Source organism: Capricornis sumatraensis, chromosome 3, assembly GCF_032405125.1.
Source record: "Capricornis sumatraensis isolate serow.1 chromosome 3, serow.2, whole genome shotgun sequence".
Taxonomy (NCBI): domain Eukaryota; kingdom Metazoa; phylum Chordata; class Mammalia; order Artiodactyla; family Bovidae; genus Capricornis; species Capricornis sumatraensis.
In genome coordinates, this window is record NC_091071.1 from 67,217,857 (window position 1) to 67,289,945 (window position 72,089).

At 38.5% G+C, this 72,089-nt stretch overlaps 1 protein-coding gene and 1 non-coding gene across 2 annotated transcripts; both read left to right on the forward strand.

Annotated features, from left to right (window-relative positions):
- The first annotated feature begins 2,469 nt into the window (after positions 1-2,469).
- Positions 2,470-57,991, forward strand: SP3 (Sp3 transcription factor). The gene is made up of 7 exons (XM_068967489.1): positions 2,470-2,543; positions 3,177-3,322; positions 3,784-3,909; positions 11,174-12,533; positions 47,874-48,066; positions 53,294-53,490; positions 56,328-57,991. The coding sequence occupies exons 1-7, from the start codon at positions 2,537-2,539 to the stop codon at positions 56,642-56,644; spliced, it is 2,346 nt and encodes a 781-aa protein (XP_068823590.1). The 5' UTR covers positions 2,470-2,536; the 3' UTR covers positions 56,645-57,991.
- TRNAS-GGA (transfer RNA serine (anticodon GGA)) lies at positions 36,947-37,018 on the forward strand. The gene has a single exon. It is a non-coding gene; the product is annotated as a tRNA-Ser (tRNA).
- Positions 57,992-72,089: the final 14,098 nt, after the last annotated feature.

Genomic DNA, 72,089 nt, shown 5'->3' on the forward strand with positions numbered 1-72,089 from the left:
AATAATACCTAGCACAGTGATCCGTTTCTGATAAGCAAGTGCGATTTCTGAGTTCCTATGTAACGTAACAGCGGGTACCTTTGAGAAGCTATCTTCCACAGAGAAAATACCTTTTAATTAACACAGACTGCATTTCAAGATTTGGCTACAGTACTGAAATAGCTAAGAGAACATGTTCTTTTCAGAGACTACCTTCATTCCCAGCTTTCTTAAGATATTCCACAAGTAACTCTTTTCAGTGTGGTCTGAGCAGGTCCTCTGAATCTGATTATGTAGTAGTGATACTTTTGGTAGTTGAGTCTCTTAAAAGCACTGTAGTTATAAAAGTAGAATAGTTAGCTCTGGTAGGTTGCTAGGGTTTTTTCAATTAGATTACATGAAGTGTTTCTGTATCTTGTCAGAATGGTCTATGGACCAAAAACGTTTGAAAATGATTTTTTTTTCATTTCCAATTGTCAATTGGTATCACTGAGGAAACGAACTGAGTTTCTGTGGCCAAGTACTTTGCTTCCTATGGGTGGCTAGACTAAGGCTTTGTGAAAGGGGCATGGAAGTCCTATGCTTAGACTCATAAACCACATCCCCATTCCTAGAAAAGCACCTAAAAATGTACTATTCTCTACCCAATACATCCACGTAAGTAGAAAAAGTGACAATGCTGTGACTTCTCTCCCTCTCTCCCACTCCACTAGTTTTCACTTGTCCTCCCTCAAGCTTTCCATCTCTTTTTCAATTAGCAGCTTATTCTATAACACCTTCAGAATTTAAGTATAAAATGGTACAGGGTTTATACAATTTGCTTTAAAAAGTGATTCTTGTACTTATATAAGACCCAAAATTGTGTTAGATCAACTTCATTCGTGGATTCAGAACTTTTTTTGTTTTTGCCTGTTTGTGGTTTTTAAGTAATTTCCTTGGGAATTCTATCTTTTGCACAACTAAGAGCCCATTAATCATACAATGTTTCTGATTCAGTAAGCAGAAGATGGAAATAGAAGAAATGAGATGTAAACTCAGTTTTTCATATAAGGGTTTTTAAATTCTTGTCAGTGCACACAAAACCTTGTTCAAGTCTTTGGACTTTACAACTCCAGCCCCCAGTACAACTTTATTTACCAAACAATCACAATTGGAACACTAATTTTTGGAGCCAGAGTTCTAATAAAAAGTGTATTGTGGGCAGCATATCCATCTCTTTGAGTTTAGCCTCTTTCTTGGCAATTAGATCCAGTGTGTAATAGGCAGAGATGTCTCTTGGCAAAACATACACAGATAAAATTGACGATTTCTCCTACCCCGGATGACATCAAGGTATCATGGATGCCAAAGAGCAAAGGTGTGTTAACCTAGCCAGAAAGTGAAATGAGATTTTAAATGAATGGTCCAAGAAAAAAGATACTTCACTGAGATTCACTATTTTAAAAATGTTGGCAATTATTGCTGGGCTTTTTCAGATATTTCACTTGCTACCAAGACGATTAAATAATGTTTGTGCAACAAAATGATTATGTGACTGAATTTTTTTTTTAAAGGATTCTGTCCTTTTGAATATATACACTATATGTTAAATGAAATATACTTGTCTGTTTCAGTGCCACTGGCCAGAATGAAAGCTCTCCTATCTGTGAGGTGAATTTCCAAGATTCCTGTTTAAAATGCCTGTTTCCAGGGTACGTAAAAGTGGAAGACAGTTTGGAAACCAGGGGCAAAGGGCGATGAGAACGAGGTGGCTCAGACTGAATCTAAGAGCTGAACGTGTGTGAGAGAAAATCCTCCTCCAGCCTCGGAGGGGGTGTCTCCCCCAATACCAGCTCCCTCCCCCCGGGCTCGCGGGGCGGGCCTGGTTTGCTCAGTAGCAGCAGCGGCCGCAGCAGCAGCCCCGGGGCTGAGCGGCAGCGGCCTCCCGGCAGCGAAGGGAAGCGGCGGCTCGGAGAGCGAGAGGCCCTGGGGAGATCCGGCTACTGCCAGGATGGAGGAAGCGCCGAGTGGAGCCCGAGCCTTCGGGGACGGGATCTCCAACCCAGCTCAGCTCCCCCACGGCTTGCCGGGGCGTGCTCCGAGAGCCTACAAGGTGGAAGAGGCCTGCGTTTTGCCCTGGCAGCGGCAGCCGACGAACGAGGCGGGCACAGCGGGGTAACAGGCTAGCTTTGGCCGCTCTCGGGAACCTACGCCGCCACGGCCGCTCATTGTCTCTCCCCTTCCACCCGAGGGGCAAACAGGAAGCGTGCCGCCAGGCAGAGTGACGGACGGGCGTCTGGGCCAATGAGAGCTGGCGACGAAGAGCGTGATGGCAAATGAGCGCGGAGAAGAGGGGCGGAACTTCCGGGCGGGCTGTCACCCTCTTCCCCCCTTTTGGGCTGGAGGCTCCACCTTTTGTGTTTCCCGCACAGTCAATCAAAATAGGAAAAAAAAATCCCCGGACCGCTCCGGCCGTGTCCGCCGCCGCTTCCCGCATCCTCTCCCGCCGCCGCTGCCTTCGCTCCTCACCATGTGTAAGGCGGCGGGGAGCCCCGCCTGAGGTGCTCTATAACACACTATGACCGGTACGTAAAACCGAGAGAGAGCAACCCTTGCTGCTGCCGTCGCCGCCGCCGCCGCCGACAACAGCCAGCCGGGGGCTGCCTCTGCCGGCTCCCGGCCCTCTGTGTGCGACGGAGTGTCTGTGAGAGGCAGAAAGCCGCAATCCCCTCCGCCTTCCTCCCCTCCCCGCCAGCTACCGTCCACCCTTCAAGCCCCAGCAACGCAGTGTCCCTGCCGGGCCCGGGGCGGGCGGCCCGGTCCGCCGGGAGCGCATCCCCCTGTGTGCGGGCGCGGGCGGCGGTCGGGCGGGCGTGTGAGTGACTGACGGTGCGAGAGGAGCGAGCGCGAGTGAGAGCGAGCGGCGCGAAGGGAAAGGGGAGGAGAGGAGAGGAGAGGGGGCAGGGGCAGCGCGGGGAGGAGGAGGAGGAGGGAAAGAGGAGGAGGAGGAGGGTTACAGGCAGCGGCGGGCGGGGGCAGCAGCAGGAGGGGAGGAGGGAGCCGCCGCCGCCGCCGCCGCCGCCGCCGGGGGGCGGGTGGGGGAGGGGAAGGGGACTCGGTCCGGGCTTTCGGAGTAATTTCGCCTCGGCCCGCGGGCCCCCTCCCTCTCCTCCACCCGCCTTCCTCCCCACCCCCACCCCCCCGCGCTGTGCCTGCAGCTCCCGAAAAGCCCGTGAAACAAGAGGAAATGGCTGCCTTGGACGTGGACAGCGGCGGCGGCGGCGGCGGCCACGGCGAGTATCTGCAGCAGCAGCAGCAGCAGCACGGAAACGGCGCGGTGGCGGCGGCGGCGGCGGCGGCCCAGGTGAGGAGCGGCTTAGCCCCGGCCCGGCTCCCCCCCTCGCGCCGCTTTCTCCTCCCCTCGCCTCTCCCCTCCCTCCGCGCCTCTCTCCTCCCCTCCCCCCGCCCCGGGAGCTGCCCGCCCGAGGCGCCAACGCTCCGACCCCGCCCGCGCTCCCCCGCCCGCCGCCTTTTTGTGTGCGAGAGTGAGTGTGTGTGTGCGTGCTTGTGAGAGAGTGCGCCCTCCCGGGGGTGGGTTCCGGGCGGAAGGGGGAGGCCCGGCGCGCAGTCCGCCGCCCGCCTTCCCGCGGCCGGTGCGGCCGGTGTGCGTGCGAGCGGGAGGGCGAGGAGGAGGAGAGCGCGGGCTGGCGCTCGCCCGGGCGCTGCCTGCGAGGCCAGAGGCGCACTTCCTGTGCGAGCGGCGGCCCGGCCCTAACCGCCACCCCCTCCCCTGTCTCCCTCTCTGAACCCGCCCATCGGGGGTAGGACACTCAGCCGTCACCGCTCGCTCTGCTGGCCGCTACCTGCAGCAAGATAGGGCCGCCATCGCCGGGCGACGACGAGGAGGAGGCGGCCGCCGCAGCAGGGGCCCCCGCCGCCGCCGCCGGAGCGGTAAGTCTCGCGCGCGCGGCCCGCCCCCGCCGAGGCCCAGCGCCCGCCATCCCGGGCCCGCGGCGCGCCCGCCCGCCCTCCAGGCCTCCCAGGCGCCCGCGCCTGCCGCGAGACGGACGGCCGCGCGGCCGGGGCACCCTTTCCTGCTCTTTGGCGTGCTTGGTTTGGATCAGAAGCCAGCCCAGGCTTTCTCTAAATTGTCACTGCAGCACCTCCATCCACATTCACTACAAAATGAAGTCTGAGAGGGTGGGGGTAGAGGCCTCCAAAATGGATGTTTGAGCAATTCATATCAGTGCTGAAAACTCCTTCGCCGAACGCTACAAAAATTTCAAGCACAGCCTATCGGCCATAGATAGTATCAACTACAGAGCCAGTGTCTTTAGCTTCTAGTGTTTTTTGGACTTGGAGCTTTTTTTTTGCTGGGAGTTACTAGATCTTACTGACTTAAATGTTAAAAAAATTTTTTTTTAAAGGAATGAAGGTTTACTCTTGTATACAGGAACGAACACCTTTTGAGTGCTTTTTTAATGGCCGTTCCAAATGATCGAATTTTAGTTTTTGCAGGCTAAATTTGCAGTAATTGTTCTTAAGTGGAGTTTAAGTGATCGTTGGAATCGGTGAAGTTATTTAGATAATATTTTGGTTTTTTAAGTTAAATAAGAAAAAACAGAAGTATGTGTAAGGGATTATATTTACATGAATACTAATGCACCCATGCTTATAGTTGAATTTGTTTGGCAAAGCTATATTTTCATTTATTGTGGTTGCTAGTCTGATGGAATGTGGTGGGATTCTTTTTGGGTTTTTAGTTTGTCTGGGGCAGGGGGAGGAGCTGGTCAGAGTTGGAGGAGGGCTTAATACAAATTAGCTATAAACAGTTTTTTAAGATTATTGTGAAGTTTACATTCGTTTGAATCTTTGTTGTTGCATTAGTTTAACATGTAGATGTGTTCACTTGTTAAAATAATTGAAACCGCTTATATTGTGTGTTTGTTTAATGTGGATTATAGGAATTGGTCTGTGTTTAATACTTTGAATTGTCACTGTAGATGAAAAAGTTTGTTGTAGTGTGCAGGAAATTCTTAGTATTCCACGACATTAAACGTGAAGCTGTTGTTCAGCTGAATAATTATTGTTAAATATTGTATTTGTAATTTTAATGCTTGAAATTACAGTGTAGAGGGATGTGAATAGATTTACTGACTTAAAAGTATGATTTTAGGTTTTGTTCTTTTGTAACCAGGTTGAAATGTAAAGGCGTAAAATTGTGTATATGAGGTGCATTGTTACTTTTAAACAAATTTATGAATTGGTAAACCTCTTTTATGAACTATGTCCCTTTAGGCCCACAGTGCCAAAAAAAAAAAAAAGTTAAAAAACACTACATGAGTAAAATTGCAAGGCAGATTGCTTCTACTTATCTTTTTAAGTATTTCAAATAAGAACAAAAAACTTTTTGTAACTGGAACTTAACCAAGTTTAGGTATCAGCTCAGTGATTGAGGGGGGAGAGAAGTGAAGGAGGAAGTTAGGAGCAGAATATATGTGTGTGTGTGTGTGTGTGTGTATATATATATGTATATATATATGTATATAAGTCTAACAGGAGGAGTAGAACACTGTCTCCTGCTTTAGCCTCCTGTGGCCTTAGACTTGTAGGGAAGTTGTTTCCCTGCCTCTTCAGCTCCTCCTCTGAACTACCAAATCTCTACTGACATCACATTTCCCGCCAGATGAACATGAACCACAATCACTCTAAACACTTTTTCTTTGTATGTTTGACATCTGTGCATAAAATTTTTCACTGAGTAAAAATTAGTATGACTGTCTTGAGTGTGTTTGCCTTAGCAAACGGGAAAACTATTTTTCCAGTTCAAAAATGAATTTTGGATATGGACATCTCAGTAGATAAGAGAAGTTTTAAGTGATTTCATAGTTTTCCCCACTTTAAAAATGTGCTTGGATATTGTGACTTCCCTCAAATTACTAGGAATTATGAGAGATTTACGGAGAGCTTTTTTAAGTGTGCTCTCTAAAAATTTTATTTTGGGTTTATTTCGTATTTATAGAAAAGTTGCAAAGACAGAACTGAAAGTTACCTTTTATCCTTCACCCAGCTTCCTCTAATAATTAATATAACTAACCATGGTTCATTTGTCAAAACTAGAAAATTAACGTTGGTAATGTTATTAATTATAGACTTTTTTCTGATATCACTCCATTTTCTGTTCTAGGATCCAATTCAGGATACCACATTTCGTATAGTATTACTGTGTTTAAGGTCAAGTTTGAAATATACAACTTTCTACTTTAAACTTTTTAAAATGCAACTTTATACTAGTTTGATATTTTAGGATTAAAGGGGCGTTGAAAAGCCAATAGCTGAACTACAGATTTGTTTTACATATTTTCAGTTTAGAATTTGTTATGATTTGTGTTCATTCTGGATCCTGGCCAAGAACTTTTGGCACCCTCAGTATAGTGCTGAATAGGTCTAATCACAAAGCAGTCTCACCTGTAATGTCCCACAGCATAGACTCTCAAAATTGATTTGATGGCAAGATTTTTATGTTTTATTATTTAAAGTTGTGTAGTGTTAGTAATCAAGAAATAGAAAAGGATGAATTTTATGAGGTATTAACTCATCCAGTTTACATTTGTGTGAACCTGTGAATTACTCATTTGCTCATTTGTTCTTTAGTATTAATAAGCTGTATAAGTAAGTGTTAGGAAAGACATTGCCTAAATTTTAGTTTAACTTGCAACGTTTCATTTATTACATAAATGTTCGTGAAATACAAAGTGAATAATAACATATAAAAAAGGTTATTTTGACTGTTACTTCAAATAAGACTTATACTGTCATTGTAAGGAATTCATTGGGTAATCGATTTTATATTTGTAGTCTTGGTTCTTTACTGTTCCCTTTGAAGATTTTAAGAAACTTCAGTACTTGCTCTAGAATGGTTCTTGTTTGTTTCCACCTTAGCTTCACACTTGTTTCCAGTTACTCTCTTCTTGCCTATTTCTGGCTTTTGTAAAGCCATTTGTGGGAACTGAGGGGTTATTAATCCTTTTCAAATGGGATGTAATAAGTATGAATTTTTCCTTTTTTCCTTTACACAGTTATTACCTGAGAAGATAAACCCTTGGATTTCCCCCTTCTCCACCATCCCCCCATTTTATGCCTGGTTGCAGTGGAGAATGCCCTTGTAATGAATCTGCTGTAGTAATGTCCCAGGGCTGCTCTTGGTTGTGGTCTTTTAACCGTGTGATTATGTGTTTGTATACAGAGGGAAACTTGGACTACCTTCAATTACACCGTTTTAAATAATGCCAGTGTCCATGTTAATTGGTGTTTTGTCAGTAAGAATGTCAGAATTACTGAGAGAAGCACGAGTTTTCTCTTAGGATGTGAGCTTAATGTGGAGGGTTATCTTGACCCCAGAACTCTTGCCTGGCTTGTGTGTGTTTATGTCTCTGTCTACTGTTTTGAGTAGCCTAACATCAGACATTCTCACAACTTTTTTTTTTGGTCTCAGATGTTCTAGTGTATTTATTTTGCTGTTATACTACTGATGAAATTTCTGTTAAAAATGAATCATCTTTGTAGGGTTTGTGGTTTTGAAACATTTGGGGCATATTCTTTGTGGAGTTGATTTAAAACTGGTATAGAGTTTTTCATTGGAGACACTAATATCTCAAGATCAGTTTTATTGATCCATTTTTTCCTATCATTTTCTTTGCAATTATGTTCAAGTAAAATATTTTTATTTACTTAAAAAATATTTATTGATCTTTCTGCTAGGCACAGTTGGATGTTTTTCAAATCTGTCCCATAATCGTAGTCATCCTAAGGGTACTTTAGGATTATATAGTGCTTTACAGTTTATAAAGCTTAACACTTTCTTTAGACTCTTACGACTCTGCAAGGTAATATTTTTCCCATAAGGAAATTGAGTCCTGATCTAAATCACCTATAATTCTAGGTGATTGTAGAATAGCTAGGGCTAGAACCCCGTTTTGAAATTTTTCTTTCCTAGTGCAATATACTCCTTCCGTCTAAGCATTTGATGTCTTAGCTTAAATCATGAAAGTCTAGTATTTTTCTGTTTCCGTGTTCATAAATATTTTTTACATATGTTTTAACCTTAGGTTTACTCAAAAGTTCAGATACATCATTTTCCTTGGTTTGGGGACTTCCCTTTAATTAATGGCCTGCGTTGTTGGGAAAAGTACTGTAGTTAGTTTCTGGAGAAGGGGGTGATTGCATAGTATGTCATCTGAATAGTTGTGTTTATTTTCAAGGAATTTCTTGAACTAGGAAGCTGTTCACTGATGGTTTAATACCTGTTCTTATAAAGATTTTGTTAAAAGAAATACTCGCCATAAATTTTAAGGATGAAAAGGGACAACATGCCAGTACAGTTGTCCCTCTTATTTGTGGGTTCTGAATCCTTGGAGGTCTGCCTGTTGTATCTCACTTTATGTAAGGGAATTGAGCATGGGGGATTTTGGTATCCACAGGGTCCTGGAACCAATCCCCTGTGGATACCTAGGGTTAGCAGTATTGTAAAATTAACTTATATGTGAGGTATCTTCTTTGATGTAAGTTGAAAAATGGTATATATAATGCTGGTCAGAAAAAATTCAAGTTCGATTCCCCAAAGAATAACCTAAAGAAAATAAGAGTTGGATTTGAAACACCATACTTTAGATTTCGGTATGAATGTCTTTAGTTTAAAATGCCAAGAGACTAAAATGAAATGTAAATTGTTACTCTAATCCTGTGAAAGATGACTTAAGCTTGTAATTTCTATACCAGGTAGAATTTGAAGAATCATACATGACTTTAATGTCCACTGCTTCATTTCAACAATTTAAGTTTGATAGGTTTAAATGTTTGTGTTTAAAAGATAGACCATTATTCTTGTTCAAGCCTGGACATTTGTACCTGGTCCCATAGTTTCTGTGACTTTTTTGTCTTCAGCCTTTCAGTCTCCTTCACTCAGTCTTAGTTTACCTTTATAAAACACAGATCTGATTGTACCACTCACTCTTCTCAAAACCTTTTATAGCTTTCATTCACTATCTGTAGGATAAAGTCCAAGCTCCTAAGTATGATCTATGGAGCCGTTTACTACAGGACCTGCTAAAAATGTCTAGTCCTGTTCCCCATTATTTTGTTCTATGAATGAGTCTTTTCTGAATTCTCTCTTCAACTTCAAACTATACATTTTTTTAAAGTTTCTTTTTGTCTGTGAGTTAATTAGTTCTATACCTTAATGCCTATCTCTCTTCTTCCTAACTGCCTGCAGTGAAATCTTAAATTTTATTCACGATAACCTAAAAAATCTGTTCTGTGAAGTCTTGTCTTTTTTCATTTTTCTATTTCCCCAAAGTGTTTTGATCCTATGCATAGTGTACACCACTATTCACATAGTAGTATCATGTATGTGTATGTCTGGTTGGATAGATAGTGAATCACTTGAAGATAAAGATTGTATCTCATGGGCTTACTCATGGTTATTTCATCTTGGCAGATAAGCTCAAATATTTGGAATTGAGTCATTAAACTGTGGTTCCTCCATTGAAATATACATTTCATCTGTGTGTACACATGAAAATTAGGTAGTGAGTCTCTCTAAAAAATTGAAAGGTCTTCTGGTTCTATAATGTTTGTATTAAATTTTGTGGAATGGTTTATTTTGAGAGAATACTATTTGTCTTCACCTGTTTTTAACGGTCACAGACCCTCCCCCCTCCCCCGCCAGCCCCTTTGAGAATATGAAGAAACTCTAGATACTCTCTCTCCACTCCCAGCCCTGTCTTCCAATTGAACTTTCTCAAAAAGTTGATATGCTGTTTTAGAGGATTCAGAGATCCTTTGAACCCCAGGCATGGATTGTACATTGAGAATTCTGGGTTAGGTATGTTCATGTTCTCATTGTTTAGTGATGTGTGGAGTTACAGGAAATCACTTACAGATCTAGAAGGAAATGGGGTAGGGATGGCATTATTTTGATGGTGATTAAGTCATACAGGTCTCATTCCCTGTGTGTTTACCTTTGGTCTTAGTGAGAGATAAGTATGGTATAGAATTTAAGGGCATGGATTCTGGAGTTAGACTGACTTAGTTTTAAATCCTATTTTGGACATTTGATAGCTGTCTGATTTTGTCTCAGTTTTGTCATCTGTGATATGGGGATAATCATACTACCTCATAGGATACTTGTAAGCAATAGATTATATAACAAATTCCTATCATGGTACTTGGCATATAAAAGAACAGTTCAGATGTTAGATGTTACTGTTACTATTCCCTTAGAAATTTTACCCTTTGACATCAGTTGGGTTTTATTGCTTTGTACTTTCCTACATTGATATTTTTCTAGTCTTGTCTAATCCACAATAGAAATAATACTTGAAATTCTAGCAGATAACAGAATTGCAAAATATAATGGCTAGTATCCTACGCAAACTTAAAGAGAAATAGTAGGTGAAGTGTCAATCCTCCAGCTTTTAGATTCTAGAAAAACCTTTTAGATGGACTTACTTTGCAGTGTGGTCACAGGGCAATAACCTTTTCTCATTAAAAATTTTTAAGGTCTCATATATTTTTTTAGTAGTTCATGCAAAAGTAAAGAATTTGATGACTCACTGAAGGAATCACCCACATCCTGTGTTTACTCTGGAGTACCTTACTACATGCCATGAAAGAGTAGCTTTAATTGTTTGATTTAAAGTTGATAGCAGTAATATACAAATCTTATTTCTGATTCTAGGAACTGATGACAGTGCTCATATATGTTTCTTTTTTGTACACAAATATGATGCACCTGATTTAGTGATACGTTTTTAGTGGGTTTTATGCTTTTTGAACTCTCTTCCATGTTTGAGGTATATTTGGTTTGAGCCGTTCATAATCTTTTCTACCTATTTCTACTTTTATTTTTAACTGTATAGCATCAGAGAGATCATAGATGAGGGATTGGAAAAAAGTTTGTAGTCATAAAATAAAGAATATTCTAATTGAACTTTTTTCCTTCTCAAATAGCCGGGGTTATCTTAGGAGTAACTAGCAAAAATTGAAAATGATAATTATCGTAGTTTATATAGTACTTCTGTATTTGAGCTCTGTTGTGTTACTAAGAGAACTTTTCAGGTGATAAGGGTTTTTATCATTTTTAAAGTTTTTTGAGAATTGGATTAAGTATACTACAAATACATATCACATAACATTTTCTGTTTTCTTCATCCAGACAGGTGATTTGGCTTCTGCACAGTTAGGAGGAGCACCAAACCGATGGGAGGTTTTGTCAGCCACACCTACAACTATAAAAGATGAAGCTGGCAATCTAGTGCAGATTCCAAGTGCTGCTACTTCCAGTGGGCAGTATGTCCTTCCCCTTCAGAATTTGCAGAATCAGCAAATATTTTCAGTTGCACCAGGATCAGATTCATCAAATGGTACAGTGTCCAATGTTCAGTATCAAGTAATACCACAGATTCAGTCATCAGATGGCCAGCAGGTTCAGATTGGTTTCACAGGCTCTTCAGATAATGGGGGTATAAATCAAGAAAGTGGTCAAATTCAGATCATTCCTGGCTCTAATCAAACCTTGCTTGCCTCTGGAACACCTCCTGCTAATATCCAGAATCTCATACCACAGACTGGTCAAGTCCAGGTTCAGGGAGTTGCAATTGGTGGTTCATCTTTTCCTGGCCAAACCCAAGTAGTTGCTAATGTGCCTCTTGGTCTTCCAGGAAATATTACCTTTGTACCAATCAATAGTGTCGATCTAGATTCTTTGGGACTCTCGGGCAGTTCTCAGACAATGACTGCAGGCATTAATGCTGATGGACATTTGATAAACACAGGACAAGCTATGGATAGTTCAGACAATTCAGAAAGGACTGGTGAGCGGGTTTCTCCTGATATTAATGAGACTAATACTGATACAGATTTATTTGTGCCAACATCTTCTTCATCACAGTTGCCTGTTACTATAGATAGTACAGGTATATTACAACAAAATACCAATAGCTTGACTACTACTAGTGGGCAAGTCCATTCTTCAGATCTTCAGGGAAATTATATCCAGTCGCCTGTTTCTGAAGAGACACAGGCTCAGAATATTCAGGTTTCTACAGCACAGCCTGTTGTACAGCATCTACAACTTCAAGAGTCTCAGCAGCCAACCAGTCAAGCCCAAATTGTGCAAGGTATTACACCACAGACAATCCATGGTGTGCAAGCCAGTGGTCAGAATATAACACAACAGGCTTTGCAAAATCTTCAGTTGCAGCTGAATCCTGGAACCTTTTTAATTCAGGCACAGACAGTGACCCCTTCTGGACAGATAACTTGGCAAACGTTTCAAGTACAAGGGGTTCAGAACTTGCAGAATTTGCAAATACAGAATACTGCTGCCCAACAGATAACTTTGACGCCTGTTCAGACACTCACGCTTGGTCAAGTTGCAGCAGGTGGAGCCTTGTCTTCAACTCCAGTTAGTCTAAGCACTGGTCAGTTGCCAAATCTACAGACAGTTACAGTAAACTCAATAGATTCTACTGGTATACAGCTACACCCAGGAGAGAATGCGGACAGTCCTGCAGGTGAGTCTTCTAAGTCATGTTATGCCATAGATAAGTTCACCAATGTGTTAATATGTAGGGAAATTTTTTCCTCTAAGTGTTTATCAGAATCTGGCTATCTTTAAAGATGATGATACATTTCCCTGTGTCTGTATAAAAAATCAACATCAAAATGTGTTCTGAATTGTTCTTCATTGAAAGATGATAGTTTTTGTAAGTCAAGGATTTATTTCTCTGTTATGCCAGTTACATTTGTTTCTTGTCACTCTGTTTTATGTATTTTCTTAACATCTGATTGGTACTCTGAAGCATCACAGAATTTTTATTTGTCAGGTAAGGTGTCTTGGCTGTCTTTGGTGTGATGTCAATTATATGTTTTATGCTTTTTATTTGGTTGGGCAATCAGACTGGCACAGTGAAACTATGGTACTGGGAGTAGGTAGTGTTCATGCCGTCTTACTCACTAGCTAGCTGGGTGGTTGTGGCTAGGTTACTTTTACTCGTACAAACTCAGGTTTCTCAGCATGTAGAATGTGCTTGTTGGACTATGTAACTGTGTCTAGGGTACCTTGTAGACCTAAAACTCTTTGATTCTGTGATAATTTATTCTTACAAGTGTGAAGTAGTTCCTAAACATAGGTGTGCTAGGTATGTTATAATTGATAGTAGGGGTAGAAATTTCAGAAGTGACCTCTTGTCTTATAAGAATGAAATAATACAATTTGAAAAGAGACAGTGTAATCATTACTTTAATAATGTTATTTACTTAGTATTTTATTGAATGTTTTGTTGTGTACTAAGTTCTTACTCTTATTTTGTTGTTTTGACCCTTTCAAACTCAAGCTGGGAACTTGGATTTAATTTACTGAATTAATGGTATTACCCTCTTTCTTTAGAGAAATTTGTGATATGTACACAGAAAATTATGTTTCCCAGGTGACTCAGTTGTTAAGAATTCACCTGCCAATGCAGGAGACCTGGGTTTGATCCCTGGTTTGGGAAGATCCCCTGGAGGAGGAAATGGCAACCCACTCCAGTATTCTTGCCTGGAGAATCCCACAGACAGAGGATCCTGATAGGCATCAGGTCACAAAGAGTTGGACGCAACTGAGCACACACATGCACACGGAAAATTGGCATTGTCCTGAAGTCTTGATGTGTTCTTAGGAAGCTTTTAATTGCATTTGAGCCTTCTGAAGCGGTGCTTTAAAGCTGCATTCTCAAAGTATGGTCTGTGGACCACTGAGGATTCCTGAGACCCTCTCAGAGGTCCTTGATGTTAAACTGTTTTTCATAATAATAGTAAAATTACTTGCCTTCTTTGTTGTGTTGACATTTTCACTGATAGTTGCTAAAACTGTTTTGTCTTAGCACAAATCAAAGCTGTGATGATAAACTGTAATAGTAAGCAGTATTCTTTATGACCATCCACTTGGAGTTAACGAAAAATGCTAGTTTCACTGAACAATAACCTTGATGAACACATCAAGAGAGTTATTTTCACTAAGTCTTGACCCTTGAATGCTGCATGGCCTTTTTAAAATAATAGCTTTATTGAAATATAATTCACATATTATAAAAGTCACTCTTTAAAGTATGCAATTTAGTAGTTTCTAATACAGGGACAGACTTGTCCAGCCATCACCAGTGTATAATTTTAGAGCATTTTCACCACCACCCCCAAATCCCTTCCCATTAGTAGTCACTCCACATTCTCCCATTCCCTGATCCCCCAGGAACCACTAATCTGCTTTCTGTCTCTTTGGATTTGCCAGTTCTATCTTACCAGTCGAATCATACGATACGTGGCTTTCTGTTTCTGACTTTCTGCATATTTTCAGGCTTCATCTTTGTTGTAGTCTTTACCAATACTTTGTTCATTTTTGTGGTTGAATAATAAATATTCCATTGTAGGGATATACCACATTTTGTTCACTTATCCACTGATTGACGGTATGTCCATTTTTTAGCTATCGAGAGAATGCTGCTATGAACATTGTGTACAGTTGTTTGATGTGGACATATGTTTGTTTCTTTTGGGTATATACTTAGGAGTGGAATTGCTAGATTGTATGTTTAACATTTTGAAGAACTACCAAAATGTTTTTCCAAAGTGACTGTATCATTTTACATTCTCACCAACAAAAGGGTTCCAGTTTTTCTGCATCCCCACCAACACATCATTGGCCTCCTTTCTGATTTTAGACAATGGGTGTGGAGTGGTATCTCATTGTGTTTCTGGTTCGTAGTTCCTGCTGCATGTTTTTGTAATATTCTTTGTGATAAAATGGGAACTGTACTTTAATAAAGCACATACCAAAATAAGATGATTATATTTTAAAAAACGTATATATTGTTTTCACTTGAGCAGTCGTGTGAGTTGCAAGCTGAACTAGATGCTGTTCTCAGGAAACACAATACTTGAAAGACTGACAAACTGATTATTGAGTGATTCATGTATTTAAGTGACAGATATTTTCTAAAAAAATAAGTGAGCTTGTCCTTCAAAGGAAAAAAAGACCTATTTGCTTCCAATGATAAAATTTGGACTTTCCAGTGAAAATAAGAATTTAAGAGAACTACTGTGAACTTGATAATGTATTAATAATTCGATTCTTTTCTGATGAGATGGACAGTGTTATATTAATAAACAGGATTTTTTTGAATATTGTATTGTAATGAAATATATTTGCAAGATCTTTATGATAGTTCAGTGAACCAGTGGTTTTCAAATGACCAACTTATGTTACAAATCATGCATCGGTGAAAGATAGACTAACAAGAAGCATATGGAAAGTTTATCAATATGTTTTCAGATTCTACACTGCAACTGACGTTTAAGAAACTATCACTAGTCAGATTTGGTATAGTATCAAAGAATACGCACGTTTGGCTGAAAAACTGTCGGATTACTTCTTCCTTTTCCAGCCATGTATCTTGATATCCTTCATATGCTTCAGCCGAAACCCCATACAGCTGCAGACTGCAGAAGAAAATATGAAACCCCAGTTGTCTTCTTTTAGCCTAGATGTTAAGGAGATTTGCAAAAATATGAAACATGGACTTTAATTAACTCCTCTATATGTTTTGGGAAAATAGTTGTTTTTCACAAAATAGTAATTTGTGTTATCATGTAATGGAGTTATTGTTTTCAAATGAATTGAAACATTAAAATTTTGTCTTTAATTTCTACTACAGTAAATATCAAAAAATGTATCATACATGAACAAAAGCTTTTTAGGGACCTTAGTAATATTTAAGAGTTTAGAAGGAGTCCTGAGACCAAAACGTTTGAAAATACTGGTAGAATGACAGACTACTGAAGACATAGTTTTTAAAACCAATTTTTAAAGCTTCCACAAAGTTAAAATTATAGAGATCTGTACGTGTTAGAAAAACACCTCTAGAGAATTTATTTGTGATTTTGTGAATTTATATTGGTCATGAAATTAGATTGATATAAAGCAGTAAGTGCTCAGTAATTTATTTCCAAAATAGTATCAAAAGAGCAACACTGTTTGAGTTAAATGCAAAATTGAATTTTTAAGATGGTGATTTAGTTGATTGAATGTTGGGCAAGGAAGAGTAAAATAAGCACTCCAGAAGGCCATTAAATTAGAATTTTCTCCCAATTTTAAAGGAATGAGAAAACAAAAGTTAAAGAGAATGAGAATGAAAATGCTGCATAGTATGCTGTAGCATATTTAAAAAGAAAAACCAAAAAATTGGAATTTTGGGATAATCTAGTAATAAAACTGTTCCTTGGTATACTGTCTTTTTAATTGACAGAAAACTTGTAAGAAACTTGTGTTTTCTTATGTGAATAATCGGTTTAAAAAAAAAACTGTTAGAACATAGTATGGCCAGATGAACTGCTTAAATCTTTGATATCATTGGTTTGCATTTTATTTTTGTTTAGTATGGAAACCATGAAACACGTCTCCCAAATAAAAGAAACCACACAGTTTGTTTTTTTTTTTTAAACCAGGGTTCTGGAATTTAATCATCATCTTTTTTTTTTTTTAAAGCTCCCCTTTAACAGAAATGACCTCTGTTCTGACCCGTTTTAAGATGTGAATCTGATTCAGGGCCCCTCCTCATGAGGGGTATGTTTAGTGCTCTTTACCCCTTAGAAACCAAACCCATTTTCCTTGCAACATAGAACTCGCTGGGCCCCAAGCTGCAACCTCAGTCATTCCTTTATTTCTATTTCTTGCCCACTGAGAAACGCATGCTGTTTTTGAAATTTAATTTTTACTCTGTCTACCATTTGCTATGTGTATGAAACTGAATGAAAAGAGACAAAGTATGAATTTACTTTTGGAAATTGCCTTTCTAACATCTTTTCTAGTCAGAAAATGTCTGCCAAATTAAGCCAAGGCTTAATCCAGTTTCCCAGATTTGAATCCTGTCAGATTTTGACTTACCCTTTAAGACTGAGTGTTACGTACGTTTTAAAATATTGTCAGAACTACACTGCTTGTACAGTTTCTTTAATTTTTCTTTTTTGGTAGAGTGAAAATGTCCATTAAGTGTTTATGTCAGGAATTATGTCCTATTTAATTGTTTTTTGTTCAGTTCCTCAGTCGTGTCTGACTCTTTGTGACCCCATGGACTGCAGCACACCAGACTTCCCTTTCCTTTACCGTCTCCCAGAGTTTGCTCAAACTCATGTCCATTGAGTTGGTGATGCCATCCAACCATTTTGTCCTCTGCTGCCCCCTTCTCCTCTTACTCTCGATCTTTCCCAGCATCAGGGTCTTTTCTAATGAGTCGGCTCTTCACATTGGGTGGCCAAAGTATTGGCGCTTCGGCATCAGTCCCCGATGAATCCTCAGTTGATTTCCTTGAGGATTAACTGGTTTGGTCTCCTTGCTGTCCATGGAACTCTCAAGAGTCTTCTCCAGCACCACAGTTCAAAGGCATCAATTTTTGGGTGCTCAGCCTTCTTTATGGTCCACGTCTCACATCTGTACATGACTACTGAGAAAACCATGGATTGACTATCTGGACATTTTTTGGCAAAGTGATATTTCTGCTTGCTAATATCTTGTCTGGGTTTGTCATAGCTTTTATTCCAAGGATCAAGTGTCTTTGAATTTCATGGCTGCAGTCACCATCTACAGTGATTTAGGAGCCCAAGAAAATAAAATCTGTCACTGTTTCTACTTTTTCCCCATCTGTTTGCCATGAAGTGATGGGACTGGATGCCATGATCTTAGTTTTTTAAATGTTGAGTTTCAAGCCAGTTTTTTCACTCTCCTCTTTCACCCTCATCAAAAGGCTCTTTAGTTCCTTTTCACTTTCTGCCTTTAGAGTGGTATCTGCATATCTGAGGTTGTTGGTATTTACCCCAGCAATCTTGATTCTAGCTTTTGATTCATCCAGCTGGACATTTCACATGATGTAGTCTCTGTATAAGTTAAGTAAGCAGGGTGTCAGTATACAGCCTTGATGTACTCCTTTGCCAATTTTGAACCAGTCCATTGTTCCATGTCTGGTTCTTACTTGCTTCTTGGCCTGCATACAGATTTCTCAGGAGACAGGTAAGGTGGTCTTGTACTCCTCCAAGAATTTTCCACAATTTGTTGTGATCCACACCATCAAAGGCTTTGGCATAGTCAGTGAAGCAGATGTAGATGTTTTTCTGGAAGTCTCTTGCTTTCTCTATGGTCCAATGAATGTTGTCAATTTGATCTCTGGTTCCTCTGCCTTTTCTAAACCCACTTGTACATTTGGAAGATTTTAATTCACATACTGCTGAAGCCTAACTTGAAGGATTTTGAGCATAACTTCACTAGCATATGAAATGAGCGCAATTGTATGGTAGTTTGAACATTCTTTGATGTTGACCTTTGGAATTGGAACGAAAACTGACCTTTTCCAGTCCTGTGGCTGCTACTGAGTTTTCCAAATTGGCCGACACACTGAGTGCAGCACTTTCACAGCATCATCTTTTAGGATTTGAAATAGCTCAGTTGGAATCCCATCACCTCCACTAGCTTTGTTTGTAGTGATGCTTCCTAAGGCACTTGACATTCCAGGATGTCTGGCTCTAGGTGAGTGACCACACCATCGTGGTTGAAAGTGAAGTTGCTCAGTTGTGTCCGACTATTTGCGACCCCATGGACTGTAGCCTGTCAGGTTCCTCCGTCCATGGGATTTTCCAGGCAAGAGTGCTGGAGTGGATTGCCATTTCCTTCTCCAGGGGATCTTCCCGACCCAGGAATTGAACCTGGGTCTCCTGCATTGCAGGCAGACACTTTACCATCTGAGCCACCAGGGAATCGTGGTTATATGGGTCATTAAGACCTTTCTTGTACAATTCTTCTGTGTATTCTTGCTACCTCTTTTTAATCTCTTCTTTTAGGTCTTTGCTGTTTCTGTCCTTTATTGTGCCATCCTTGTGTGAAAATTTCCCTTCCTATCCCCAATTTTCTTGAGATTTCTAGTCTTTTCCATTCTATTGTTTTCCTGAATTTCTTTGCATTGATCACTGAGGAAGGCTTTCTTCTTGTTATTCTCTGAAATTCTGTATTCAGCTGAGTATATCTTTCCCTTTCTCCTTTGCATTTCACTTCTTTTCTTAACTATTTGTGAGGCCACCTCAGAAAATCATTTTGCTTTCTTTCATTTCTTTTTCTTTGGAATGGTTTTGATCACCATCTCCTGTACACTGTTACCATCCTCCATCCATAGTTCTTCAGGCACTCTATCTACCAGATCTAATTCCTTGAATCTATTCATCACCTCTACTGTGTAATCATAAGGGATTTGGTTTAGGTCATACCTGAATGGCCTAGTGGTTTTCCCAACTTTCTTCAGTTTAAGCCTGAATTTTGCAATAAAGAGCTCATGATATGAACCACAGCTCTAGGTCTTGTTTTTACTGACTGTATAGAGCTTCTCCATCTTTGGCTGCAGAAAATGGAATCAGTCTGATTTTGGTATTGACCATCTGGTGATGTCCATGTGTAGAGTTGTGTCTTGTGTTGTTGCAGGAGGGATATCTGCCATGACCAGTGTGTTCTCTTGACAAAACTCTACTTAGCCTTTGCCTTGCTTTATTTTGTACTCCAAGGACAGACTTGCCTGTTATTCCAGGTATCTCTTGACTTGTACTTTTGCAGTACAGTCACCTATGATGAAAAGGACATCTCTTTTTGGTGTTAGTTTTAGAAGGTCTTGTAGGTCATCACAGAGATGTTCTGTTTCAGCTTTCTTTGGCATTAGTGGTTGGGGCATAGACTTGGATTACTGTGATGTTGACTTGGAGAGGAACTGAGATCATTCTGTTGTTTTTGAGATTGCACCCAACTATGGATTTTGGACTCTTCACTGTGAGGGCTACTCCATTTTTTCTATGGAATTCTTGCCCACAGTAGTTGATACAGTGGTCATCTGAATTAAATTCACCTACTCCCATCCATTTCAGTTCACTGATTCCTAAAATACTGATGTTCACTCTTGCCATCTCCTGCTTGACCATGTTCAGTTTACTTTGATTCATGGATGTAATATTGCAGGTTCCCATGCAGTATTGTTCTTTACAGCTTTAGACTTTACTTTTGCCACTAGACACATCCACAACTAAGGGTCATTTCCATTTTAGCCCAGCATCTTCATTCTTCCTGGAGCCATTTCTCCGCTCTTGCCCAGTAGCATATTGGATACCTGCCAACCTGGGGGGCTCATCTTCTGGTGTCATATATAATTTTGCCACCTTTTCATACTATTTAGTACAGTTAAAAAGACCCCACATGAGAAAAAGCTGAGTCAAATTCATTGCTTAAAACTAGTGGCTGGAGTAGGCTTCCTTTTTGTAGCAGTGAGCTAAAAGCAAAGTTGCAGGCTGTTACTCTAAAAGTCAAAGTGGCTCAGTCGTGTCCAACCCCGTGGACCATAGCCTGCCAGGCTTCTCCATCCATGGGATTTTCCAGGCAAGAATACTGCAGTTGGTTGCCATGCCCTCCTCCAGGGATCTTCCCAGTTCAGGGACTGAGCCTGCATCCCTCATGTCTCCTGAATTGCAAGTGGATTCTTTACCCGCTGAGCCATCAGGGAAGGTCTGTTAGTCTAAGGTTCAGCTTAAATGAGGCTGTACACATTAGAGATGAGAAGAGGACATGGGAAATAGGAGGACCCTAGCACAGTCTTGTGATCAGTTTCTGAACCAATCTGAACCATTCAGCTATAAACTGGGTGTCTAGGTTTATGATATCCAGCACTATCTCTAAAGCCAATAAAAGACCTAAGTCTGCACTAGAGCTAGAAGGACTTGATGGAGACACTTGGAAGAATAGAGTTATAATGCATAGAGAAAAATTTTACTCAATATAAGCCTGAAACCAAAATTCCAAAGTAAGTGATGAAGGCAGAATCTATGACAGCCTGTAAAATCAACAACTGAGAGATGAATTCATGTCCAACTGAAGGAAGATAATTTAAAAATCTGAAAAGCTAAGTTGTCAGTGAGAAAAAGGAAAAAAGTTGTGAAACAGAGAAGATAGATATGGAAAAGAAAAAGCCAGTAATCCTAGAAAGGAGAAACATATTTCATTGATTCTAAGACGCATGATGTTTAACATTTTAACATTTCTGAGATCTTGAGTTTATCTTACCATGACACGTCAGTGTTTTAATTTATAGTACTTTTTATTTTTTACTGGTAGTAGAATGTGTTCTTTGTTGTTCAGTTGCTCAGTCGTGTCTGACTCTTTGCAACCCCATGGACTGCAGCACACTAGGCTTCCCTGTCCTTCACCATCTCCCAGAGCTTGCTCAAATTCATATCCATTGAGTAGGTGATGCCATCCAACCATCTTGTCCTTTGTCATCCTGTTCTCCTGCCTTCAATCTTTCCCAGCATCAGGGTCTTTCCTAATGAATCGGCTCCTCACATTAGGTGGCCAAAGTTTTGGAGCTTTAGCATCAGTCCTTCCAATGAATATTCAGGCTTGATTTCCTTTGGGATTGACTGGTTTGATTTCCTTGCAGTCCAAGGGGCTCTCAAAGAGTCTTCTCCACCACAGTTCAAAGCATCAATTCTTAGGCACTCAGCCTTCTTTTTATGGTGGGAAAAACCATAGCTTTGACTAGACGGACCTTTGTTTGCAAAGTAATGTCTCTGCTATTTAATATGCTGTCCAGGTTGGTCATAACTTTTCTTCAAAGGAGCAAGCATCTTTTAATTTCATGGCTGTAGTCACTATCTGCAGTGATTTTGGAGCCCAGAAAATAAAGTCTGTCACTGTTTCCCCGTCTATTTGCCATGAAGTGATGGGACCACATGCCATGATCTTAGTTTTCTGAATGTTGAGTTTTAAGTCAGCTTTTTCACTCTCCTCTTTCTCTTCCATCAAGAGGCTCTTTAGTTCTTCGCTTTCTGCCATAAGGGTGGTGTCATCTGTATCTGAAGTTATTGATATTTCTCCCGGCAGTCTTGATTCCAGCTTGTGCTCCATCCAGAATAGCATTTCTCATGATGTACTCTGCACATAAGTTAAATAAGCAGGGTGACAATACATAGCTTTGATGTACTCGTTTCCCAATTTGGAACCAGTCCGTTTTTCCATGTCCAGTTCTAACTGTTGCTTCTTGGCCTACATACAGGTTTCTTAGGAGGCAGGTCAGGTGGTCTGGTATTCCCATCTCTTGAAGAAATTTTGGCAGATTGTTGTGATCCACAGTTAAGGCTTTAGCATAGTCAGTGCTTATTAGCATTGTCTTAATCAAATAGAAAAATTTGGGGAGACAAACAGGAGAAGCTTGAGGCTGGACATAGGAAAAAATGAGTGAATAGTAGTGTACTAAGACATTTACCCAGAGCTTAGAGATAATGAAGAGGTAGTTAAAGAGAATTGAAAGATTGAGAGTCATCAACGTAAGAGTTTCAGAAAAATAGAATAGAGTGAATGACAAGAGAAGCCATATTTGATAAGCAGTGGCTGAGAATCTTCTTGTGTTGGAGATAGTTTACAGATGAAAAATTTTCAAATATTAAGAAAGGTAAAAAATAAGTGCGCTCATGTCTTGAAATTATGGGGAGAGATGATCTTAAATTTTAAGAGAAGTCAGATTGCTATCAAAGAAGTTACAGACGTACAATCTTCTTATCAGCCACACATAGCAGAAGATCGTGTAGTAATATGGTATGAGAAAAAAACTGGCAGCCAAGTAGTCTACATGCATTTAAAATCCTGCTTAAGAGTTAGAATATAATGATGTTTAAAATAATCAAGCACTGAGAGTTTATTATTCAAAGACCCTCATAAAACTAACTACTGAAGAATTAAGTAGAAAAATAGATCCAGAGAAAATGAGGACATAATAGTGATTAAAGTGGGTAAAAAATTAATAATGACTAAAGTACTAGTAACTTTAAAAGTTAACAGAAAAATTCAAAGATACATAAAAGCAGAGAAATGTATTATGAACCTTAATGTAACTATCTCCCAGCTTGAACAGTTATCAACATTCTGCCATTCTTTCCTGTTTCCACTATGTAAACTTGCTTGAGTATTTTAAAGTAAACTCCAGACAGTGTATAACTTTACCCAAAGTATTAATAAAATGATTCGCAATGTGTGGTCTCGGAGTCCCCAAGACCCTTTTCATAGGTATCTGTGAGGTCAAAGTTATTTTATTAATAATAGCAAGATGCTATTTGCTTATTTCACTTTCATCTCACAAGTGATATACAGTGGAGTATTTCAAAGGCTGTATGATATGTGATAACAGCAGATTCAGCACAGAAGCAGATATAAAGATCTAGCTGTTTGTTTTTTTTAATTGAAGTATAGTTGATTTACAATATTAGTTTCAGGTGTACAGCAGAGCAATTCAGTTACGTATATATAACAATGCATACACACGTGAATATATCTTTTTTCAGATTGTTTTCCCTTATAGATTATTACAGTATATTAAATATAGTTTCCTGTGCTATGCAGTAGGTCCTTGTTTATTTTGTATATAGCAGTGTGTATCTGTTAATCCCAAACTCCTAATTTATCCCTACCCTCTCATTTCCCATTAAGTAGTAACCATAAATTTGTTTTCTATGTGAGTCTATTTCTGTTTTGTAAATACATTAATTTGTATCAGTGATATCATATATTTGTCTTTCTCTGACTTATACTTAGTATTATCTAGCTATTTTCTAAAGGCCAGATATTAAAGATATTTGCAAGAAAGGCAAACTAGCCTAATTTTGAGAATTATGTGTTGGTTTCTGGCTGCTCTGGGTCCTCACTGCTGCCCCACCGGCTGCTCTTCACTGCAGCGCGTGGGCTTCTCATCGCGGTGGCTTGTCTTGTTGCGGAGCATGTGCTCTGGGGCACACAGGCTTCAGTGGCTGTGGCTCCCAGGCTCTACAGCAGAGGCTCAGAAGTTGTAGCACACAAATCTAGTTGCTCTGGGGCGCTTAGGGTCTTCCTGGACAAGGGATTGAACCTGTGTCTCTTGCATTGGCAGTCGGGATTCTTTACCACTGAGCCACCAGGGAAACCCTATTCTGATTTGTTTTAAAAAATATGTTTCCCATAAGAAGATGTTACTTACGCTAACACCAATGAGTTTGTTAACCTTAAAATTAATTAATAAACCTTTTAAATGTTCCCGGTTCTGATTTCTAATATGGTAAATATTGAGATAAACAAAGACCCTTTGAAATCTTCAAATTTTTAAAGAATGAACTTTCCCATTTTTATAAAGATATAATTTACATACAGTAAAATTCACCGTAAAATTTTAGTGCACAGTCAACGCAGTTTCATAGTGCATAGTTAAACGCAGTTTCGGTAACTGTACATGGTTGTATAAACACCACCATAATTAAGGTATAGTATCATTTTGTCTCCCCTCCCCGTTCCAGTATGCCACTTCATAGTCAGTCATTCTCTTTCACCCTCTGCTAAACAGGTGTAACTTACATAACAAAAACTCCTTAAAGTTTTCAGTAATTTTTAAGACTTACAAGTTTGGAGACTGCTGCGCTAATGAATAAGAATTCTAAGAAACATAACCATAGTACCGTTATATGCAGTACCCTAAATTGATAGTAACCCTTTAAATATTTAAGTAAATAAATAATATTTGGGCAATATCCTTGCAATATTTAGTTTTCCTCAAATGATTAAAAATATCTTTCTAGAATTGATCAAATTAGGATTCAGATAAGGCCTGTGTCTTCAATTGGTTTATGTGCCTCCAAGTCTCAGCTTTTCCTCATTGTCATTTGGATTCATTATTTCATTGAGATTTGCAAAATAGTGATTTTTCTAATTTTCTCAGTACATTTGTGTTAAGCTGTGATTCTTTTTTCTGAACACAGTCTTCTCTTGTTAGCTGTTTGGTTACCCCCAAAGCACGGTTTGTACAAGAAAGGCAGGATAAGCTGTTAAATCCATTCCTTTCATTTGTCTATTTCCAGAATGGGTTGGTGTCTTAGCGGCCATCAGAGGTTCTCTTCATTTTTTTTAGTCTATCATTATGAACTCATTTTTAAAATCAGTTGCATTTTAATGCATGGTCTTCACTATTCTTGGCAGTTCATGCTTATTTACATCGTTAAGAAATGGAGCGCTAACCCTAAAACAAAATAGGGGTGTGGGGCTTGTAGGGGTTGGTTCCTGGTTAAAGATTCTTGTCATTTTTAGGAGGGTCATCTTTACAGAGAATAATTTTAGTCTTTTTACATCTATTTATAATTTGGATATAAGTATCAAGAGATCAGAAATGCAGTTATATATGTATATTTCTAAATTAAGAATTTTTTTAGAGTAGTTTTAGATTCATAGCAACACTGAAGAGAAGGTACAGAGACTTTCCATGTACCTTCTGTTCCTACACATGCATAGCCTCCTCCATCACTGACATCTTTCACCGTAGAGGTACGTTTTTAAAATATGAAAACATTGGATGGTTTTATGTTTTAAAACGATCACTGGCAGATCCTGTGGCCAATGGGGATGGTGGTTTGAGGTTGGAATGGCTAGTAACGACAAGGCTGCTGCTGCTAAGTCGCTTCATTCGTGTCCGACTCTGTGCGACCCCATAGATGACAGCCCACCAGGCTCCCCCGTCCCTGGGATTCTCCAGGCGAGAACGCTGGAGTGGGTCACCATTTCCTTCTCCAATGCATGAAAGTGAAAAGTGAAAGTGAAGTCGCTCAGTCGTGTCCTACTCTTAGCAACCCCGTGGACTGCAGCCCACCAGGCTCCTCTGCGCATGGGATTTTCAGCACTGGAGTGGGTCACCATTTCCTTCTCCAGTGCATGAAAAGTGAAAGTGAAGTCGCTCAGTCCTGTCCGACTCTTAGCAACCCCATGGACTGCAGCCCACCAGGCTCCTCTGCCCATGGGATTTTCCAGGCAAGAGTACTGGAGTGGGGTGCCATCGCCTTTTCCAAAGGATAAGGCTAGTGCAGTAATATAGGCACAAGGAGATAATGAATTTGCCTAGGCTAGTAATAAGAAAAGTCTGGAGAAGGGTGGGGTGAAGGGAGAATGAAGAGTTCTGTTGTGGCTTTGTTATGTTTGAAATACCTATTAGATTCCAAGTGATTGGTTCAAGTAAGCAGTTGTTTATCAGAATCTGGAACTCAGATTGGGCTGGAGAAAAGTTCGGGGAGCTATTAATGTAGATAGAAGTGACTAGATGAAAAAATTTGGGACATAGATTTTTAACATTTGGCTGCATAGTAGACTCTCACAGGGAATTAAAAATGCAATCAACTTGTGTTCACCCTCTTCCCAAATCTTAATTTGATTACTCTGTTAGGTTTAGAAAAGATGTACTGTGAAGAAGGCTGAGTGCCGAAGAATTGATGAGTTTGAACTGTGGTGTTGGAGAAGACTCTTGAGAGTCCCTTGGAATTCCAAGGAGATCCAACCAGTCCATTCTGAAGGAGATCAACCCTGGGATTTCTTTGGAAGGAATGATGCTAAAGCTGAAGCTCCAGTACTTTGGCCACCTCATGCAAAGAGTTGACTCATTGGAAAAGACTCTGATGCTGGGAGGGATTGGGGGCACGAGGAGAAGGGGACGACAGAGGATGAGATGGCTGGATGGCATCACCGACTTGATGGACATGAGTTTGGGTAAACTCCGGGAGTTGGTGATGGACAGGGAGGCCTGGTGTGCTGCGATTCTTGGGGTCGCAAACAGTGTGACACAGCTGAACAACTAAACTGAGAAGGTAAAAGCCAAGCTTAAAAAATTTTAGCACAGAGCTGGAAATTATAATGAAAATGGCATGGCAGATTTGTAAAAGAACCAAACATAAATTTAGGAACTGAAACTTGAAATGACCAAAATTGAGGGAAATCCTTGGCTGAATCCGAGGACATTTTCAACATTTAGAGGATTAGAAGTAGAGGAGAAACCAGTAAGGCGAACAGACGGCAGAAGGCACTTCCAGCAGAGTGCAGTATCCTGGAAGCCAAGTGAATGAACCACTTAAAGGAGCAGTTCTTAACTTTTCAGATATTGTGGAGATAAGATAAAAGATAAGATAAAACAGTTGGAGTCTGGTTGTTGGTAACAGGTGGTTTCAGTGGACTGTTAGGAAGAAAGGCCTACATAGAGTGATTTAATTAAAAGGAAGTGAAGGGAAGAGGGAGTAGCAACAGTAATTACAAACAAATATTTTAAACTTTTTTTTTTTTCCCTGTTTAGATAAATGTTGAAATAGGACACAATAGTTGGAGGTAGGCTTTGAGATCAGGGTGGGTTTTTTGGGAATGTCTCAGTAAAGAGTAAGAAATTGATGACTCAGGAAGAAGGTATAATAGAGGAAGACTATTTAAGAACGCAAGCAAGATGAAATACAGGACACAGGTATAGAGATTGGCCACATGTTAAGATTGGGAATAATCATATGGAACAGTTGTTTGGAAGATAAGATAATTCTTGTTGGATTGCTTCTAATTTCCTTTTGAAATAAGATGAGGTGGTTGAGGACAGGTGTTAGAAATGTTAAGAAGGAGAAAGGCATGAAACGGTCATCTGAGAGAACTGGGAAGCAAGGGGTTCCTGGGTGCTTTCTTGAGTAATTAGTACCATTGTTTTCTTTCTCCTGTTACCTTTAGTTGCTTGCATGCAGGTGCAGGGTTAACTCTTTATCTGTTTCCTGGTAGAAAGTTCCAAGTCCTTTTGGTTTTATCTCTGCCATGTTTTTGTGATTGTTTTTCTTCCTGTCTGTCTTCATTTTACTAGTCTGGCTTTTACTGTTCTCCTGGGCTGTTAAGATAGTTAATTTGTATTTCATTCCTGTAATCTTTCCTCTCTAGTACATTCAAAATTCTTTTTTGGAAAATTTATTTCTTGGATAATAAGTAATACCTTCACAAGTCATACATTCAGGAAATATATTAAAGGGTGATTTAAAGATCTTTCCCTCCTTATCTTAACCCTCCGGTTCTTCTCCCTAGAGATAGCCACTGTTACCAGGTTTGTTTGTTTGTTTAACTGTATGGAATATCTGATAGAAGGATACGTTTACAAACACTACCATACCTATATATTCTCTAATAGAGCTATCTCATTCTTTGCAGTTGCAGTAACAGTATTCTGTTGAACAGGTATCTTGTCATTTAATAATATCCTTACTGATGTGTATTCATTTTCTATCTTACTTCAAATTATACTGCAGTGATTATCCTTATACACATATTTTTCCCCATTAGGGAATGTATGTGTATCTGCAGAATAGATACATATCTGGTGATTATATGCATTTTTAATTTTGGAAGATACTGGACATCATTTCAGCATATCCTTTACATCAGTTATCTTCCCTAAACATAGGTCATGTTGTTGCCTGCTACAAAATCTTCACTGACTCTTCCGTTGCCTTTGTTTATTTTTTATTTCATCTGTATTTAGGCATAATTGACATGTAAATTGTATTCCATTGCCTTTAAAATGAGGCTTATTGAGCCTATGAGTGAGTGAAAGTTGCTCAATTGTGTCTGACTCTGCGACACCATGGACTATATACAGTCCATGAAATTCTCCAGGCCAGAAATACTGGAGTGGGTAGCCTTTTCCTTCTCTAGGGGTCGAACCCAGGTTGAACCCAGGTCTCTTGCATTGCAGGCGGATTCTTTACCAGCTGAGCCCCCAGGGAAGCCCAAGAATACTGGAATGGGTAGCCTGTCCCTTCTCCAGTGGATCTTCCTGACCCAGGAATCGAACCAAGGTCCCCTGCATTGCAGGTCGATTCTTGACCAGCTGAGCTATCAGGGAAGCCCTTATTGAGTCTAGCACCACGTATAGACTTCCTGCTCTGTCCAGTGGTGGGCATACAAGGATGAATAAGATACTTCTTATACCAGAATTGTTCATACTCTAAAGGTTAGCCTGGGCATTCTCAAATCTCCATATTGTCGATAGTTTAGACCTAGTAATCCTTTACTGTGGGGGCTGTCCTCTCCATTGTATCCATTGTCCTCTCCATTGTTTGGCAGTGTCTCACTGGGTGCCAGTTGCACCCCTAGCCCTTCATTTGTGACAATAAAAATGACTTCAGACATTGCCAAATGTCTTCCAAAGGACAAAATTTCCTCTCTTTTTTTTGAGTACCATTGGGTTAGGCGGTCAGGTAAAAGATTCTAATGTAATGTGGTAAATGGTATACTAATATTGAACCACATTTAGGAGCAGAATAGAGGAGTAACCTTTGAGTTGACGTCTTCTGAGGCTTAGCTCAGATACTACCTCATCCCATCCATAGTCTTTCCTGATTCCTTTAAATTACTACTTTTTAAAATAGCATGTATTTCTTGTGTTGTGTTTTGTAGTTAACATTTGTCGTCTTTTGGACTTCAGCAATTATTTCTTATTCATCTTTCAATCTCTGTGCTTTTTTTTTGGAGAATAAATGAAATATGATTAATAGGTACAGAATAAACATAGGTTGGTGTGGTAACATAATGTGAATTTTACCTGTTTCTGAAATAATTAACTTTGTTCAGTTGTGTGAAATATTTGGTACTTGTTTGTTGTATACTACTACCAGTTGTATAATTATGTTAAATATGTAGCTTTTTAAAGACTCGTGACATTGAGAATTATGTTTCAGAAATTAATCTTTGAATCTGTGGGGGGAAGAAAGAAGCAAAAGGAATTTTGATTTAGTCTTGTCTGCATATGAGGAAATTTAAAAGAATTAAAGTTCAGAGGAGTCTAATATCAAAGAGGGTTTTGACAGGGAAGATTTTATGGAAAAGTGAGAGCTTCAGAAGATGAATATAGATTTGTATAGGTAGAAACATGAGGGGAAGATGTGTTTTACAAGGCAAAAAGGCATGTAAGCGAACATAGAGGCAGCTTACCCAGAAGACAGTTTAATAGCCCAGCACTTTCCCCCCCAAAATGACTTGTGAAGATATTAATGGGGACTTCCCTGGTGGCTGAATGGTAGAGAATCTTCCTGCCAATGCAGGAGATGTGGGTTCAATCCCTGGGTCGGAAAGATCCCCTGGAGAAGAAAATGGCAACCCACTTCTGTATCCTTGCCTGGAAAATCGTGCGGACAGAGTAGCCTGGCAGGGCTTCAGTCTCTGGGGTCACAGAAGAGTCAGACATGAACTTAGGGACTAAACAACAAAAGATACCAAATGGGTATTATTAAATAGATTATGAACATTCTCATTAGCATAGTGGAAAATAAACCTGTCTAAGGAAAGGAAGCAGAGCTTCCCTGGTGGCTCAGCTGGTAAAGCATCTGCCTACAGTGTGGGATTCCTGGGTCGGGAAGATCCCCTGGAAGAGGAAATGGCACTCCACTCCAGCACTCTTGCCTCCATGGACGGAGGAACCTGATAGGCTACAGTCCTTGGGGTTGCAAAGAATCAGACACGACTGAGTGACTTCACTTTCACTTTCAAGGAAAGGAAGCAGCTTTCTTTTTCAATTATACATATCTGGAGTTGAGCATTTCATTGGGTGGATTGTGAGACACACTTTGGGAAGCGCTGTAACAGTGTAGATAGAAGGCTTCAATGGTGTTGGGGACTGGAAACTGATAGGGCTCATTCGGGTAAGAGTAGAAGCTCTGAGTACTGTTGGTGAGGATTTTAATATTTTTAACTTAAGCCCTCAAAGGTTTTAAAACAAATAACTCGAATAAATGCAACCCTTAGAAAATATACTTCAGGAATAGGTTGGATTGGGAGGAAACTGGCACTGAAGATGATAGGAATAGTAGGAAGCTATTTCAGTTATATGAGAATAAAGTAATGAGGTAAAAAAATGCTAGACATTTTAAAAGACGAATCTACAGCATTTAGTGATAAGCTAGTGGGAATAAAAGCTGAGTCCTTTATTTTAAAAATATCATGTCATTGGCAGAGTTGGGAAGGGAAACTGATCTGGGGGAGGAAAAGGATACCAGTTTTAATGGATTGAATTTGTGGTGCTAGGTTGATAAGACTTTTGGTAGTAGAGAGAGAGGGCTGAGCTCAGGACAGAGGACTGGAATTCTGTAGAACAGAGGTGAAGACATGAAGTCATAAGTAGGTAAAACGAATGAGAAAGTTACAAAAGAAGATTTATGGGAGACTTTTGGGGATGGAGACTACAAATTAATAAAGTACTCTGTTAGCATCAATAAAAAATACAGAAAAATGTGTATAACTTGTGCCATTCTAAGATATTCTTATAGGTAATAGTTTTAGTGCAGAAGTGGAGTTCTTTGAGTAGCGTGAAAACAGATATTTCTGTCTTCTGATGGCTGGCATCAGAAAGTTTAATTTGGAATCAGTGTAGTTTTGGGTTGGTTTGATTGGTTGCGACTTGGCTTTGTCTTACTATTTTCTCAAAATCATCTACATTGATTATCAGTTTGAGATATTATCCCTTGTGCTTTGTTTAAATGCTTATTTTATCCTGAATCACAATAAGAACACCCAACTTCAAAGATTTTGTAGGGAGCTATTTTAATGGTTATATGAAACCAATCCACATATATACCAGCACACATTTATTCCCTAACCAAAATTTCCTGTGTTATTTACAGTAGTCCCTCCTTGTGATGTTCTGTTGCTTACCATTTTTATCTCATTGGGATGCCCTTTAATTCCTAAAACTTCATGCCATCCAGCCAGTATATTGGGCCCTCTAATAGGCTAAAATTCTTTCTTTGGATGCTTAAGTGAACATAAAATAGAGTGTAAGCATTTATTTTTAGAAGAAAGGGGTTTTAGCCTTAGACCTGTGAAAGTAAAGCTTTAAGATTTGAAATAATGCCTTTGTTTGGATGAATAAATAGGCAATTGGTTGTTCTGTTATAGTGTTAAATGACAGAAGGTTAACTTCTACAGGTGATAAGGAAATCTTTTTGAAAAAAGTAGTAAAATTATCTTTAGTCTTGATTAATGTTATATTCCTCTCTTTTACCCACTTTAGAGGAATAAATATGGCATTTTCTCTTCCATTTAATTTTTCTTCACCTTGTTTCAGTGGCAGTAGTCACTTGAAAATAATTGATAAGAGAAGTTAAAGAGCATTTGAAGTACTTTTTTACCAAAATGAAGTAAAAGAAATAGTATTTGAGCTCTAGTCATATCTTTTTGATTGCCTTAACCAAATCTCCAGAAACTCTGGATTTTAAAGGTTTGGTATGAAAAGGATGTAAAATATCTCAATAATTTCTATATTGTTTGCAGGTTAAAATGTAATTATTTTGTATATTTGTGTTAAATGAAATACATAAAAATTAATTTCACTGTTTCATTTTGCCTTTTAAATGTGGCTACTGAAAACTTTAAATTGTATATGTGACTTTAAAGCTATTTCTATTGAACAAAATTCATGTAACCTGTCTTGACTTAAAAGCAAAGTTGATATAAGCAGTAGTGTTCTCTAACAAAGCCCCTCAAATGTGGCATTGGTCAAGGATCAGGGCAGCAAGGAAACTGATACTAGAGGCTGGGAAGATGCAGCGTAGGGAAGAAGCATTTGGAAAACTTGGCTGCAATAACTTGGAAGTCTAGTAATGTACCTAACTCATTTATAGCTTTAGGAGATGAGGTTGGAAAACAAACTGTATTTTTGCTGCTGTTAGCTCCATCTGAAAAGATATAAGAAAGAAATGAGCTGTAACATACGATTAGCTAGTTAGTAAGTAGGAAGGAAGAGCAGTAAAGAGACTCCAGAAATTCGGGAAATTGTAGGATTGGAAAAAGCATTTGTTTCTTACTATCAGTAAGAGATGAAATGGAGACATCTTTTGAGCAGATAATTAAAACTTCTATGGCAATCAAGGTTATGACCATTACTTACTGTTAAAAAGTTTGAATGGATTAAGGTGTTTCAGTTGGGCTAGGGAAAAGAGACTTTTTAAAGAAGTATGTTTTTTCCCTACTAAAGCCAAGTAGTTCCAAGGCACCCACAATTAAGTAGAGAGAAATAGACCCCATACAGTCTTATGGGACACAAAAGAAAAATGTAGAATGTCTAAAAGACATGTCTAGAGAAAAAGTTGTGGTTCTAGACACCAGCACTTGAAAATGGCAAGACTCAAACAGGTAAGGAAGCCTCTAAGCTTTTTGGAGAGTTGTACAGCCCAAGAAACAAGAGTGGAAAGTGTGAAAGAAAGTGTCATTGCACAAGCTGATTGTCATCCACTGATCTTCTGCCAGCAGAGTTAGCTAAAGATGCTCACTCCCTTTGTCCACTTCACTTGTGGAGGAGGATAGCAGGCAAGGAAAAAAATCTGGAAGGTAGAGCTGAAAGAGAACACTGGACAGAGAAGCTCCTCCCAGAGATCAGAGAATCCTCTGCCCCAGAGCAGAGTACACTTACACTACCTGTTCATCAGGGTTTATGGATTGATCCGAACTATTGACAATTTTATCTCCTGGACAAGAATATATCATGAACTCCTTATTGCCAAATTCAGACTTAAATTGAAGAAAGTAGGGAAAACCGCTAGACCATTCAGGTATGACCTAAATCAAATACCTTATGATTATACAGTGGAAGTGAGAAATAGATTTAAGGGTCTAGATCTGATAGATAGAGTGCCTGATGAACTATGGAATGAGGTTTGTGACGTTGTACAGGAGACAGGGATCAAGACCATCGCCATGGAAATGATATGCAAAAAAAGGCAAAATGGCTGTCTGGGGAGGCCTTACAGATAGCTGTGAAAAGAAGAGGCAAAAAGCAAAGGAAAGGAAAGATATAAGCATCTGAATGCAGAGTTCCAAAGACTAGCAAGAAGAGATAAGAAAGCCGCCTTCAGCGATCAATGCAAAGAAATAGAGGAAAACAACAAAATGGGAAAGACTAGAGATCTCTTCAAGAAAATTAGAGATACCAAGGGAACATTTCATGCAAAGATGGGCTCAATAAAGGACAGAAATGGTATGGACCTAACAGAAGCAGAAGATACTAAGAAGAGGTGGCAAGAATACACGGAAGAACTGTACAAAAAAGATTTTCACGACCCAGATAATCATGATGATGTGATCACTAATCTAGAGCCAGACATCCTGGAATGTGAAGTCAAGTGGGCCTTAGAAAGCATCACTACAAACAAAGCTAGTGGAGGTGATGGAATTCCAGTGGAGCTATTTCAAATCCTGAAAGATGATGCTGTGAAAGTGCTGCACTCAATATGTCAGCAAATTTGGAAAACAGCAGTGGCCACAGGACTGGAAAAGGTCAGTTTTCATTCCAATCCCAAAGAAAGGCAATGCCAAAGAATGCTCAAACTACCGCACAATTGCACCCATCTCACATGCTAGTAAAGTAATGCTCAAAATTCTCCAAGCCAGACTTCAGCAATACGTGAACCGTGAACTCCCTGATGTTCAAGCTGGTTTTAGAAAAGGCAGAGGAACCAGAGATCAAATTGCCAACATTCGCTGGATCATGGAAAAAGCAAGAGAGTTCCAGAAAAACATCTGTTTCTGTTTTATTGACTATGCCAAAGCCTTTGACTGTGTGGATCACAATAAACTGGAAAATTCTGAAAGAGATGGAAATACCAGACCACCTGACCTGCCTCTTGAGAAATCTGTATGCAGGTCAGGAAGCAACAGTTAGAACTGGGCATGGAACAACAGACTGGTTCCAAATAGGAAAAGGAGTACGTCAAGGCTGTATATTGTCACCCTGCTTATTTAACTTCTATGCAGAGTACATCATGAGAAATGCTGGGCTGGAAGAAACACAAGCTGGAATCAAGATTGCCGGGAGAAATATCAATCACCTCAGATATGCAGATGACACCACCTTTATGGCAGAAAGTAAAGAGGAGCTAAAAAGCCTCTTGATGAAAGTGAAAGAGGAGAGTGAAAAAGTTGGCTTAAAGCTCAACATTCAGGAAACGAAGATCATGGCATCTGGTCCCATCACTTCATGGGAAATAGATGGGGAAACAGTAGAAACAGTGTCAGACTTTATTTTGGGGGGCTCCAAAATCACTGCAGATAGTGACTGCAGCCATGAAATTAAAAGACGCTTACTCCTTGGAAGAAAAGTTATGACCAACCTAGATAGTATATTCAAAAGCAGAGACATACCTTTGCCAACTAAGGTCTGTCTAGCCAAGGCTATGGTTTTTCCTGTGGTCATGTATGGATGTGAGAGTTGGACTGTGAAGAAGGCTGAGTGCTGAAGAATTGATGGCGTTTGAACTGTGGTGTTGGAGAAGACTCTTGAGAGTCCCTTGGACTGCAAGGAGATCCAACCAGTCCATTCTGAAGGAGATCAGCCCTGGGATTTCTTTGGAGGGAAAGATGCTAAAGCTGAAGCTCCAGTACTTTGGCCACCTGATGCGAAGAGATGACTCATTGGAAAAGACTCTGATGCTGGGAGGGATTGGGGGCAGGAGGAGAAGGGGACAACCCAGGATGAGATGGCTGGATGGTATCACGGACTCGATGGACATGAGTCTGAGTCAACTCCGGGAGTTGTTGATGGACAGGGAGGCCTGGCGTGCTGCGATTCATGGGGTTGCAAAGAGTCAGACACGACTGAGCAACTGAACTGAACTGATACATATATATATATATTTATTGTTATGCTTGCTCTTCTCTGTCATTGTATATTGTGTCTGTGAAAGCAGGTACATAACTTGTTTTAGAAAATAGGTCTCTGTAAAGAAAGGCCATACCTGGACCTAGGAGCTTTGAGTTTGATACTGTTAACTACATGGGATTTAACTAAAGGGACAAATGTATCCAAATGTGGGAGGGAAAGTAAATTGAATATTTGAGCAGCATGGGGACTTGGGAGCCATGATTCTTCAGTAAATATATCATTTCTTTCTAAGCACATGATAGGATTGCCATTTCATGTCATTTTTAAAATCAGCATAGCCATCTAGCTTACCGTGGCCGTAAAATGTGAATGGAAGTTTTAAGAGCAGAATGATTTACCACATTGCCTTCTACCTTCTTGGCAAGACAGTCTTGGAAGCATGTGTCAAGTAGAGTCCTGAGGGACTGTGATAAGCAGATTTTTTTCTCCTGCCAGCCCAAGTTGGACATGTTGTAGTGAATACACTAAACTTTGAGGGCATAAGAAAATGAACAAATTCTAAAACTGCCAAGTAGCTTTTTGGCTTGCATTTCTTATCAAGCCAAGCCCACCCATGGACTCTTTTATGTGTAACATGGCAAAGAGATTATATCATGTATTGTAGAAGACACAGGAAAAATTGAGAGAACAGTGAAACTTGTAGAATTTTAACTAGAAATAATTTTTAAATAATTGTAAAAACTAGAAATAATTGTTGAACTATATATGGTTTACTGGGTCTACGGTCCCCAACCTTTTTGGCACCAGGGACCAGTTTCGTGGAAGACAATTTTTGCATGGGCTTGGAGTGAGGTGGTGGTTTCAAGATTATTCAAACGCATTACATTTATTGTGCACTTCATTTCTATTATTACATTGTGGTAGTTTGGTAATTCCAGCAGTGGGGAGTGGCTGTACATGGACGTGGAGCTTGGCTCCTGCTGTGCGGCCTGGTTGCCAGCAGCCACAGACTAGTTGCTGGTCCTTGACCCGGGGCCGGGCCCCTGATTTAAAGCATTGTTTCCTGCTTCTGGTGGCAGCAACTAGTTAAGATTGTTGAATCTGTAGAATGTGTAGTGAATAAACCTTAGGAAGAAAGTAATATGCATTTTAAACACAGGATTGAGGAAATCAGTTGAGGGTATCTTTTGTTTCAAGGCAGTATTTTTAAAAATGAGGTGATAGGGAAAAAACCCCAAAGGACTGTTTTTTCTAACGCTAATGTCAGTGGCAGCAACAGCAGCTTTAGTTGAGTGCCAGAGTAGAACCTTTCCTCATGAAGCCTTAGGTAGAACTCCAGTGTATAAAGCTGAGCGTATGGGGTTGCTCTGATTTATATAAAGGCCTGAGGCTTACACACGGTCATCTTTCTGCTGACATTTACAGTATCCTTGGCTTCCCTGGTGGCTCAGAGGTTAAAGCGTCTGCCTGGAATGCAGGAGACCCAGGTTCGATCCCTGGGTCGGGAAGCCCCCCTGGAGAAGGAAATGGCAATCCACTCCAGTACTCTTGCCTGGAGAATCCCATGGAGGGAGGAGCCTGGCAGGCTACAGTCCACGGGGTCGCAAAGAGTCGGACACGACTGAGCGACTTCACTCCACTTCACTTAAGGAACTATAATTAGAAAATCCCTGTTCTGGAGCACGTATCGCTGCTGTGGCCATCTTCATTTTGGGGGGTTTGGGTTTCTTAGGAAAAGCCTGAAGTTCTTTCTTTAGGCATAATTTATTTTATATACAGTTTTAACAATTCTGACAAATTTCCCAGTTTAAAACTGGCTTGGAAGATACACATTAGAATGGGCAATGAATGTGTAGCCTGGGAGACAGAGGATTGGAAGAGTTGGGAAGAAGGCAAAAAACCAAACCAAAACAGAACCCACAAGTAGATAGAAATAATAATAGTAAAAACAGAATTCTGTATGTCTTTGACACAGTGTAATTAAGTCTGGAGAGATTTCCATTCAAAATATGGTAACCTGTAGTTTATCTGGTGAATTACCATCCTAAACAACTCATGCCCTGCAGATTTTGAATTTTAGAAGTTTTCTATGTTTTTTTTTAGCGATAAATAATTAAAACATTGACGTAGATCACACTCTTCCAATGTTTACTTTTTTAAGGACTTTCTGATAATTAAAACTTGGGAGAGACCCCCCCTTGTTTAGATTTGAGGAAATGAGCATATAGTGATGTGCTATATGCCGTTGCCTCTGTTACTTCAGTGAGTTATGATGCACATACATAGTATCTATCTTGTTGGTTACTTTCTAAAAGAATGTTTTAAGAGATGACTGGGAACACAGCTTTTTTTGTGTGAGGTTGCCATGTTGCATGGCTTACAGGCTCTTAGTTCCTTAGCCAGGGAGTGAACCCGGCCCCACTCCCACTCCGGCAGAGAAAGGGCCACGCCCTGACCACTGGACCACCAGGGAACTCCTAAGTGCAAACCAGTTTTGAAGAGAATTTACTTGCTGTGTGAAATTAGAATGGATTAGTGGTAGAATTAATGTAGTGCTATCTTTTACTCCCTTGGTGAGTAACATAATATATATGTGATCATGGGAGAAGATATGTTTAATATCTACTGGAAGGATGATATGAAAACTGAAGCGTCTTAAGATTGTGAGAGGTGAGGTAACAAAAAATCATATGAACTTACTGCTGTTTTTGTATATTTTCCTTCTTAGTCTTACTAAAGAAGATTTAAAAAAAAACCCCAGTGTGTTTAGTCCTGAATTGCTTAGACTAAGAAGGTGTTTTGCTTATTGCAGTGACTGTTAGGTGATTGGGAGGTAAACTACTATAGGGATCCAGTTTATATTATGATCATGGTTTGTTTTGAATGAAGAACAAAAATTAGATCTTACAGTTTAAGTACTAATATTACTCATAACATGTGACTTCTGATCATCATCTTGTCGCTAAAAATTGAATCTCCTTTTAGGATGAATGTTTGGTACTATTAGGATTTGAATAGTGACAGTTGTGAGACCTCTTGTAACAAATTACCGTTTTTTAGATGGCAGTCAGGGCTTTATTGGGAACTCTCTTTGGGGTATTATTTTAACCTAGGGGAGTGGTGGAGGAAAACATCTTTTTGTTTTTTAAGAAACTTTGGAATAGCTTTAAAGTCTTTTTCAATCTGAAATTAAAGAGGAAAACTAGTCTCTTCAGCTTAATGGAGGAAGGGATGAGCCTTAGCAAAGAATACTGCCTGCAATAACATTGATGTGGATCCTTCATAGTTAATTTGAACTTCTTATCTGTGACATTGAAGATTTATCAGTAAGATTCCTAAAATGGGTCATCTGTGGGAGTTGGAAGCAACAAGGGAAATTTCCCCAGATTTTAAAAATTGTTAGTAAAAACCACATAACATATTTTCACTGTTTTAGGTATATAGTTCAGTTCAGTTTCAGTTCAGTCACTCCGTCGTGTCCGACTCTTTGCGACCCCATGAATCGCAGCATGTCAGGCCTCCCTGTCCATCACCAACTCCCGGAGTTCACTCAGACTCGCGTTCATCGAGTCAGTGATGCCATCCAGCCATCTCATCCTGGGGTGTACCCTTCTCCTCCTCCCCCCAATCCCTCCCAGCATCAAAGTCTCTTCCAGTGAGTCAGCCAGTACTGTTAAATATATTCACACTAGCGTACAACGGGCTGTAGAGCTTCTCACCTGGTGAAACTGAAACGGTGCCCATTCCCTGTCTTGCTCTGCCTTTGCTGTTTGGTCGCTCAGCCGTATCTGACTCTTCTGCGACCACATGGCCTGTAACCTCCCATGGACTGTAATTCTAGCACCACTAGCAACCACTGTTCCGTATTCTATTTCTGAGATTTTGTATATTTCTGATACTTCATATTAGTAGACTCGTACAGCATTTAATCCTTTGGTGACTGGCTTGTTTCACTTAGTATAATGTTCTCAAGATTCATCCATGTTGTAGCACATGACAAGATTTCCTTTTTTAAGGCTGCACAATATTTCTTTGTGTGTATATACAACATTTTATCAATAGATTTTTTTAAAGTCACTGATTTAATTTGAACAAGCTAAATTAAAACTGCATATTCAAATGTAAAGAGGCTAGACTACTATTCTTGGACATTAGCCCTGGGAGGGAACTGATTTCTAGCAATACTTGCAGTACGTTTTTCTTAAATTTCTGTTTGGCTGTGCTGCATCTTCATTGCTGAGTGCAGGTTTTCTCTAGTTGCGGCGAGTGGGGTTTCCTCTAGTGGTGCACAGCGTTTTCATTGCAGTGGCTTTTCTTGTATATCACCGGCTTCAGTAGCTGTGCAAGGGGTTAGTTGCCCCTCCATGAGTGGAATCTTCCTGGACCAGGGATGGAACTTGTGTCCCCTGCATTGGCGGGTGGATTCTTAAACACAACCACTGGGGAAGTCCCTGCAATGTGGTTTTGCATAATTCTTTGTCTTTTGTCCTGGCTCCAGCTGTGTGACTTAAGGGAAACTAGTAACCTCTTTGTTTTCTCATAAATAGGAGGGAAGAAGTACTGCTAAAACCTTAGGGTAGTTGAGAGTATGAAGTCAGTTAATGTATATTGAGTACTTGTAATAGTGTTCAACAAATAGTAAACCTTACATTTTATCACCTGGTAGAGTAGAACGCTGTTTCTTTAACAGTAACATATATTTAGTACTGCAGGTTAAATAAATATTTTACCGTTTACAGTGTATTAATTGTAGGTCAGGTTTTCTTCTCATATATTTGTGGTATGTCTATAACATGAGGTCTTCTATAAGGCATATTAGAAAATCAGTCATTTCCAGTTATATCTATGTGTGTGTATCTTATAAAAGCTTTTGTTTAGATTTACTAAGAAGAATAATTTTATTAATGTATAATCTTTAGTTGGGTAGAAAAGCTTTGAAAATAATTTGGGAAAAGACTATAAAAAAAAGAGGGTTGGACTTGAAAGAGATTAATAGAGATGAAATTAAAGATTAAATTTGAGGGGAAGGGAGCAGTCATAGAAGAGTAATGATCCAAAGCAAAGAATATAGGGTTTATGAGAAAGAGATTGTTTCATGTTAAAGCAGAGATTTCATATATATATATATATATATATATATATATATATATAGTTTATATTTGGTAAAGAAATAAAATTTGATTTTAAAACTTTCCACTAAAGCGTTAATTTTTTTGATCAGATTAGAGAAGTGACATTTTTAGGAATCCATGTCTATAGTTTAGAACTATCCCCTTGAAAGAAAAACTAGAAAAAGACATGGTAGCCCTGAAATGTTCATAGGAATTTAAATAATTATGAATGTGAAAATCTAATTAAATAATATATGAGATCTTATAGGATTATCCTGTAATTCTGTTTAGGTGATTTTTATAGCAGGTGAAACTGACTAAAGAGAAAACATAAATAAAATTTTAGAATCAAATGAAGTAATTTCATCAGTACTTTAAAAATTGAAGGCAGAGAACATGAAAGCCTTTGATAAGAACAACCAAGTCCTAATGATATGCTATTGATAAAGGAGAATGTCTCATTTTATCAATAGTGCTGTAATTCATATTTATCTAGTGTTAATAAAATTAAATATGCATGTTTCAGACTTGATAAACCAGCAAAGAGCTTATTGTAAATACTCTGTTAGCTCTATTGACAAATAATTAGCAAATGGTCTTCAGAAGAAGCATTTAGTATTTCTTCTGGTAATATTTTTATTAGAAATATAGACATTAGATTTATGAGTTATTAATGCTTAACTAATATTGATTATACAGCCTCTATTTTTTCTTTATTTAAAAGTGTACTAATGACGTTAAAGTATATCTTTCTATAATTTTGTTTGTCCATTGACTATACAAGAAAATTGGTCCTGTCTTTGTAACCATACTGTGTGTATGTGTGTGTGTGTATGTATATATATATTTTTCATCATTTGATGTCCCTGTTTCTTTTTCTTTTCCTTCAGCTCTTACTGAGGTGTGCAGGAAATTGGGAAAAAATTCTTGTCAATGTTTTTTATGTCTGACTGCAGTTGGTCTTCATTGCTGCTCGTGGGCTTTCTCTAGTTCTGTGTAGAGAGTGGGGGCTACTCTGTTTTCAGTGTTGTTCTTTGCAGTAGCTCTTCTTGTGGAACATGGGCCCTAGAGGGTGTGGACTTCAGTAGTTGTAGCCTGTGGGCTCCAGAGCGCAGGCTCAGCAGTTGGTGGTGCAAGGGGTTACTTGTCCCTTGTGTGGGATCTTCCCAGACTAGAGATAGAACCAGTGTCCTTTGCATCACAAGATGGATTCTTAACCACTGGACCACTGGGAACACCCTGGAATTTTTTTTTTTTTTCTTGTACAGACTTGTTTTATTTGGGTAGACTTTTAAAACAGCTATATCTATGGGACGGAGCTATAGTTGAAACTATAAACTGACAGTAGCCTGTCATATATCAGGCCAGGTGAAGAGGAAATTTAAGCATTTTGAGGTAGAAAATATTAATAGGCACAGTAAAAAGCCAGTGCTGTTAAGTTTACAAAGTTCTTAAATGTACACACAAGTGTCCTTGAGAACTTAAGATTATGTTGTTCTTGAAAAGATTTCTTCACATGGGTTTTGGACACCAGTTTCCTCCTGTCTCACTGTTCTTTTGTTTTAATCTCCTCTGTTCACTTTAGTGCCCCAGGGTTTCTTAACTGTATACGCTCCATTCCAGGTAACTCTAAGTAACCAGCTATTTATGTTGGTGATGCCCCAGTTTTTATCTGTGGACCATAGTTCTGTTTGAACTCCACATCTGGTAGCTGCCTAATCAGCATGATCGTTTGAGTATTTCATAGGTACTCAAAACTTTCATGTCCAGAAACGGACCCCCGAGTGGCAGCTCTTTGCCATAGTTTCTCTGCCTCTGCGGCTGCTGTTGAGTTGCCTCAGTCACGTCTGACTCTTTGGGGCCCTGTGGACTATAGCCCACCAGGCTCCTCTGTTCATGGGGATTCTTCAGACAAGAATACTGGAGTGAGTGGGTTGCCATGCCCTCCTCCAGGGATCTTCCGCACCCAGGGGTCGAGCCTGTATCTCATGCGCCTCCTGCACTGGCAGGCGGGTTCTGTGCCACTGGTGCCCCCTGGGAGCCCTTTTTCTACCTCTGCTCTGCTCTATTTCAGTTAATGGCAGCTCCATCTGTCTAGTTGCACAGGGCTGAAACCTTGGAGTTGAATTTAACTCCTTGCTCTCACACCTCACATAAAATTGTTATCAAATCTGTTCACAAATATCTTTGATTCTACCTGCAAAGTATTTCCTAACTCTGACCATTCCTTACTGCTTCCTCATTAACTAGTTTCAGGCCACTATATCACCCTCTTACTCTCAGTGGCTTCACTCACTGAATAAAATGTAAGCTTTTAGTGACCTACGAGGCAATACACAATGTATGACATCGTATATAATGGTATCTCCCATTTACCTCAGCTGTCTTACCACTTACTCCTCTTCCTTCCTGTTCATTTGCTATCTAGCCTCATAGGCCTGCTTGTATTTCTCTGAATACAACAAGCATACGTCCACCTTGCTCTTCCTTTTACCTGGAATTCTCGCCCCCACCTTCTTGCTCTTCGTCTTCCTTCAGGGTCAGATGCTATAGTGTCAGCAGAGCCTTTTCTGGCCACTGTAGTTGAAACAAGTACTTCACTCTTTTGGCTTTTTGTCTGTCCCTACTCTACTTTTTTACCATAACAGTTCACCACCACACAAAGCACTATGTATATTTGATCCTTGGACATGGGTTTGAACTGCTCAAATCCATTTATACACAGTTTTTTTCAGTAGTAAATACAACAGTACTACACGATCTGCGTTTGGTTGAATCCTCAGATGTGTATAGGGGGACAGTCAGTTACACCCCTGCCTTGTTGAGGAGTCAGCCGTATTAACTTGTTTATTTGTCCTGTTGTCTCTCACTAAAAAGTAAACTTGATAGAGGTATGAGCTTAACTCTTATGAACTTTTATCCTTGAAACCTAGAACAGTGACTGGCATATTGTGATCACTCACATATTTGTAGAGTGAATAACATTATATTCTAAACTTCAAATTAAGGACTTAGTTTTTGGAGCACAGTCGTCTTAAGGTTTTTTTGTTTATAAATTCCAGTGGTGGGAGAAGGGGGTCATTGGTTATATAGGAACTAGAGTTGAAACTACAACAGACATTGATTGACTGTCTTTAAGACTCCCTACGTAATCTCCTGTAGGTTACTTTAAGTTTTTGTATTTAGAATCTTTCAAAGTATAATATACATTCAGAAAAATGTACAAATCATATGTGTATAACTTGATGAATTTTTATAAAATGAATACATAGGAGAAATTACCACCTGGATCAAGAAATAAGATATTGCCAACAATTCAGCAATCCCCCTGTACCTGGTCATTATTCATTGTAAAGGTAGGCAGTCACTGTGTAGTAGTTTTTCCTGTTGCTTTGAGCTTTGTGAGCTTTATTTAAATGGCATACCTGTCTATAGATATAGGCATTATATGTAAGAGAGTGTGTGTGTTTGTCTTCTATTTAAAATTACATGTTGGTGATGTTCCTGTTGCATATGAGTTCATTTTCATTGTTCTAACTTATTCACTGTATGAATGAATATATCATGATTTTCCCCCTATTCCAACATTAACACGTATGAGTCACTTCCAGTTAAGGGTGAGTTTCTGTAGTTTTAGTGTCATGTGCATATACATTTCTGTTGGAGTGAAATTACATGGGTTATAGGGTATACGCATGTAGGTTCAGCTTTAAGAGATATGGTCCAAAGATTTCCAAAGTCGTCTTATGGATTTACACATCAACCTGCAGTGTGGGAGATTTTGTTGCTGTACTGCTTTGCTAACAGTTGGCCTGGTCTGTTTTAAAAAGTTTTAGCCATCTTGGTGGATGTGTGTTTCACTGTGATTTAAATTTTTCTGGTGTCTAATGATATTGAATACCTTTTCATACTTCTGTGGCCCATTTTGATGGGTATTACTTACCCTTCTCTTGCGCTTTATAAACAGTAGATTTCTAAGAGTAACTGGATACCATGTGGGGCTCTAATAACAGCTTGGTAAAAAACACTTTCCTATTATCTCTACTTAGATACTGAGGAAGATACAAACTTGACTGCTAGTACTAAAGATTTAGTTTGAAGGTTTGTCTGTCTTAAATTGATAATGCAAGTTGGCAAAGGGGTTATTTAGAATTAGGTAAATTTATGATTAATATTCTAAAATAACCCAGTGTGTGTATGATCAAGTAAAATGAAAAAATTGGGTATAACACCTGTTGGGCAATTTAACTTACTGTTTTTAGTGAGCACTAAGTGGTCCTGTCTATATGAACTGACTTTTCTTTTTTTTCCACTAAGTGATGCTAGGAAATTAAGTATCCATTTGGGATAAAATGAAAAATTTAAAGTCTTACCTATATGTGTTACTTATAGATAGAAGGAGCATAGTGAAGCCAGAGACAGTCTTTCCAGGTAGATTATTAGCTATACTGGAAATTCCTCCTTAAGGAAGGGTTTTTTAAAGGATGTGTGAACCAGTAAATAGAATTAATTCCAACATAAGCATGTATGAAGGAGATGGCATTTGAACTAATCTTGAAGGATAAGTAAAGGTTTGTGTTAGTTGCTCAGTCGTGTTAAAATTATTTTATAGGTTCCATTGAGAGAATTAGCAATAGGAGTAGGAATGCCCTTTTAATATTGTTATCCTCTCAGTCAGGTTGTATTTCATTCTTGCCCTATCTCATCAGTTGCTTTATTTGTTCTGTGTGTTTTCTTTAAATCTTTCTTCTGTCTCTCTAGACTCCTTTACCTATATTTAGCATTCTGTGCTCCTTTTTCCTTGCTATCTTGTTACAAATAATGTAAAATGAGTACCTTTAAAACCATCTGAGAGAGAAAAGCAAATCCTGTCTATTAACACGCACATGTGAAATCTAGAAAGACGGTCCTGATGAACCTCTTTGCAGGGCGTGGAGGCCCAGACATAGAGAATAGACCTGTGGGCCCAGTGGGGGAGGAGGGGTGGGGTGAATTTGAGAGAGCAGCATGGAAACACACACTACCATGTGGGTGCGATGGCGGGAACACGTGTATGCCTTGAGCTGATTCATGGTGCTGCTTGGCAGATGCCCACACAGTATTGTAAAGCAATTATCATCCATTAAAAATATTTAAGATTCCTCATTTTATGGACTCAAAATTTATCCACCATGGGATACGTGCTATTTGTATGCTGAGACTTTTAATTAACTGGTAAAAAAGCTAATACTATGAAGTGTTTGTGCAAGTATTTAAATGTTTGTCATAATGATGCAGGTGGACACCTGATTATAGAGTGATCAGTACTCATTTATGTTGTGTGTTTGGATGAATTTTATACATATCTAATTCATCTTTTCGCTGGGGAAATAGAAACCAGTTTTCCCCTTAACTTCCAACCATCAAATTCTCTCTGCCTCTGAGGTCTAACCCAGTTCATGGCACATAGTAGCTAATTATTTATTGAATGAAAGAAGGTGCTTAATAGAAGAAGAGGTGGCTGTGCTCCCTCAGTTAAGCCATCACCCCCTCCTGACTTCTCAGAGACTTCACCTCTGTGTTTGCAGTCTCTCCCTCTGCAGCGGAGCTTCCTGCTGAACAGTTACACATGTTCCAGCCTCTCCTGCCCGCACAAACTGAACGAACCTCTCCCTCCCCAGCCTCTTCTCTGGTCTCTTCAGCCTGTGTTCGCAGGTTTCCATCTCCCTCTCGAGCCAGATGTTTTGAAAACTTACCTGTACCTGTTACTAAACACTTTTTCGCTTCTTGCCCGTGTTCTTAGTTTCTGTCTTGATGTCTTGATTTTTCTACCGTATCTGATGTTGACCACTTCCTCTCTTTCCTTTCTTTTAATATAGCACATTTTCCTGGGTACTTCTTTCTTTCACAGCTTCCTCCTCTTCTGTCTGTTTAAATACCTGCATTCTTCACAGGCTAATTCTCTTCTCATTCTACTCGTAGCCTTTGCATTTTCTAACCTACTTCTTTGGATGGACTCCATCTGTGCAGGTCCAACTTTTTTTTTTTTTTACTGGTTTGTCTGACAGCAGTTCAGACTCCATGACCAGCAACACTGAACTCATTAACTGTCCCTCTTTACCTCCACCTGAACCTTTGCTAGTGTTCACTATTGCAGTGAAAGGCACCACCATCTACCCGGTTGCCCAGGCCAGAGTGCTCTCTCTTCCCATTTCCCTCCTTGATTTTTAGTTGTAGTTATTCTTATAAATTTAAACTATTTGAGGCATTTTTCTTGGTTTTTCATTCTAGTTTTCATTAGTATAAATTCAGGAGATATTAGATAAAGCATATTTTATTCTTCATGCTACTTTTGGCTCTAATTATTAATGACTAATACAGATCTAAAGTAATTTTCTATTGGGATTTTTAGTTTACATAAATCAAAATAAAAATGGGCAGAAATGTATGTTTTACCAAAGGTGATTTTGTTCAGTATTCTAAATCATGTATTGTTTTTTAAAAGAATTTGTTTTTTTCTGAATTGAAAAAACCTCTTAGCTCACTTAGAAAATGTCATGTCATTATTGATATAAAGAAAGATGTTTGGCTATGCTGAGAAAATGATGTAGCTTCCTGCCATATCCATCTTCTTCACCATTGCATGCTCATTTTGTTTCTCAGTCTGGTTTATAATACAATTCCTTGAAAATAAAAACTCTCTCATACATAGGTACCTCCTTCCACAGTGATACTGTGGTTGTGCCCATTATGGATGTTTTTGCAAGGATTGACTTTAAAGGTTAGGTTTATGAGTAATAATTTCATAGTACCTACAGGTAGACATAATTGCATTCCCATAATACCTACATTTTGAATTCCCATAGTTTCTACAAATGAGTATAATTGATATAGACTGTACAAGAGAGGTTTAAGGCATTAGAATTTGTTCCAGTCTGAGTTGACCATTAGATATATTGACTATTTGAACAGTTATAATTAAGTTTCAGATTGTTTTATGACTTAGCTTGCTCAAAAAAAAATTGGCTTTCTTACTGAATTTTTAAAAAAAAGCTCTTATGCTTTCTTTTTGGCTTAATCTCTGATATTTAGAATAAAACAATTTGTTTTAGAAGAATAATCCACAACAGGGAGCAATGATTATGCTCTACCAACAGAGGATTTTTTTACATATACATAGTATTTACTCATTTTATCTTAGAGAGGCTCAGATCTCTTGCTATCTTTTTGGGCCAGTGGGCTGCTTCTCATCTGTATTTGTTTTTTTCTTTAGATATTAGGATCAAGGAAGAAGAACCTGATCCTGAAGAGTGGCAGCTCAGTGGCGATTCTACATTGAATACCAATGATCTAACACACTTAAGAGTACAGGTGGTAGATGAAGAAGGGGACCAACAACATCAAGAAGGAAAAAGACTTCGAAGGGTAGCTTGCACCTGTCCCAACTGTAAAGAAGGTGGTGGGAGGTATGCACACATGCAACATCCTTTTTTTTTTAGGCTGCTGATATCATCATCCTAATTTTTTAAATGCTGCATGCCCTGACACCTAATTAAGGGAAATTATTCACTACATGATCATCTTGTGTGTTTGTCTGTATGAGTGTGGCAGAAAAAGTTAGCTCACAAAATATGTGAAATCACATTTTTAGTTCTGAATGCCTTTTTTTAAAAAAAAAAACTAAAATTAGTTTACTTTAAAAAGAAGTATAGTAAGACTGCCATTTAATAGGCCCATATCAGATAATTTGCAACCCAGCAATGAGATTTGCCTAAACACTGATTAAAAAGTTGCTTCTTAACTTGAGAATAACTTATATAATATAAAAATAAGTTTAGAAATTGGTGATAAAGTGTATTTTCCATTTTCAACAGAAATGAATAATAAGCATTAATGGTGGAATTTTTAAAAAAGTGAAACTAATATTTCTGTTCAGTATTTTTAAAAATTTAAGAAAAAAATGACAAACTCAAAACCTATCAGTAACTGTATTAAATGTGGATGGATTAAGCTTAATAATTAAGAGATTGAGTCTCTGATCATCCTTAAACTCCAGCCTTACATTGATTATAAAGAACATCTTAAATTGGCACAGAAATACTGAAAATAAAGGAATGAAAGAGATTTATTAGGCAAATGTTAACAAAAAGGAAATATGCATAGCAGACATGGTATTATTTGATATCTGTTTGATTTTTTCACCTAATCAGATGGATAGATAGGGATATATTTCTTAATAACATGAAGTTTTCATCAAGAAGTTTACTAGCCATGGTAACCTTTTCCCCACAACTTTGAAGTGTATAGAGAAAAAACTGATAGCACTCTAAAGACATACTAACCAAATCCTCCAGTCATAGTGAAATATCTTAATATACCTCTGTCAGAAATGAGCTATTTAAATAGACCGGGGGTGGGGGGATCTATGAATAGAGTTAATGAACTTGATCTAATAAAGCCTACCTGCCTTTGAAAAGTTGATTTGTACACTGGCCAGCCCATTCACATTAATAATAATGACTAATTGTTAATACTGAGAGCTTACTGTGTTCTAGATAGTCTTATATGTGAGGCATGGAGAGGATGAATGGTTTTTAAGAGCATGTACAACTGGGATTTGGACCCAGTTTCTTACTCTAGGACCTGTCTTAAACCACTATACTGCCTCCTGAGTAAATTTGCTTCTGCATCTGATCCTTAGGCATTTGTATTTACTAATGGTAATTATTCACTCGTTTGATTTATTCTTTGAAATGTTTTGGTCAATTTAAATAAGTTAGTGTGGAATTTAGTTAGACAACAACTTTTCTGAAGTTTACTCTCATTTTTAGAGGAACTTTCAAGATAAATTTTTCATGAAAGTCAAATCTGAGGATCATGGCTTTGCCTGTGTTTTGCTTATTCTTTTTCTTTAAATGGAAAGTTTCAAGTTTATTAAACTAAAACATGCCCCCAAAATTCAGAAATATAGAAGACTATTAAAATAATACTTAATTTCCAGCCCACTTCAAGATGACTGTTGTAACATATTTGTATTTATCTTTCTAGACTTTAAATATATTTTAAAGTAGAATCACCTTCTCTGTTTTACATGTCTGTTCTTCTTATTTTGAAAATTCTTGTGATCATACTTCCAAGTCTACAAAAAGCTTGCATCAGTTTTTTATGACTATAGTATTCTAGTGTGTGGATGTATAAGAATTTAAAACCTTTTTGGGAGTTCATTGTCAGTTAATTCTTACACATATGTCTTTGCACGTTTGTCGGATTCTTTCATCAGTATAAGTTGGCAGTGGTGGAATTGTTGGATCAAAGGGAAATGTCTCCTAGAAAGTTGCATCAATTTGTATTCCATCGGTGGGTATGAGAGTGTCTGTTTGCCCACACCCTTGCCAACAATGAATTCTGTCATTTTTAAAAACCTTGAAAGTCAGAGATGAAAAGTAATGCCTCACTATTGTTTTACTTAGTAGTATATTTTTGTTACTTTGTGAGATTGAACATTTTTTGTTGATATTTTACCATTTAAAAATTTTGTAAATTATTTGTCTTCTGTGAATCTGTTACTTTGTCTGTGTCATATGTGCAGATATTTTTTTCCAGTTTCACATTGCCTTTCAATTTTTTCAGTGGTTTGCAAAATGTGATTGTTTATATAAGTAAGGAGAATTCTCACAGTTTGCAAACTTTTAAGCATAAAAGTTTTACTTGAGATGCATTGTTATCATGCTGTTAAGTCTTCTCAAACTGAAGATTATAAAAATACTCATTTTTCTAGAACTTCTATGAGTTCATTTTAAAATAATTTATTCTGAGCAATTAAAATTGAAGTTCTTAAGAAAAAACTATATTGTTTCTTAGAGCTCATTTGCACAAAATTCAGCTAATATATTCATGATAGGCACAATCATATCATTGGCAGTTGCTACATCCAGTTAATAGAAGTATAACGTATAGTAAATCCCATTCTGCAAAGGTGAGATACATGGCATTTTAAGCATTTTAGAATATTGGCCTTTTTCTTTCAGCAATATTCTTTAAAAGAATATAATAGTGTGTGTAAAGTGGCATCTTTAAAGAACTAAATTTTGTTTTATCTTTTTGAGCAAGGTGTAAAATATAATTAAATATTTAAAAATTATATTCATTTGGGCATTTAGCCAATATTTATTAAGCAGAACCAGCCTTCAGAAACTGTATACTCTGGTAGAAGAGATGATAGTAAAATAAATTCTAAGGACATTATAGTTATATAGGTTTTGTGTGAATTAGACCTCAACCCATTCTTTTAAATCTGTTATTTTCCCTGTCAGCATTTCAGTTTGTGTTTTGTTTCTTCTGTCCCACGCAAAAGACTCAATTTACTTTTCTTAATCCTTCCACTCAGAATTTAGCTTGCTTCATTGTATCATTCTGTCTTTGCATTATTAAAATTTTGGGAGCGAGTTTAAGAAGTCAAGAATATGAACTTAAAATTGTTAGATTTTTTTTAGGTTATGTACTAGGTATGGGGTGTAAATATATAAATCAAGAAGAAAACTTACAGTCGGTAATCTTTTATTACTTAAAAGATTTTTTGTTAAGAAATTTATTTAGGTTCTCTTTCTTCATATCACATGCCATAGTCCATATCTAGCATACCTATATCTTGGGTAACATTTTTCTTTGAATAGAAACTTGAACATGGGTATTGGGCTTTTCCCTTATATTGTATATTTTTGTGTGCCCTGTCTTCATTTTTTTCTTTCTTATATGCCTGTCTCATTTTCAAACAATAAATATGTCTTGTTTCCTTATAATTCAATTGATGAACAAATATCTTTCCCTGGAATTTTGGTTCTTTGAAAACTTATTTGCTGCAGTAATTTATTTTAGTCTTGTGCTTTGTTCCTGCTCTCAGGCTGAATTTTGCAAAGTTAGTACAATAATAGCACTTTTGAATTTATAAAAGACAGTGATTCACCTGAGTGGTAGGCTTAGAAGAGAGGCAGGAAGTTATGAGCGTAGAATCAACTGAATTGGGTTCTCTGTGAAATTGCTATGGTGGACACAATATGTAAAATCGGTTTGTACACCAGTAGCCACAGACATTGCTCTTTTTCTTTGGGCCATTCAAAAATAAATTTAAAAGAGCTAAACTAAATGGAAATACTGTTGGCTTTGGTTAAGACTTTGGCATTGCAGGTGAGCCAGCAAAACCTATCTCACTCAGCTCAGCTCTTCGAAGAGAGTTGTAGAAATTGGGGGTGGACTGGCGCTGAAACTAGAATTGTGTTAGATTATGACATCCTTGCCCTTGAGACAACAGCATGACTCCTCCTTGTCTTTACTTATGCTATTCCTCTGCCTGGAATGCCTTCCCTCCTTTCTATCTAAATCCTACCCACCTTCTCCACGAAGCCTTCTCTAACTACTGGAGCCCATTGATGTCTCCCTGTTCAGAACACCTATGGCACCTAACAGCCAGCACTGCACCGTTTAGCACTGTTTGTCCTATGGCAATTTCACATGCTACTGAGTGTGAGTACATCAAAATATAAATGTGGGGAAATATGCATTTTTCCAGTAAAATTTGAGAAACAATAGGTATATTATATACAGGAGGATTTGCAGGCTTATGGACAGTTTACAGGCTATATATCTAGACTGAGATTGTGGGAGGAGGGGAAGTTGGGTGGGGGTCTTAAATGTATCTTTTTTAATCTCAGAGAAACTGCGAAGTTTATATTAAATAAAATTTCGACTAGAGTCTAAAATGTCATTTTTTAAAATATAAACTCATTTATTTGTCTTTATTTAGTAACTGTCCTTTTTTGTTGTTGTCGAGGTTGAGTAGTAACATTTTCTATAGTGTTTAATACACTTTGAATATCATTTCTGGAATCAAAGTTTCCTTCTTGCTTAGGCTAAGATACCTGTGTTCACCCATCTAAGCACATACCTTCTAAGCCTTGTTCTTGCCATCAAGTACTGAAATGTAACAGATGTAAACCTTTGCAGTGTGGAGAAACTGCATTTTATTTATGTCTCTGATTTATACTTTGGGGTATCTGCATGGTTATAAGTAAGGGAATTTTAACTGTAAGATAACTTTTATTTCATACAGTTCTAGGGATCTAGGATGACAGCTTTGTCTAGATTTTTTCCTCTGGTTTTCTGTGAGTCAGTGTATATTCAGGATATGGCCATGCAAATATGTGAATACATAATGTATATATCATATTAACTTAAAGCCTGAGTAAGGCACCTAATTAATTGTACCTGTGATGAGTTACTGCATCTGTTGTTGATTTATTTACTTTTTAAATTAGCTGACATCGTGACTTTGAATAGACCATTTAGTTTTCCTGTTGAGCTAATTTAACTGAATTGGGTCTATGCATAGCATTTGTGAATGGTTCTGACAAGATAATAAATAGCTTTATTATACACTCTATGTATGAAATGTCCTTTTAAATTATGTATTTCTTGAACATATTTACATTTGGACAGCATTCACATTAGTTGTGGAGTAAAAGAACATGTAAAACTTCCAAATTCTTATTTAAATTGATTTTAAATGGTTTTGGTTTCTTATTGACCACATGGAGATAATGTCTTCTGTTTGAAATTCAGCATGTTGAATATGATGAGTGGTATTGTCCGTTTGAATATTTTCATATAAGTATATATTATTCTGTGTGTGTTTTTTAGAGGTACCAATCTTGGGAAAAAGAAGCAACACATTTGTCATATACCAGGATGTGGTAAAGTCTATGGGAAGACCTCACATCTGAGAGCTCATCTTCGTTGGCATTCTGGGGAGCGCCCATTTATTTGTAACTGGATGTTCTGTGGTAAAAGATTTACTCGAAGTGATGAGTTACAGAGGCACAGAAGAACACATACAGGTTACTAATCTTTACTTTTAACAGACAAAAATTAATTACAGGGCTGCATACTACCTTGAATTTTTTTTAAGCATAGCTTACTGAACTGAATCTTTTAAAATATGATTATTTACATCACATTTCTATCTTCAGCAACATCAATGTAAAAACACTTTAATTCTAAACAAGCCATATGGCTTATCTTATAAAATAATGTTTTATCTTATGCAGACTGGTTAGTGTTTTCTTTTTCAGTTTTTTGTTTTGTTTTCATTTTATTCAGTGTCTTAAGTCACATTTATCTTATCATTGTTAATTATGTCAGTGTTCTAAATTAGTTGTATGCTTTTACTCTTGATCATTATTTTCTTCCTCCTTAACACTGTAATAATCCTTTTCCTCTGATAATCTCATGTTTTAATGTATGTGAAATAAGCAGAAAACTATTTTCTTTGAGGGGTAATAACCATGGCATCTTTGATGTCAGGATTTTCATTTAATTGTGTTTACATAGTGTTTGTATTGGAGAATGCAGTGACACCCCACTCCAGTACTCCTGCCTGGAAAACCCCATGGACGGAGGAGGCTGGAAGGCTGCAGTCCATGGGGTCGCTGAGGGTCAGACACGACTGAGCGACTTCACTTTCACTTTTCACTTTCATGCATTGGAGAAGGAAGTGGCAACCCATTCCAGTGTTCTTGCCTGGAGAATCCCAGGGATGGGAGACCCTGGTGGGCTGCCGTCTCTGGGGTTGCACAGAGTCGGACACGACTGAAGTGACTTAGCAGCAGCAGCGTTTGTATGGTCGTTACATGGAATGGACCTAGGAATGGCCCAAATTGAATTCTAACTTAATATAACATACACAGATAGTTTTCTTAATATAGTGATCAAGATGATCATCAGTCTGTGCTCAACATTTGAAGAATTGATAAATATATAATGTATTTACAAAGCCTAGAGAGCTTAGAAGGAAGAATTATGGTGAGACTTTGAATTCTCTGAGATCTAACTATATAAAGTAACCCATGAAATACGTAGCAGTGTATTATATGCTCTACTTGTTTTAATTTCTGTTTCATCAGGTAGGTAGACAGGTGAACTTCACCTGTTTGAAACTGCAACTGACAATATAAGAAAGTAGATAAAGTATGCCCAGAGGCAGAGATCATTATCACTGGGCTAGTAAGGCATTGTTGGGCATTAAGACCTTAAAGTGAAAGTGAAGTCACTCAGTCATGCCTGACTCTTTGCGACCCCATGGATAGTAGCCTTCACCAAGCTCCTCTGTCCATGGGATTTTCAAGGCAAGAGTACTGGAGTGGGTTGCCACCTCTTCTCCAGGGAATCTTCCCAACCCAGGGATCGAACCCAGGTCTCTCACATTGTAGACAGACGCTTTACCATCTGAGCCACCAGGGAAGTGAGTATTAAGACCTTAAGATGGGCCTATACTAGAATTTTCTTCAGTGGAATTTGATTAGCAGGATATGAAAAGATACAGTGTAGAAGGGAAGAAAGGTATGTGATCAAAGTGTAGGAAACACTGTGTTATAGAGGTTTACTGTGCAGGTACCTTCAAGGAGCACCTTCAGTAGCCTGTTAGTGAACACTGTGCATCTTCAGGTAGGGGAGGGAGTGGCAGCCTCTCTTTGTGCCATTTTGTCATTGAGCATCTCCCAGAACTAATGTTTCGAGGGAGACTTTGGGAAATAACCTTCCCGGAAGAATAGAATAGTATCCAGATAGAAGTGAGAGCTCTATTTGTCATGAATGAAGATGAGATTCTCTTAATACCTTTCTTTTATGTAAGATTGAGCCACATTAGAGAGCCCTTGGAAGTTAAGTAGTGGAGACCTTAAAGTATTTAGTTATCTACAGATTACTCTTACATCCCCATACCACTTAGTACAATGGTAAATTTCTGTACTCTAATAAAATTTGGTATTTAAGGAAGATTTTTCTGGCATTTATTTGTTGGATTGGAGAGGGAAAGCCTAGCATGTCACTGTAATAGTTCAGGCATGAGGTCTGATGAGGACCTGCTGAGAGGAAAGTTGCTGAAATGAGATAGGTAAGACATTTTGAAGAAAATAAGAAAGTATTGGATTTGTTTATTGTGTAAATTCTGTGTATTCCTTTTAGTTTGGCCTTTTGCCTTGCCTTCTAGTAATCCTCCCACATAGTGGGTCCTCAGCATAATAGAAGTTTTGTCTATTGTGTTTAAAAAATGTAGTTTTAAAATACTTTAAAAATATTTTTTATTCATGTTGAAAACTAAATTTAGGCATCAGAGTCTTACTAACTTTAACATCATGATGTATTAGGCTTGCTTTTGATTATTCCAACTGAAATCAGATCAGATAACCATCTCAAGTTCTTGGGACTGCCCAGTCTTTATTAGGTTTCAAGCTTGTTTCTTGGCTTTGTGTAGTTTCTTAAATTTGCATTTATGAGTTGAAAGGTTAAATATCAGGATCTGACATGTTAATAATATCTGAAGTATAGCTTAAAACTATAGTTTTCTTTAAAGAAGCATGTTACAGGTTGTCATTTTTAAGCTGGTATCTTATAACAGATGTTTGAAAACAAACTGTTAGCATAGTTGAGGTATTAAGATTATCTGATATCAGTGTATAGTTTAATAAGTTTGAAGATTGCTTTTCATCCAAAAATAAAGATGATAAATTTATTTTGAAGAAAAAATATTGCAGGGAAAGCTCATGAATCAAATACAATTCTAATTGAATTCTGCTCCCTGTCCCTAAAACTGTCAGTCTTGGCTTATTTTCTTTCTCAGAGAATAAGTCTACTAATGTTGCATTTAAAAAACTAAGTAACTCAATTTCTTTAACAGGTGAGAAGAAATTTGTTTGTCCAGAATGTTCAAAACGCTTTATGAGAAGTGATCACCTTGCCAAACATATTAAAACACATCAGAATAAAAAAGGTATCCACTCTAGCAGTACAGTGCTGGCATCCGTGGAAGCTGCACGAGATGATACTTTGATTACTGCAGGAGGAACAACACTTATCCTTGCAAATATTCAACAAGGTTCTGTTTCAGGGATAGGAACTGTTAATACTTCCACCACCAGCAATCAAGATATCCTTACCAACACTGAAATACCTTTACAGCTTGTCACAGTTTCTGGAAATGAGACAATGGAGTAAATATTACACAAATACTTATTCATTGTGGTTATTTTTATACAGTAGTGAGAAGAATATTGTTCCTAAGTTCTTAGATATCTTTTTATTGATGTGCAAAAATTTTTGGATTGACAGTAACTTGGTTATACATGACACTGAAATGCCTTACTTTGTATGATATTCCATAGTATATTAAAAATGGTAAAATTGCATGGGTTTTGTAGGTACTTTTGGAATCTAGAAGAAATGAAATTTTACCAAGTTATATAAAGAGAAAATTGAATTTAACAATGCGAATGGTAGTCTAACCAAATGCACCAATCCTGTGTGGTTTAGTGTAAAAATGAGAACATGTTGGTATTTATCTATTGTAAGATAAAAAAGTTGGTGGGTGAAAGAAATCATGTTATGATAAAAAAAATTTTTGTAATTTTCTTGATGACTGGAATTTTTATTATGCATAACTGACAAATCAAGTTTCCAAGCAAATGTTACATAGTGTAGGCTTTACTTAGCTTATCAATTTGTCATTTTGAAGCTAATTATTTTAATTAGGTTAACTATGTACAATATTTTAAGCATTACTCTTGTAAGATTTTGAAAAATACATTTTAACATGGAACTCTAGGGATAGTCACCTTTTAAATCCTGTTGAAAAGCCATGTTTAAGATTTAATTTGCCAAAATAATGTCTTGTTAATATCCTTTCAATAACGAAGTTGGGCAATATAACCAATGTTTAAAAAGGTTTAAAATGTATAGGTTGAGGCATTTGGGTGGTAAGAAAATGTTATAGTGAATTATCCCTTTTCTTGAATATTGGAGGACCAAAAAAATAAGGTTTATTGCGTCTTAGCAGTGATTTTTTTTTTTTTAATCCAATCTTGTTTCCAAAAACCACATGTCTGCCAGGGCCTTAAAAGCCATCATGTAAATTACCAGTAAAGTATAACATATGCAAACATAACAAAATCACTTCCATAGTGACGATACTCCAACCATATGGATATTAGTCATAGAGAACTAGAGGTTTTATGATATTTTTTTAAGTCTTTTTTTTTTTTTTTTTTGGTCTAGGTAGTCAGTCTGCACTTAAATATAAACCATTTTCCTTTTTTTGCTTTTTCCCTTAAAATTTATATGTATTCAGTACATTTAATTGAGAAATGTATGTTTTTTATTATGCTGTATTTTCTTTTTATTTTTTAATTATTGTTTATATTTTCAATTATTAAAAATGTACAAAATAAAGTTTCATTGCTGGTCTTGTAAGAGCTATACAATTTTCTTAAATGTATACCTATAACTGCAGCAGTTCACCTATTTCAAAAATTTGGAATTCTGTTCATTTGTTATTCTTAAGACCACCTCAGATTTAAAGGCTACCTTATTGTACGTTTAAAGTGTATTATAACAGTGTGGTAGTTAATAAAACACTATTTTTTTTCTTTTGAGTTTGTTGTATTCCTGTGCATTTAAAATAATTGCAGTGGTATGGGGTGAGAAAATTGGTATGGTTTATTTTTCTTAGCATTTTTTTTGCAGATTCTTGATTTCAGACACTGAAATTATTGTGAACATATATATTTACTTATAAAGGGAAGAGTAGAGGCTCCTGGAGATAACTTTTTTTTTCATCTAAGAATGAGCTTATTAAATAGAACTTCTGAAAAAAATCTTTTAACTCTTAGCCCACATTGATTCATAGAAATTTTATCAATCCATTTTGCAAACCTTGTTTTTTGTTTCCCCTGTTAAAGCAATGCAGAGTATTTTGATTTATCAAAAATTTGAGTTTACTTAAGATTCTTAAAAACGATAACATAAAACAGCTTTGGTAACCATGACAAGAGTTATTTGAAAAGGTTGTTTTTTAATTTATATATATTTAATCATAAAGGCAGGGTAAGAGGGAAGGAAAAATAGGATATCAGTGTGAATATCTTAGATATTTTAAAATAAAATATCCAGTTACTTTCTACATGCATAGAGTAGGGTGAAAGATTTCCATTGTCTGTTTCCCAGGCCCAATCTGATACTGTCAGTAATACTAACATTTTTGAGTGCTTAGGACAACACTAGATACACATAAAAACAAAGTTTTTCTAAATGTGAGACTTAAGCTTGTGATGCAGAATAAGAAGTATTACTTGGAATAGTGAAAATTAATGAATGTACATTTGTTTTGAAGTTACAGGGTTAGAATTTGAATCTTTAAATTCTTTTAAATAATTTTTAGAATTTAAAAAATAACGTTGAGTGTGTGAAGAGGATTATATGAGAAGGTTGCTCACTTGAGAAAAACACCCATTAAATCAGGAGATTAAAAAACCTTTCTAGAGTGATGGTATAGCTGCTGCTGCTGTTTTTAATTGGAGGGTAATTTACAATGTTGTGTTAGTTTCTGGGGCTGTTTTTAACACTGAAAATTTACAATAAGTTTATAGAGAGTTTTCAACCTGAGTTTCCATGCAAATTTTATCACTTCTTAGAGCATGAATGCAATGAAGAAAGTAAGTAGTTGTAAAAATTGTTTAAATAAATTTTTAGATTTTTTTTGAGAGCCTGCCTGGAATATACCAGTAAATTTTGGGTGTTTGCCTAACAAAGAAATGAAAGTTAGTATTCAACCTCAGCCAAGGTGACTTTAAATATTTCTGTTTTTTTAATAGAAAAAATGTTGAATACATTCTGGAAACTTAATATTTGAAGAATTACCCTAAAGTAATTTTTTTTCTAGTTAAATAAAATCTCTCAGTATTACGTACAGGTGTAATGTTTTAGTGTAAATTTGCTCTTCAATAGGTGTTTTCAGCAATAGCTTTGTTCTTGTCAAGGCTAGAGTTAGTACATACTCAGTATATTTACATACAAATAATTCCTGTTTATCAGAACATACTCATTTAGTGGACTCGGTGTCTATACACTGTACCTCAATTTAAAGAAAGTATCACTTGAGAAAATTTTATTTTCTGTAGATTGATACTTAATAACTTTGAGACGTAATTCACTTAACTTTAAAAAGAACATAAAGCTTTAGAAAAGTACCTCAATTACAAAAAGTCAGGTGCCCTGTAAGTAACTTTGGGCAAAATAATGAAGATGCTTAAATTATTTCAAAATAGTGAAAACACATTCTAAGTAGTAAAAATACATTTAAGGTGAAGGCATGTCAAACATATTTCAAATAGTTCTTAGTGTTCATCAGAAAATGCTGGGAGTATTTAACAATCCACAGGCCTAACTTCATCCCTAAATCTACATATCTGGAGATGGAGAGTATCTATACATGACTGTTGAATGGTGGTGGGTTTGAACTGCAGGGGTCTGCTTATACATGGCTGTTTTTCAGTTGTAAATATTACAGTACAGTCTGGTTGGCCGAATCCACGTTACAAGTCAGGGCCAGTTATAAGTAATACGTAGATTAACCCCCGTGTTCAAGGGTCAACTGTTTTTAACAACTCGTAGCTCTAATAAACACTCCTGAGTTAGAATCATAACTAGAACAAGTGTCCCTTTGTATCTTAATTGTAGTTAGGATCCTATTACTTGAAAATTTGTCTTACTAAAAATTTCAGTATTGTTTGAAATGTGAGGTTATTACTAACATTTTCAAAATATATGTGTTGGTCATGCTACCCTACTAGTAGGCAGTTTGGTTCTCAATTATGTTAAGTACATAAGAATTGTTTTCAATGTAAGAACAATTTGTTCACTGCATAGTATTTTTAAAACTTTTTGCCATGAGTGAGTAAGAAGTAAGTTTTTTATAGTCCGATAATCAGCACAAAACGAAATTGGTTGATACCTTGGAAACAAAATTTGATATTTAGTGAAGTCTCTCAGTCGTGTCTGACTCTTTGCGACCCCATGGACACCAGGCTCTACCGTTCATGGGATTTTCTAGGTACGAGTACTGGAGTGGGTTGCCATTTCCTTCTCCAGGGCATCTTCCTGACCCAGGGATCGAACCCAGGTCTCCCGCATTGTAGACAGACGCTTTACCGTCTGAGCCACCAGGGAAGATACGTAGTAAAATCATCTTTTTTTATTTAGTGTTGGGAGACATATTACTTAGCCCCTTGTCTTATTCAGGCAGATTTGTATATGATCATATATATTGAGTATGTGCTAGTGGCAGATACAGAGTACTCTGAAAACTAGAGGGAGAATTCTGCATGTAGAAGTCTGAAAAATTTAGGCAGAGGAAATGGCTCAATTCGATTTGCTTTGGATGACAGGGAATTGTGACAGATGGCATGGGAATGTAGTGGAGGAGGGGCTGTCACATTGAGGAGGAGTTCAGAGTTTAATCTTTACCAGTGATTCCTAGTGTTTATGGGATCATAGGCCTTCTTAGAAAATGGCCACACTTACGGAATTGGAGGAAGAGGAGTTGTCAAGGAGGCTGACATAGAAACTCAGTGTCAAGATGGTGACAAGGCGGTCCAGAGGTTCAGTCAGATGAAAAAAGGTTTTGGCCCGGCGATGAGTTGTCAACTGATCTTTGTTAGTTTCGAGTAATTGGGTCAAAGATGATACACGAAAAGAGGCTATGGAGACAGCAAGCATAGGCTATTCATAAGTAGTAGTGAAGAGGAGAAAGATGGGCAGATGTACGGCTCAATCAGGATTAACAAAATAGTTGAAAAAGTTCCTGATTATATAAAGTGACATGCTGACAAATACTAAGAAAATAAAGAGTATAAAGGAATTTAGCCTCTGAGCTACTCAGAGATAACTTACTTCCTTTGAAAAATATCAAAACTGGAGTTGAAATTTAGAAAATACTCCATGGTTTGCTGATACGTAACATTTATACCATTTTATTTATGAATTTAAGATACATGATATACTGAAAAAGAGGTCTCCCTTTCTTTTGGCTTTCCTCTCCCCACTCCCCAGCTGTTTAACAACATTGCCTCTCCTAAGTCCATATTAAGCTGCATATTAGATGTGATATTGGGTAGGTTTCTTGCCTTTAACACCTAATTTTCATCACCCATAAAAAGGGGATAACAATAGTAATCCTTCATAGGATTGTTGGGAGGGTTAAAGTGGAAGCAGAGAATAAATGGTGTCTCCTCTCTGCATACCCCACACATCTATTCTTTGACTCTGAAGACTTCACTTTTCTGTAGTGAAGGGGTGTCCATCGTTTAAACGTGGCTCACGGACGTTTCAGTGCCAAAATCTGAAGAGAGCTATAGAATCTAAATTGATAGTGAACAATGTGTCTGAAGTGACTGCCTCATCAGAAAGAAAGGAAGAAGGATGAAGCACAAATTATTTCTCCAAAAACAGGGTACAGCTTTTAGGATATCTGCCCAACTTAGGTCCCATTTTCTGAATACTACGTTTTAGATGATTGGGCAAGGAGTGGATATCTGGTCAAATTTGAGCCAACTAGGTGTTTTCTCCCAAGAGTTTGAAATGGAAAACGAATGTCCTGGGAAGTTGCATTTGGAACATACATGTGAAGCAGAAGGAATAAAAGATGAGAGAGCATACAATTCCAGAAGAAAAAGACGAAGAGAACAGAGCTGCCTTGATTCTTGCTACTTTGTGCTTTTATTCCAATTTTTCATGCCTGTTCATTTCCTGCTCCTGGGTTCTCACAAGACAATCTGAAAACCTTCCAGAGACCCCCCTTTTACCTTAGGTATTCTTTAAATTTGAGAAGCTGGTTTCCAAATAGTGCCAACTAAAACATCTTGAGATACAATTTCTACTTAAATACACTGCTTGAAATAGTTGATGAGTTGGTGCTGTAGAAAATACTAACAAAAAGTCATGGTTAGTGCCAGACCAGTCAGATTTAGACAAGGAGGAACTCAGTGTAGAGCCTGAATGAGTCAGTGAGTCTTGAAGAGCTAATAAGATGTGCCCAGGAGAACGGATGAAAAGGCCTAGAAGTCCATCTGCAATCTGAGGACTGCTATCAAAGGGCTGTATCTTTATTTGTGTCTGTTTTTGGTCTTTAGGATCACTGCCTTGCCAACATTCGCTTTCTGGTTAGCATCTCTCACCCCATGGTCTTTATATTTTCATTTTGTCATTGGACTCAGGTGCAGTTTGATTTGCTTTTAATTGTGTGTACTCAGTTGCTTAGCTTCCTCACATGCAGATCCTTTAAAAATTCTTAGTTATTTGCATCTCCCATTTTTACTGTTGATAACTTTGTGTAGCTTTTTCATCTTGAGTCATTTAGTAAAGGTGAAAACTTGCACAGTATAATAAGAGTGCACAGATTTTGGACTTGGGCACACGTGGGTTTATGTTCTGGCTCTGCTGCTTACTAGCTGTGTGACCAGCGACTCTACCTTTCCACCACCCTTGGCCTCAGTTTTTTAGAATGTAAAGTGGGGGTAATAGTAGTATCATCTTCATAAGGGTAATGGAGGACATTAAATAAGTTAATGCATGAAAACCACTACCCACAGTGCCTGGCACATAGTTAAGTATTAGTAAATGTTAGCCTTAAGAGAAATCAATAATCTTCCTACACTTGGAAATACTTATCCCCATCTTGTATACTTGTTCATTCACTTAGATCCACTTAGTTGTCAGCAAACATTAACAAAATTGCTAGTGTTGTGCCTTTTTGGTGAAACATTTCAAATATATAGAAAAAATACAGAAAACCATATAACAAATAACCTGTGTATCCAGTATCCAGCTTTTACAGTCAATCATTTTACACATAGTTGCTTGTTTCTTTTAAAGAAACGATTATAGTTGAAATCTATATAGTCCTATATCATTCTGTCTCTCTTCACCCACAGGGGTAACTGCTGCTCTGAATTTGATGTTCACCAGAATGATACCATGAATGATTTTAAATGCTTACATGTGTATGTGTGCATATATAGGGTGGTTTTTATGTTTTTGAAACTTTATATGAAAGGGGATCTTACTGTACATAACCTTCGGGGGCTTGTTTTTTTTTCACTCATGTTTTTGAGGTGTATTTGTGTTACATGTTTCTCTAAATTACTCATTTTTAATGCTATATAGATCGTTGAGTATGTCACAGTTTATCCATTTTCTTGTTGATGCACATTTCAGTTATTTCCAGTATTTGTCTGTTGTAAACAATGCTGCAATGAAATACTTGATATGTTTCCTTGTGCATGTGTGTGAGTGTTTCTATGTATCTACAAGTTCAGTCACTGGCCAGTAAGATATTCTTATCTTCAAATTTGCCAGATACTGCCAAATTGATCTCCACTGTATGTGCCAAATTCCATTCCTAGTAGCAGCGGTTAGGAGTTCACATTTCCTCACACTCTTCCCAAATCCTTGGCCTCAGTAGATATTTCTTTCCAATTGAAAAAAACAATGCAATTTTATTTTGCAGTCTGACAGAGTGCTTTAAAATCCATCTGCGAGTAAAACAAGCAGGTGTAAGAGGTTAAAAAGGAATCAGAAAAACAGTCATGTATTTATAAAGATAACCAGTACTGATAGGCATTACCAAACATAGTATTAACTATAGCAGAAACAATGCATGTTTTTCTTACTGGTTCCAGCTTTTAGCTCTCATTCAACCCCTGCCTTGGTATGGCACTCCCCACAGCCTCTCACTGTAGGCGTCTCTTCGCACAGTATACAGCCCTCTTGGATTGAATATTGGAAAGACGGCTCAGGCCCAGCCGGGTGTTTGCTTCACCCAGAGGCAGGCTGGGAGTATAGTCGTCTGCACTGGGGCCCTGTTTTCTCCAATTCTTTCTCCTCCTTTTCCACTCCTGTTCAAGCTGAAGTAGTCAGGTCAGCCTACCAGCTACAGAAGCCCACTTCAAACTGGGGTTATCCTTCCTTGCAGAGACCCTAGTGTTGCCACTTAAATGTATTATATATGCATATGTATATCTGCATCCCTATATGAATGACAAATCATGACCTTGATTCTGATTTCTCTGTATTCTGGTAAGGTTGAGCAAGCATATTTTTATTATTAACCCATGTTTCCTCTGAAGAAAATTATCTATTTGACTTTTTCCCCATTTGCTTTTTTGGTGATTTTTATTTTGCATTGATTTTTAAGCATTCTTAACGATAGTAATATTCCAGATACATATTATTTTAGATATATATGGGAAAATAATATCTTTTCCCAGTCTGCACTTATCGTCTAACTTTGTTGATGGTGTCTTTTGTGTGTGGTAGTGTTCTCCCAAAGTTTTATTGAATCTCTAGTTGTAGCTTTTCTGTCTTTCCCAATAAATTCTCTGTCTGGTGTCATAAAAATATTTTTCTCTAAAAATTTTATTATTTTGCCTTTCAGCTTGACTCATTAGTCCACTTTGAAATTATTTTTGTTTTTGGTGTGCAATTTCTAATAGTGTTCATGTGGATTACCAGTTGTCTTAGTACAACTTATTGAATGACCCAGCATTTCCCCACTAATCATAATGCTGTGCTGTGCTTGCTTTGCCCAGCACAATTGTAATGTTACCTCTCATTGATCAAGTTTTCATTTGTGTGTGGGTCTGTTCCTTGATTTCCTTCTGCCTGTCCTGTGCTGAGACCATACCATCAATACCATGGCCTTCACATCTTGATGTCTTATAGGGCTTGTCTCTGCTCACCCTTACGTGTCCTTCAGAGTTGTTCTGACTGTTCCTATCCATGCACATTCTTTATCTCCAGTTATTCAAGTCTATTTTAATGTCCTTTTTATAAGTGACTGTTTTGTCTTTGAAAGGTCTTAACACATCTTTCCTTACATTTATTCCTATGTAATTCCACCCCCCCCCCAACCCGGGGAATAGGCTTTTTCAAAGTTATTGTTTAAATTGATCAGTGTTTATCTATGCAAATGCTACTGATCTTTATAAATTGATTTTGTCTGACTATTCCACATAAATCCTTTGCTAGTTCTAATAATTTACCTATAGATGCCCTAAGATGTTTTTTATGGAGATAGTCACATTGATCTCAAATAATAAAGATTTGTCTCTTCAATTCCAATTCTGATACCTCTTTTTTTTTCTTCTCTTTTAAAGTAATTTATTGTATTGGCAGCTTAATACTAGCTAGAATTGGTGGTAAGAGATATTTCTGTTCTAATACTTTTTCTTTCCCACACGTAACCCTATTGATTCTTCTGCTCCCTGCTTGGTACTTGGAATAAAGAATGATCAATTCATAGTTCCTGTCCTGAAGGATATAGTTAGGCTGATGGCATTCTGACTACAATTACCTTTCTGACTTAAAAAAATTTTTTTAATCTGGTTTCTCTATTTTCATGTACTTTTTCCAGTATAGCAATGTAGTCCCTTTATTTCAAAGTTAGGGGAAGATTGACTTTTTTTTTTTTAAACACGTGATCCTCTAAAAGCTACAGCATAACCCTGCTAACTGTCCACAGATGTGACATCTGGAACATCACACACCAAGCATGCCAGAGCCTGATGTGGGCCCTCTGTCTGCTTGGCACAGGGTTATATACATGAGGGCACCTAGGAAAGCTTTTATGACATTCAAAGAAAGAGCATAGCAGCTGACTTAACTCAGGCTCTACTGTTAAACGCTCAAGGCTTACTTGACAGGCCAAATTCAGGGTAGGGAAAAAGCAAAGTAAGAGTGGCTTATGGGGGCTTTCTGGCCAGAATCTTTGCAAATTTATTCCACTACTGGAGACAGTGAGTCACCCCTGAAGGGGAAATTAGAGACTACAAGACAGCAGTGAATGCACCCAACCAACCTTCTCTTCACAGTGGATGAAGAAGGAAAAATTAACAGTCCTGCTCAGTAAAGTCATTACTCGGACGGCACAAGGCGGAAGGGGCAGGAGGTGTCAACGCCACCCAAAGCCAGGGGGCCTGTACTGTCTGGCTCCTCTTGGCTGGCCTGCTTTCTTCTTCAACTGCCAAAAGATAAAGGGACACCTTTGAGATATTGTATGTGTCCTAGGATTTTAGATTGGGACGAAGGAGAGGCTTGGAGAAAGGAAGTGAGCAGTTAAGAGTCACTGATGTGCAGGAGAATCGTAGGATGGGACTTGGCCTTCAGCCTTGGTGCTGGGCATGCTCTGACCCATCTACACAGAAAGAAACTGAATTTTCACAGGAGTCAACTTCCTGATGCTGGTCTAGAGTTTTACCAGTACTTGAAGGTGGCTTTTGGGACTCTCCCCTGGAATCTTTGTTCTTTTTTTTTTAATTTTTATGTGCTTATTTATTTATTTTTGGCTGTGCTGGATCTTTGCTGCCGTGCAGGCTTTTCTCTAGTTGTGGCGAACGAGGGCTACTCTAGTTGCAACGCGCAGGCTTCTCATTGTGATGGCTTCTTTCACTGTGAAGCACAGGCCCTAGGGCACGTGGGCTTCACTAGTTGCGGCCCCTGGGCTCTGCAGCACAGGCTTACTGTTGTGGCCCAGGGGTTTAGATGTGCTGTGGCATGTGGGATCCTCCTGGATCAGGGATTGATCAGTGTCTCCTGCATTGACAGGTGGACACTCACCACTGAGACCCGGGGGAAGACCAAGGCTTTGTTGTTGAGGCTTTCCCCCACAACTTGAGAGAGCTGATGGGGAACAAGCTGCAAACTCTTATTCCCCTTTGGTTAGGCTTTGTGAGGGCAGAGAAAACTGTCCCTTTGCACACAGTCATAAAGCTAGTAGGACCCCTGGGTGGCTTCTCTCAAGCTCCTAGACAGTCAGGCCTCTAGCTGCAGAAGGGCTTTGGACATGCTTATCCTGGATCTCTAAGAATTAGCAGCACCAGATTGCTGGCTCCTTTGCTTTTGGCCAAGTTTCTGCTGCCGTAATTTCTCTCTTGCTGGTTGGGCAGGCAGTGAGGAGTGAAGCCAGCTTCTTGAAAGAGTGGTCCTCACTCTCTGCCTCCCCTCCTTTCACTCTTCTCAGTTCCCTTGCAGCTGGCTTCTGCCCCATCACTCCACTGAAAATGCTCTTGAAGAGGTCACTAATGACCTCCATGTCACCGAACCCTGAGACCAAACATTCACATCCTACTTGACCCCAAGGGTGTTCACGTCTGTTTGCTGTTCTCCACTTCTTGACACAGTCGCTTTCCTTGACATCTGTGGCCCTCCTGGGTTTCCTTCAGCTTCTCTCTGTGTCACCTCTTCGTTGCTGGCTTCTCTTCTTTTTCTACCTGACACTTAAATGTTGGGTTTTCTCAACGTCTTGATCCTAAGCCAATCTCTCTTTTCATTTTATGCTCTTCTTCTGGATGACCTCATTTATTCTGGGGATTTCTTTTTCCTCCAGACATGGACAGCTCCCGAGTGTTCTGTCTCTACTCCTCCTCACTTGAACTGAGATATTGAACTATCTGTTAGGCTCCTCTGTTGGAAATCTCACAGGAATCAAAATTTACGTGTTCAAAACTCAATTTCTGAATGGCTGCCCCTAAACCTGGACCTTTAGGATTTGTCTGAATGAGCAGCACCATCATATGTATCTAGATGCTTATGCCAGCCAAGGCCCCTCCTCATCCCCTGTATCTGTTCTGTTGATAGTCCAGGTGTCTCAAAGGCACGGACCTCTCGGCATCTCGGCCAGCATTCTGGCAAGCGGCCAGCATTCTTGCCTGGATTATGGCAATATCCTCTAATTTGGGCACCGTGTAACTACTCTTCTTGAACCCTTACTAATCTACTCTCCACATAGCAGCCCAGAATGATTTTAAAAATATATATCTCTCTCCTTAAAACTCTGTATTGGCACTTCAGATAGCAACTTGAGTCTTTGCATTGGCCTGGTTGGGCCTCCTCAGAAGTGTCTGTCCCTCTCTCACTGTGTGTTTTAGCCACAACCGTTCTCTCACTTCCTCAGACACCTTACGTTCCTTCCAGCTTGCCTCTGGGTTCATGCCTTCTGTCAGGGATGCATTATGACATTTGCAGGCTCCAGACACTTTTGCCTTTATAGACTCCTTCATAAATAGTAAAAAACCAAAAACAAACAAACAAACAAACATGTATTTAATGACTACGTTGGTACCAAGATGAATATAATCCAGGTTGGATTTTTTTCTTTTTCTGCTTTCTATCAAGATGAAAATCACATAACACAACCATTTAAAAATGTCCAACTCAGTGGCATTTAATATAGTCACAGTGGTGTGCAGCCACTCCCTCTGTCTAGTTCCAAAACATGGCCACAGAGAGAGAGCCTGTACCCATTAAGCAGGTACTTTCCTCCTAGTCTCTGAGAACCACTCTCCAGCTTTCTGTCTCCATGGATATACCTATTCTGGATATTTCATGTAAGTGGAATCATACATATGTGGCCTTTTGTGTCTGGTTTCTTTTCCATGGATGTTGTCTGGGAGGTTCAACTATATTGTAGCATGTATCAGTAACTGACTCTTTTTCACAGCTGAATAATATTCCATTTGTATAGATTTTTATTGTTGTTATTCAGTTGCTAAGTTGTGTCTGACTCTTTTGCAACCCCATGGACTGTAGCCTGCTAGACTCCTCTGTCCATGAGATTTCCCAGGCAAGAATGGAACGGGTTGTGACTTCCTTCTCCAGGGGATCTTCCCAACCCCGGGATGAAACCCTGGGTCTCTCATGTCTCTTGCATTGGCCTGTAGATCCCTCACCACGATTTACCAGATTTTATTTATCCTTTTATTCACTGATGGGCATTTGAGTTGTTAACCTTTCTACTATTGTGAATAGTGCTACTATGAACATTTGTGTGCAAGTATTTATTTGAATGCCCATATTAATTTGGGGGGTGGGTATATGCCATAATTGCTAGATTTGTTATTCTCCTGATTTTAAAAGAAACTGAAAACATTTTCGTGGACCCCTAAACATATTGTGAGCCTAGGCACTACGCCTACTGTGCCTGACCCTAAGTGGATGCTGAATTCTATTCCTTCTGTCTGAGATGCTTCTATTGCATCTTTATTGCACCAGAAGAGGAGCAGCCCCAGCTTGTGAAATGTCATGGAGAAGACATGTGTATGCCTTGTAGAGCAGATGGGGCCCACTGAGTAGGACAGAGAGTGGATTTATTCTCAGCTTCCATCCCAGGGAGAAATATGAGTTGATGGCAGTGGTCAGTCTGAGCTCAAAGCGAAGAGCATCTCTGTGTATCTGTGTCCTCGCTCACTGTCCGGCTCCCTCAGCTGGCGCCTGTCCCCTATCCCCCAGCTGCTGGCACCAGGCTCCTCTCGGGCCTCACACTCTCACCCCATTTCACTATCGCACCTTGAAGAACCTGATCTCAACAAGAGGAACATGGCCAGCCTCTCTACTCCTGAGGATGGCACTGGTGGTGGTAGATAGTAAAATACAACCACGATATGCTGCCCTAAATATTTTTTCGAGACCTTGTGCTTACTGGAAAATCTCAAGTAAAGTTGGAACTTTATGAAGAAAGAAATTCCAAGTAGAATAACATAGAGATCATGGTGCTTTCCCTAGCACTGTATCATATATCTCTTCTGGCTGTTTTGCAGCAACTTGTTGATAGCAGAAGAGGGAGGGGATAGCCATGTTTTATTGAAACATGTCTTTTCTATTTATGTTAACCTCAAGTTTCGTTATTTTCCTTCTCTTGACTTCTTTATTCTCTTACATGTTAGTTCAGTTAAAAGACTGAAAGGAGGCTGGTACAGGACTTTTATCAAGGGGATGAAGTATCTGAATTTACCAGCCTTCCCATTTAGAGTTATGTCTGTCTTTCTCACTATTTGTCTGCATACCAGTTGGTTAAGAGGGAGAGTTTGCACAGGTCTGCCATCGCTTCATCTTCTTTGCATCCATGCTTCCTTATGCTGACATTTGTAACAAGAGAAGATTATGGTCAGGAAAAGTCCCTACCCACTTTTAAAAAGTCAAACCCACAATATTTTCCATTCCCCCTTTTAATTACATTTGCTCTGTGGTTTGGAAAAGCAGACCACATTGCTTGCACCTAAATTATTTTCTAACTACCAAATTGCTCCATCCTTGAACACATGCCCAAATCATCTCCTCCATGTTTTCAGGCAAGCTGTCTTGTAGGACATTGAATTATATCTTTTATTATGATATATAATTGCAGTATCGGTGTCTGTACACCTTTTGTACAAATATATGCTAGTGATCTTCCTGTTTCAAAAATCGTAGAGCAGTTCTTAAGCATTATGAGATATTGTCAACAGAGAAATATTGAACAGAAGATTGTTGGAGGGGTGAATCTAGAGAAATCAAAGTTTCTGTAGATTAACCTAATAATGTTACTCTTGCCATGATGCCTCTTAATATATTCTGACAGTTATTAATTAGTGCATTTTAATTAGTGCATTTCCCTTCCTCCCTTTGAATTATTTTGTGAAATCAAATGGGTCACATTATTGTGACTAAGATTACTCTGTAGTCTTATTTTATAATAGTCAAAATTGGCTTCTCTTGGATATGTGCAAATAGTATTTGTCAGAACTTAGCAAATGTTTCCCCATGATGGAAAAGTGCCCCTACTTTTATCAAGAGCTCAAGATGATAATAGACACCATGGTCATACAGAATGGCTAATGGGTCTGGGAAATCTGAGAACACAGGCCAAGCTTATTATGGATTTAAAAGAAAAATGCAAAAGAGGAGAAAGAGTTAAAAGGGCTTCCTGAATCTAGAACTCTATGGATTTCCCCAAGACTCCCTACTTTATGACAGAAACTAGACATAAAAGAACTTTTCTTACCTTGTTTGATAATTTTTCTCCCTTCTACTTTAGTTTCACATCTTTCACTATGATTTATAGGTCTGGTTTTTAATTTCAATATTTGAGCATGGGATCTGGGTCCTTAACAGTCATAATTCTCCATAACAGGATCCATTTACTGAAAGCATTCTACCTGGTGACCCAGAAATGTGAGGAACACAGAACAAGGCACATTGTGAAACTCACAAATGAAACCTGGGCTGCACATCTGGTGGCAGGAAGAGCTCTCATCCTTTTGCCCATCAGTACTGGAACCTGGGGGCTTCCCCGGGGATGCTAGTGGTAAAGAACCCGCCTGCCAGTGCAGGAGACATTAAGAGATGCGGGTTCAATCCCTGGGTTGGGAAGATCCCCTGGAGAGGGGCGTGGCAGCCCACTCCAGTATTCTTGCCTGGAGAATCCCATGAACAGAGAAGCCTGGCGGGCTATGGGCCTAGGGTTAGAAAGAGTCGGACACGACTGAGTCAACTTAGCACACACACACACACACACCAGAACCCAGGTTGGAGGCAGTGTCGATGGTGCAGTGTTCAGATGCATCTAATTAAGACAATAAGGCCGAGCTTTGCATGGCTTTGCCAGAGTTAATTAGCACTTCCCATTGTCTGGTGTTTCATTACCTCCTAAAGTTTCTTACAGAGTCTTACAAGAGGTGTTTTATGAACACACTATAACTATTTTTATGGGTTTTAGTGATGTAGATCAGATTCATGACTCACAACCACTTTTGCCTTTTTGAGCAATGTAGATTTTATTTTTTCCATATTTTGTGCA

Excerpts from the sequence above, each read along its gene's own strand:
- SP3 (XM_068967489.1), top strand. Across the intron at positions 3,323-3,783 it reads CGGCGGCGGCGGCGGCCCAG|GACACTCAGCCGTCACCGCT; the intron begins GTGAGGAGCGGC and ends CATCGGGGGTAG. Across the intron at positions 48,067-53,293 it reads TGTAAAGAAGGTGGTGGGAG|AGGTACCAATCTTGGGAAAA; the intron begins GTATGCACACAT and ends TGTGTTTTTTAG.